This window comes from Phasianus colchicus, chromosome 17, assembly GCF_987193195.1.
Source record: "Phasianus colchicus chromosome 17, bPhaCol1.hap1.1, whole genome shotgun sequence".
In the NCBI taxonomy this organism is placed as follows: Eukaryota; Metazoa; Chordata; class Aves; order Galliformes; family Phasianidae; genus Phasianus; species Phasianus colchicus.
Window position 1 is genome coordinate 2,964,291 of NC_143452.1, and position 70,228 is coordinate 3,034,518.

Genomic DNA, 70,228 nt, shown 5'->3' on the forward strand with positions numbered 1-70,228 from the left:
AGTGGACAGCTGGCAGGGATACTGGGGACAGGACCTCCCACCCCATGCTGCCCCCCGCAGCCTGGGAAAGCAGCACCGAGGGTGTGGGAGAGGGTTTGCAGGGCCTTTATTCATCACACGACAAGCAGGCACAGCACAGGGCGGGCAGGTGCTGTCATCGGGGCAGAGTGAGCCCTTCATGTGACCTTGGGGCAGGGACAGGGACTGCGGAGAGGACGGGGGCAGATGCTGCAGGGGCTGAGGCCAAACTTGGCACCTCCACAGCAGATTAATTATCCCCATCTCCCCAGGCTTGGCCAAAGCAGCTCCCGCCTCTCTGCAATGCTGCCTTCACAAAGCCCCTGCCATCCCCTGTCCCTGTTCCCATCCTCGTGGGTAACACCCAGCACCGCTATTTACAGAGTAAGACAGAACTGACTAATATTACAAATAATTAAAAGGCAGTTGTAAAAATGAGAAAGAAAAAAAAAACAAAAAAAACCAAACACATTCCAAAAGTAGAGTCTTTAAAAACAAAACAATGCCTAGTTTTCAAGGAAAATGCTAAAAACCACCCCGAAAGGATCTATGTACAGCAGGAGAATGCCGGCGGCAGCGCCGGGGATGTGAGGGCAGCAGGCAGGGACGCTGCCTGGCCTTGACTGCTGGTGCTGGGGGCAGTGCCTGCCCCACGGCTGGGTGACAAGGACCTCGTGGGGCCGGCCAGGTGCCCTCGGAGTGAAAGGCCATCGGTGCTGGGCCATCTGGCCCTGGCTGATGCTGGTGTGTCCGGAGACACAGGCAGTGAGCAGCCATCGCGGAGATGCTGACGGAGGCTGCGACGTGGCAGTGATGCAGCCGTCCCGCTGCGGGCAGTGTGAGGCTGGACGGGAGGGGGCAGCAGCTGCGGCAGCAAGAGCAGTTTCTGAGTGTGGCTGCGAGATGACAGCACAGAGACAGCGCACAGAGCCCCTGGAGCGATGTACACAACATGAGAACAACGCCCACAGGCTCTGGAGCAGCGTAGAGAGCCCCAAGGGTAACACACAGAGCCCCCAGAGCACCGTTCACAGCCCCTGAGCAATGCAGAGGCCTCTGGAGCTGTGTACAGAGCCCCCAAAACAGTGTACATAGCCCCTAAAGCAATGCACAGACCCCCAGGGCATTGCACACGGCCCCAGAGCCATGTGCAGAGCCTTTGGGACCATGAACAGTGTCCCTGGAGCAATGTACAGAGCCTCAGAACAATGCACAGAGCCCTTGGGGCCATGCACAGAGCCCTTGGGGCAAACGTACACAGGCTCAGAACAATGCACAGAGGCTCTGGAGCAATGCCCAGAGCCCCCCAAGCAGTGCCTGCAACTCCAGCAGGCACAGGCACCTGCAGGCAGTTCCATCTGTGCAAATCTCTGCCCAGCTCCTGGCACGCAGCTCAAAAATAGGTCAAGCAGCCACCTCGGAAATTGCCCTTCTCACCCAGCACAAACACTGCCGGGATGCTGTTCTCCTCCCTCCCTGGATAAGGCTTTTCCCCATGGTGATGACCCAACCTCCGGGCGGTGGAGGCTGCGAGCCACAGTGCAGCCTCCCAGCCCACAATCTCTTAATCCAATTGGTACATCTCCAATTTAGCTCATTTCAGTACGTTTGGTTTTGTGTTTTTTTTTTTTTTTTTTTTTTTTTTTAAATGCACTTGGTTTTACATTGCAGGCTGTTCGGAATTGGGTAGAGCCAAAAACGGATGGAGAAATTAAAAAAAGAGGGAGGAATATGTAAATTCAGCACTTGGAAGAACAAATAACTACAACTGGCCCCGGGCAGGGAGGCGGGCGCTCAGCAGGGCTTAGGCTGCAGGGGGGGGGTGTCCCACACACGTGCATCCAGCACCCGTCCCAGGAGCTGGATGGGAACGCCTCCATGCACCGCCCAGCCCAGGGACCCCCCCGCCTCTCTCTAGCACATGGCTGATGCAACCACCCTGCAAGCAAAGCTGGCAGGGATGCACCTAGCATCGGCCATGGGGCGGATCCATCCGTCAAATCCAACGCGTTTCACCCCTCCCTGGACCAGCAGCATCACAGCCACCGCCTCGCATGGCAGCTGTTCCCTTCATGGGACCACCGCAGGGACCCGGTGCTTCCCATCGTGCCTGTGCCACAGCCACCCTGGTGGGATGCCTCACTGCTGCTGGCAACCTCCGCCGCCCAGCGCCCTTCAACATCTGCTTCTTAAGCATCCCCACGAGTGAGGGGATGGTTAGGAGACAGATGCATCCCCAAGAGGGGCCCCGTGGGCGTTCTTGGGGAAGGAGAGTGGGAAGCAGGCCAGGCTGCGCGCCGCATCTCGCTGTCCTCACTCACTCAGCGGCCCGGGCTTCTCCTCCGCCCTGGGGATGTCTATGGGGTGCAGCCTGCACTTGGAGGGCGAGTGGCGGGCGGCGGAGCGGGACGGCCGGGCAAAGCAGGAGGTGAGGGACTGTGAGCTGCAGTCGCATGCCATGTCCTGCAAAGAAAGATTGAAGGGCAGTTAGAGAGGGTTGCAGCCATCCCCATCACACGGCTTGGCACGTAGGGGCACCCTGCACCTCATTACCTCGCTGGCCATGGCTGAGATGAAGTCAGGGTCCCGGGGGAATGCTTCTTTGCTCCCTTGGCCAGGGGACATCAGCTTGGGGTCCTCACAGCTGCTTTGCTTGAGGACTTTTTTGCTCAGGATGCGGGAGGTGTTCTCAGTAGGGTGGTAGGAGGCTAGGCTGGGATGCTCGGTCTTCTTGGAGCCCTCCTCCCCACCACCAGCATCCTTCTTCTCTGGGGGGGCCGTGGGGCTCTGCGCCCGCCCACAAACATTCCTGAAGAACTCCTGCACCAGGCCATACTTGGGAGCCTCAGCCTTGGCCCTGCCGCCCTCAGGGCAGCCTGGCTTCCAGATGGACTCGGTGCTGCCCGCGTGCTCCACCACACTGAAGAGGCTGGACAGGCCATCGTTGATGTTGCTGAGGACGGGGCTGTCACGAGTGGTGGTGGAGCGGGCCCAGGCAGAGCCATTCTGCTTACCCTGGTGCAGGTTCCAAAGGCTCCTGTCCTTGGAGGCATCCAGCTTGGAGGAAGACCTCCGCTGCAGCTTTGGTGAGCCGTACTTGGGTGAGCAGCAGGGCCGCTCGATCCTGGCGTGCACCTTGTCCAGGGAGGTGGAGATCTGTTTGCCACGCACTGAGACGAGCGAGGAGCTGCGCGGGGACCAGCTCTTGCCATGCAGGCTGCCGCGCGGCAGGTCTGTCTGCAGGCCCACGCTCACCGTCTGTGTGGTCTGTGTCCCCACGTGGGCCAGCCCCACGGTCTGGCTCGAGGTGCTCTTCACTTTCCTCTCCAGTGAGCTGGAGCGGATGGCCTGTCGCACACAGTTGGTGATCTCCTTCATGTCGTCACTCATGTTACCGGAGATCTCCAGGTCGTGCAGCGAGGGAGGGAAGCGGGGCACTGGTGGCACAGTGCTCTCCCCTGTGCTGCCATCGAGCAGCTCTCGCTGCTGCTTGGAGAAGTTGCACAGCCACTGGCTGTATGTGCTCTCTGCCCTGGCCGACTCCTCAGGCTCCTTGGGCTTGGCCATGGTGAACAAGAAGCCGGGCTCGATCATGATCTTCCCCTCCTTGTTGTGCACCACAGCTGCCTCCAGGCGCCGCACCACAGGAGGGCTGTAGTAGATGCGGATCCCTGTCTTGTCAGGTGCTGTGTAGCTCCTCTGCATCTGCTTCTGAGCTGGGTCATGCCCCGAGAGGCTGCTGGCCCGTGAGTAGTCCCAGGAGGAGATGCCCAGCTTCTCCTTGGCCAGGCTGTCGGAGGCGGGTTGCTCAATATTCACATAGGTACAGTTAGGGGGAGGAAGGCCGGTGCTGTCCCGGATCCCGTTGGGCAGCAGCTGGGAGGCTGCAGATGACTTTTTGCCTCGGGAATGGTCACCCAGCCCAGGCACAGTCTTTCCAGGGAGGTAGGGAGAACAGTCGAGCAAGCTTTCAAACTCTGACATGGAGGAAACGGACTTGGTCCTGTGGGAGAAGAGAGGACAGGGTTCAGCATTTGCCCATCCAGGCAGAGGGACAGGGTGATAAGGTGGGATCCTGGAGGCATCACCCCAATGGGACCCTGCTGGGCACCCAGCCCTGCTCAATGCCTCCAGGAAGACAATCCTGGACCACAGTGGTGTCCAGACGGAGCTGGAGGTCAATCCAGCTGTGAGAGCCACTGATACCCTCCACATCCTGGGGATGATGGCCGATGGCCACCACCATGCTCACCTTTTTAAGTTGGTTCCCTTGGCATCTTCTTCAGAGATTGTCTCTTTGTCTGTGATTTTTTCATTCAGAGCCTAGGAGGACACAGAAGCATGCTCTGGTGGAGTCGGGCACAGGACCACAGCACACAGGTGTGTTGAGCAGGGACTGCACCCTGCTCCTTTCCAGCAGCACCTCCCCAACACAACCAGGACCTGCACCTCACTCCCAAAGCTACACAGGGCTCACCCTGCCCACAACTATTTTCTTAACAACTTTCTGAAGCCCCTGGGGCTTGGCACAGCAAGATGAGCCATGCTCTCTGCTGTCTCCATCTACTTAATTTCCCCTTGCAACTGCTTGAGACTGCTGTTCAGGGAATGCTGTTGTGGGGTACACCCAACCTCCATCTGATTTTTAGCATAGACCTGAGCTAAACAGGAAGCCACAACACATGTGGCCCTCTCTCACCCACCTCTTTCCAGTTGCTGCCATGCTTCTCCATTTCAGAGTGTTTCAAAGCCCATGGGTTGGCTCCTTTCTGCAACTGGAGAACACATCCGTCACCCAACACATGCACAACGAGTAGGGGCAGATGCTGAATGACACATGCATGGGGACACCATACCTGGTTGAGTTTGTTCTGCAGGTCCTTCGCTTGCTGCTCTGCCTGCTGCTGCTCTTCCTTGAAGCGGGCCAGCAGCTCCACTTTCTCCTGTTTCCAGTTCTTTTCGCTGATCTGCAGCTGCTTGGTCAGGTCCATGACGGCGCTGTAGGATTCAGCCAGGAGATGCTGATGCTCCTCGCGCTCCCTCTTCAGTGCCACCTTCCAGTCTGGTAGCGTCCGCTCTGTGATGCCTTTGCCTGCTTTTGCCTCCAGCTGCAGGGACACAGTGTTGGCAGCCACGTGCCAGATGGTCACCCAATGGGATGGAGGCTGAATGTCCCCACCAAAATCCTGACAACCCTGAGAGGGTGACATCCCTGCGGGGCTGGCAGAGAGCACCCCAGGGATGCTGGTGGTGGCAGCCAGGATGGCATCTGGAGGAGGGGTACTGCCACTACAGAGGCTCTGCTCACTTCTGGGGAGGAGAGAGGGGAGCTGGGGACTAAAGATGGAGACTATAGAAAAACACAGCCCAAGAAGCGCTGGCATCACTCTCATGAGCAGATGCACAGCCACAGGCTGCTGCCAGAATGGCATAAGGGAGCTGCAAACTGTCATCACGAGGAGCTCAGGGCTGATGGGACAGGAGAGGAGGGCTTTGGTGCTGTTGCAGCCTGGGGTAATGAGCACTGTGCATGACCAGAGCACGCTGAGTCCTGGTACCATCCTACCCGCCCTAAACAAGCCCATCAGAGGAATAAAGTGCATCCTCTGCTCCCACTGCAATTTTCATGCCAGCTCCGTTGCTATAGAAACTCGCCTGCTAGAGTGGCTGCTCATTGTGATTCCTGCCGTGCCATGCTTCCTCCCAGCAGCCAAGCTTTGGCTGACAATCGGGCAGCCCCCAAGCCCCACGTTCCCCCCACCCCAGGCTCCCACCTGGGCGATGTGGCACTTGAGCTCGGCGCGCTCCATCTCCCAGGCAGCCTTGGCCTTGGTAAACTGCTGCTGCAGCTCGCCTGCACCACGCCGCTCCTCCCGCAGCTCTGTGCACAGCTCCTTCAGGGTGACCTTCATGTCTGCCAGTGTCTTGATGCACTCGTTGGGCTGTCAGGGACCAGAGGTGAGCAAGGGGTGCCACCTCGGTGCCCCAGCTCCACATGCTGCCACTCCCACATTACAGATGTGAGATGCAGGGCACGAGATCCCCCCCTACCACCCAGCAGTGACACTCAGTGGGGAATGATTCTGCCCACTACACTCACCGTGTTGGGAGTCCAGGCATCCCCAGAGCAGGTCCTGTTGTCTGCCTGCTGCTGTGGTGTGAGCTCCTCCTCTTCCAGCAGCATGTACAGCTCCTTCATGCTGTTCACCTGCAGGAGATGCCGTGGGCAGGTTGCTAAGGACTCTAGGCAGGGACTGGCGACAGCTGAGTGCCCTACTGCCCCTGCCCACAGTACCTCCAGGAAGTCATCGCCCTCGCTGTGCATTATCTTGCCCTGGCGCCAGCACTTGAGGAACCACTTGAGCTTCATGAAGAGCAGAAGGAAGCTTTGCCTGAACTGTTGTGACTCCTGCACCAGCAGGTTCTTCTCCTGGCTCCAGAACTTTTGCTCCAGCCGCCTCTGCAGGTTGAGGCTCTGCAGTTCAAACTCACGCCGCAGCAGGGCTTTCTGGTGGTCCTCCTTCAGCTGTGGAGTGATGTGCTGAGCCACCAGCATCCATACAGACTGCTGTGCCTCCTCCCAGCACCAGACCCCAAATTTCATGACTCTGGCTCTGCCCAGGGGGAGCTACAGCATCCCTGGGACAGTGGGGTCATAAAGGCAACAGGGGGAAATCCTGCATGGCTCTACACCCACGTGCAAAGATGGGCAGGCTCAGCCCCCACGTTTCTTGAGGACTGTTTTGAGTGTCTTCAAGCAGATCACCAGCCTGGGGATGGCCCAGCTGTGCTCCCAGGGATCCTATCTCCCGCTTACCTGGCAGATCTTCTGTGAGAAGTTGTCCACCTCGTCCTTCCGCAACTGCCTCTCCTGTGAGAGCTGCTCCTGCAGCCCCCGCAGGCTCTCATTGGCCTCTGACAGCACCAGCTGCAGCTCCTTCATCTGCAAGGGTATGGAGAGGGTAGTGGGTGCCCACCAGGCAGGGCTCAGCATCTCTACATAGCTCCTGACCCCGCATCACTCCCACTGGGGCACCAAGCTCCTCCTGGGGCACCTCCAACCCTCCAGCCCCACTGAGGGGACACAGCTCTTGGTCCACTCTGGGACGGGTGGCTTCGTACCTCGGTGGCATAGGAGTCGTTCTCGTCAGGCCGACAGGTTTTGTAGCTCCGGGAATGTGCGGGGTCCGTGTCCTTGGTGTGGGTGATGCGGTAAGGGTCGGCGTCCCTAAAATCAGGCTGCTGCATGCGTGGGCAAGTTAATGAGAACAAACCAAAAGAGCGGGAAGAAAAGAAAGCCAGAAAACAAAACAATGGGTTTCCGAAACAGTAAAGAACTACAAGACAACAAAAAGGATGATGAGGAGAAGGAACTTCATCACCATGGCGGGAGACAATGCGGAAACCAAAAGGAAACACAGGATGAGACACGTGGCCTGGATTGTTTGGGAAAAGGAAGGGAAAAAAAGAGAGAAAGAGGGAAAAAATGTGCAAACACCAGTTATGGTGCCATGCAGTGACTAGGGGGGACCGGGACCTGGGGCTGGTGGGACTGCAGTCCAGCAGCATGCAAAAAAATAGGACTCTGAACAAGTGAGTGTGCTCCAGAAAGGGGCTTGTGCCAGTGATAGGACCTATGTCCCCAATCACGTCCCCGTCCATGGCTGTCCTGGCAAGGAGGGCACGGGATGCTCGCTAGGGATATGCTCCCCATCAGACCCAAATTTGCCTGGCCATCTCTGCTTTGCATATTACCCTGCCTGGGAATTATCTCAGTGCATGCCATGAGGCTTTTCCCAAGCTGGCTGCCTGCAATTCAGGGGGCTCTTGGGATGCTGCCCATCCCAACAAGCACAGAGCATCAGAGGAGGGGACACTTGGCTCTGCAGGGAGCCTGGTGGCAGTGGAGGGGAGCAACTGGGCCACCAGCCCTGCCCGGGCAACTGCACTGGGGTGGGACAGCACTGCAGCCACGCAGACTCCTGCCACCACCTCCTGCTGCACACACTCTGTTGGAGCAGAGTCCTATCTTGTCCCAGGTGCCACGGCATGCAGCAAGGTGAGCATTAGTTTGGGGATTGCTCTGGAGAGGCACGAGGAGGGGTATGTTACGGGTTGGGGTTTGTTCTGTTAAAGCAGGAAGAAAAAGGCAAAAAAGTGGCAAATAAAGCAACGAGTGCTGCGGGGCGGCCATGGGGCGTGGGAAGGAGCCCCGTACCTGCAAGTCAGAGCCATGCTCCTTCTGCAGCCCCTCTTTGGTGGCCTCGTGGCTGCTGGAGTAGAGGAAGGAGCCGGAGTGCTCCTTGAGGCCGCTGGAGAGGAGGTCCACCTTCCGCATGAAGCAGCCCAGGTCCTGCTGCAGCACACCCAGCCTCATGAGGAGCACATTCATCAGCTTGGCATCGCTGGGGCTCTCGCTGCTGTTATCCAGTGCCTCAGCCAGCAGCCCCCCCACGCACTCGTTGTCCAGGCACACCTTCAAGCTGGAGGTGAAGCCATTGGCATCTGAAATCAAGATGTCGATGGCTTTGCTGACAAGCGCTGCTTGGTCCCGGATGCCCAGCAGGGTCTCCAAGTCCTTGGCCTTAAGCAGCTTGGTGTTGGAACCGCCGTCCAGCACCCTGTCCTGCACCTCAGCCTCACTGCCACGCTCATCCCTCCAGCCAGCAGTGGGCACGCACTGCGCTGAGTCGCCCGCCTCAGCGTCGGTCTCCAGCATGGGCCGGGTGGTCTGGCAGGAGGCCAGGTCACAGCGCTGCAGGTTGGAGAGGAGAACCCGGTTCTCGTACTGCAGCTTCTTCACCTTGCCGCTCAGCTCACTGATCTGTACCTTAGCCGTGGCCAGTTCTTCCTGCGAGGGCTCGCTGACCACTGAGCAGCTGTCCTCTGACAGCGTCACATCCAACTCGTGGTCCGACTTGTATTTGTTGAGCTCGTTCAGCAGGAGCTTGTTCTGGTCCTCCAGCTCCAGCAGTGAGCGGCGCAGCAGGTCGGCCTCCTCCTCCACAAACTGCAGGTGCCGTCGCAGCTCTGCCACCGTGTCCCCCGCGTCCCCGCAGGCCGAGGTGCAGGCCAGGAACCGCAGATCCTGCCCTGGCAGCTCCCTGTCCCCCTGGCCCTTCATGTCGTCCATCTCAGCCCGCAGGCCGCGGTTCTCCACCTCCAGCTCCACAATCCTGCGGCTGAGGATGTTGGCTTCTTCCTCCACCAGCTTGAGGTGGACCTTGAGCTCAGCCTCGCGTGAGTGGGGTGAGTCGGCAAGCTCCTCCACGGACAGGGAGCTGTCGAGGTCCCCGTAGAGGGACCTGTATTTCAGAAGCTCCTCCTTCATGCCATCGTTCTCCTTGGCCAGCTTGGTCAGCTTCTTGCACATCAGGGCCGACTCTTCCTTAGCAAAGTGCAGCTGGCACTTCAGGTCCGCGCTGTCCTCCTGGGGACAGGGAGGGGATAGGTGTTAGGGTCACAGGCTGAGAGATAGTGGCTCTGAGGGACATGGAGCACAGACACCGAGCTGGGGATGCGGGGACCTGGCCCCTGACACCACCCGAGATGGGGAGGAAAGCTGCCAGATGCTGTGGGAGAAAATCCCAGCCACCAACAGGTTTCCGCTCCCTCTGCTTTGTAGTGGCAGAGCAGCCACCTTACTGGGACACAGTGACAGTCGCAGCCTGGAGGGCAGAAGCAGCTAAAATGTGTTTGTTTTTTTCTCAAGGGCTGGAAGCCTCCCATGGTCCCACCCCTGGCCCAGCCCCTTTCCTCTCAGCCACCCGTTCTCACCACCACTCTGCACCTCTTAGCCCCAGCTAAGCCCCCGGCGCTGCCCAGGCTCCTTTGCTTCCCCTTTGCTTGGAGCTGTGCTCAGGCTGACTTTACTTTTATCAGTAACCAGCTCTGCTCTTTGCTCTGAGAGACCATTTCTCAGCCATGGAAAGGTTTCTGGACAGAGGACCAGGATTTCCTGACTCCCAGCTTGTGACTTCCTGTCCAGTGTGGTCACTCTGGCGTAGTGACTGCCTAAGGGGGACCCACCAGCATCACCCACCGAGTGGCACCCACCTCCAGCTGCCCTGGCCTCCAGCACTCCGATGCCCCCCCAGCATGGCAGAGGTGCCCACAAAGCTCCAGGAGCCACGGAACATTGTGGTGCCTCCATCCCAGCAGGACTGCCACAGGTTTGGGGTGCTGCTTAATTCCCCAAAATAGCCACAGGGACAGCAGGGGGGGGGGTGGCATCATGAGGCCACTATCCCAGCCAGGCAGACATGACCTCAGTTCCTGTTTTTCCAGGAAAAAAAAGCTGCAGCCGGGCACTTCCCCCTGTCCAAGGCACAGCCAGAGCAACCAGCAGTACCTCAACTGCTCCTTGCGCTGGGGACAGAGGGGACAAAGCTCGGTTTTAAGTTGTCTTCCCCCAACAACTCCATTTTCTGTAATTGCCCAGGACTGTCAGGCATGAAAGGAGCCCAAGAAGCTACCAATGAGTCACAAATAGCTTTGCCTGGGGGCACCCAGTCACATTGCACAGGAAGCACACAGGGACTGGGGGACGCTGCCAGCCTATTGGCACCCCAGGAAGCTGAGGCTGGCTTTGAACCTCCAGCACTGAGACACGGTTGTGTCCCTCTGGTGCTGCCCTTCAGCCTCATGTACCTAAACTGAGGGCTCTGGGAAGGTGACAGCATGGGAAGCAGGGAAGCAGGGGGGTGTTTCCCTGCATTTTGTCCCCATGTGGAGTGGGATGTGACAGCAATGGCACAGTCACCCCAAAAATCCTGGGGTCACCATGACAAGCCGACTACAGCTTTATGGGGCTACCTCCCTGCCCAGGCTTTAGGGGAGCAGTTCTACTCCCCAGAATAGATCCTGTGGCTGCCTGCCTTTGGAAGAGGATTTTTGGGGTATTAAAACACTCGCATATCTATCACCACAATGGCAACTCTGCCCCTCTGAGCCCTGGTAACAGCATTAACGTCTCACAGCAGCTCAGTGCAACCGCAAGTGACAGATAAAATCCCCCAGCTGCCAGCACAGCCCCTCCCCACACCCGCCCAGCAGCCTGCACAGGGCAGGGATGGTGACAGTGGCCTCAAGCTGCTGCCATGGGACCCCAGGCCCCTCAAGATCACTTGGCCACTGGCACAAGCAACAATGACACGTGGAAGGGGTTAAAGGCACCACCTGCCACTGGTACTCCATTGATAAAGGAGACAAGGGACCCCTGAGGACAATGAGGATAGCTCAGCGCATCAATCCCAGCCTTGTGCAGGGACTGGGGAAGGCAGATGAGCTCTGAGAGGAGGAGATGGCTCTGCCCTGCTCAGGATTTCCTTCTGTGCTGGGTGCAGTGGCTATCAACTGGCACCACGGCCCATACCTGCACCGATGGCTTCTTCTCAGTCTTCCCAATGGAGCGAGACCCCCTCTTCTTCAGGGAATTCTGCAGAGGGAAGAGGAAGATGTCACCCACAGCCAAAGCGTGGCACCTTGCTGCAGATGGACAGAGCAACCAGGACTCCCAGCCTGGGGACACCGCAGCCAGGGCGCTGCAGAGTGCTCCAGTAGTTTGGGAAGGGGCCAGAACACTGGTGGGATGAGCCCCTGGTGCTGGGGGATCCAGGGTGCCTGACATCATGTCACAGGATTTGGCCAGAGATGTCCCTTGCAGGCATGAGGGCAAGTGGAGAGGCTGAGTCATGGGCCGGATGGAGTGGGGAAACCCAGGCTGGGATGGCTTCGGGGTATCCTGGCTTGGGAGCAGGAGCTGGAGCTCCTCCATGTCTCTCCCCTGCCCACACGCAGCAGCAGGCACATCCCAGCTGCCTTTCTCCCATCTGCCCAGGGATGGGGCTGCAAATGGGGACCTGGGATCAGCCACGAGTTGTCACACTGCTAGAGACAGTGGCATCTGGGCAGAATGGGACACCAAGATCCCAAGCCTAAATCCCTCAGCAATTATCCTCCAGCCGCTCTGACGACCCCAGCACAAAGAGCGCTTGGCAATGGCTGAGGGCTCCCAGTTTATCAGTGAAGCAATGCTGGCCCTTTCTCCAGGGTCTCTGGGCACACAGGGGACAATCCCCAGGCTAGCAATGACAGCTGAGACATGGGGAGCCCCATACAGGAAAAAAGAAGAAAACAAAAAGTTGACCTGTTCCCAGTCATGCACTGCCCTGCTGTGCCCTGGTGGGTGATGCAATGAGGCTGAAGCTCCTCAGGCTCACAAGGCTGGGGCTGCCCCAGGCACGTTCCCATGCTGGCGCTGAGGCCCCAGCAGCCAAAGAAAGCAGCTGTGAAATGTAAGCTGCTGCCTGTGCCAAGGTGCAGGGCTCCAGCTTTCCTATTAAGGCTAAGACCAGTGCTGGAGCTGCTCGAACCCCACCCGGGGGGTGGCTGTGCCACGTCGGCATTGCTCACCCCGGCTGTGCTAGGGACAGGCATGCCCTCACCCCACAGCATAGTGGTTAGGGGACACTGCGGTCCCTGCACCCAGGATAGAGCTGGGGGGCGGGGGTTCAGCCCAGGGGATGCACTGCCCATCCCACAGCAACCCAACCACAGGAAAACCTCTTGCAAGTGAGAAATAAGCGGCCCCTAGGGGCAAGCCCAGCCCTGCCCAGCCTGCTGCTGTTTGCATGCTGCTAACAAGCTCTGCCAGTGTTTCACATCCTACAGCAGAAGGGAGGAGGCGGCTGAGGCTGGTAACTCACCCTGTTAACTCGCTTTCCTAATTAGCGTTCTGGAATAAGTGAGTAACCCCAGTGCCTGGGGAAATGCCCTTTCCAAGGGCGGATGCAAACGCATGGTGCGTGCTGCAGAGCCCAGCAGGAACTGCAGAAACACAACGCTCTGTCCCCGCAGGGCTCATCTATGGTCACAGCCAGGTTTGTGCCCATTAGCATCCCACCAGCACAGACCTGCCAGCCTCAGGGAACTCAAAACAACCGCAAGCACACAGAAGCCTGTCCTGTGCCAGCCAGCAGCAGCCCACTGGGGCTCACATGTCTGCAGAAGAGACACCTCCCATTCTATTCTCACAACCCACTGTCCCTACTCCCGTTCCTACACAGGCAGTGAGGGCAGCAGGGCTGGGCGATGGCACCACATCCTCTCTGGCACACTGCCTGCAGCTCCTCAGGGACCCATCGCATCCCAGGCAGTAGGGAAGTGGGTTATGAGTGCTGTGATGGATTACATGCCTGTGCTGTCACTACGATGCCTTTCCTGTCACCAAGAAAGGATGTCTCCTTGCTGCATGGGGACCAGCAGCACTCCTGGCCAGGAGCTTGTCCCAGACTAATGGCCCTGGAGTCCTGCATAAGTGTGCATGTGGATTTCCAGGCCACACACAAAGGAATCACGTGTGCCAACTATGCCCCAAAGGACAAGCCTTTGGACAAGCCCAAAGGAGCAGCGTGAAGCTGTCCCCACTCACGGGCAGTCAGGGCACAGCCAGCCCTGGGTGTGGTGCTGCCCGCACACCCCAGCATCACTCCACACAGAGCAGCACCACTCGGGTTTCATGAGCATCTGCAGCACGGTTTGGGTTTCAGCGATATGAATGCCCCGCGGCACCAGGCCAGGACACCTGCTAGGGGCTGAGCCTCGGGGTCACCCCCTCCACATGCCCCCTGTGTTCCCCTCACCTCTCTGAGCTTGTCCATCTCATTCTGTACCACCTGCTTGGCCAGCTCCGTCTCTATCAGTCGCTGGCGCAGGTCCTCGTTCTCCTCCTCCAGCCTGATCCTTTTCTTCTCCACCGCCTCCAGCTCATTGTGGAGCCGCACGGAGACATCCTTGGCCACCTGGGGACACAATGGGGCTGTCACTGGGCTGGGTACAGCATGCTGGGACCACAGCACAGGGGCAGGACCTCATGGGCACCTACCAGACTCAGACAATACCCATGGAGATCGCCATAGGACCCTTTGAAGCAGACACCATGCCAGGTAATATGCCACATGTGTCGCCTTTATCACCACCAGTACTCCTGCCCCTACCTCAACTGGTCAAACCCTGCTTTCCCCAAGCACAACGCAGTGCTGTGGGATAGATGACTGTCAGCTTTTTGTGCTCTGCTGTGCTGGAAAGCAGCTGCTGCATGGCTGGGAGGGGAGAGGAGCAGCCCCTCGGGAAAGGAAAGGCGAGCTGCTGCATCGGGTTACGGAAAAACCGCACAAGAGCCCCCAGAGCTCAGTGAGTCCCTTCTGCAGCCCCTGTGGGGGGCATTGCTCAGGGTCAGCATAGTGCTTGGTTTCAGGCTTCTCTGTCACCTCTCTCCAAAATCTGAGCTGCTCCTTGAGCCACTCCCCAGCAGCGGAGATGTCCCCTGCTGCCACCACTCCTTCTGGCAAGTGATCAGCAAACACAACTCAGCTCATCACTGGCTGGGGCAAGTGATGCGAGGCCACCTCAGAGCCATCACCTCATCCCTGTTCCAGCCTGGGACCTCGCAAAGTTCCCATAGTGACCAAGAGGAGAAACAGCTACCAGGTCCCCAGCTACAGTGGAAAACTGTGTCCCAGCATCTCACTTCCTATCTCACCCCAAGCTGCTTTGGGACAGATCCCGCTCCACCCTCTGGGCACTGCCCCCAAGGGCACCCCCCGAGCATCACCTTGACATCCTGCTCCAGGCTGTGGATGAGCTCGCCATCCACCTGGCCGGTCTGTGCCACACGCAGGCTGCGCCGTTCGGCCTTGCGCAGGCGGTATTGCAGGATGCGGCACGTCTTGCTGGCCTGGTCCAACTGCTGCCGCAGCTCCTGCAGCTGGTAGACGTCCTCCTCCATGTAGACGTCCCTCATTTCCAGCATCTCGGCACGCAGCTCCTCAATCTCATCCTGCAAGGAGAGGCGTGTTGGAGAGGTCAAAGCCCACAGCCTGCAGCTGCCCCATGTGCCCATAGTGTGCACCCCACAGATGGGTGCTAACAACTGGGGGTTTCCTCCTTTCCTCTCATGGCACAAACGACATCATTATGCTGCTGTGCACATGGTGGGATGCCTGTGGAGGTAGAGGATAACACTGGGCCACATGCACCCCATGCACACCCGATCAGGGGGAAACTGGTATCATGTGCAGCATGTCTACCTCCAGCACAGGGATAACAGCACTGAGGGAGCAGGCAGAAGCACCCAAAGTGGATCATAAAATAACTGAATTCTTGAGTTAGAAAGGGATCATCGAGTCCCACCCCTGGCTCCACCCAAACCCAAACCCTATGGCTGAGGGCGCTGCCCTCCGCTCCCTGTGAGGAGCTGCAGCCGCCATGAGGCCTCCCCTCAGCCTGCTCTGCTCCGTGCCCAGCAAACACAGCGACCCCAGCCGCTCCTCTCACACAATGAAGCCCTCAGACCCTTCCCCAGCTCTGCAGCCCTCCTCCAGATGCTCTCTCACAGCTTCATGTCCTTCTTATGTTGTGGCACCCAGAGCACAGCAGGACAACCCCTTCCCTTGCCCTGCCAGCTGCGCTGGGCCTGGTGCACCCCAGGGGACGGTTGGCCCTTCTGGCTGCCAGGGCACCCTGTGACTCATGGACAACTTGCTGCAACCCCCAGCCCCCCTGTGGGATGAGGATGTGGATGTGAAATCCCACATGAGCCCCACAGAGCTGTGCTCTGGGGAAAGGGGCATTCTGTAGGGCTCAGGGGCTCCCGGTGAGCTGAACACCACGTGTGTCGCTGCCAGCACCTCTCGTATAAATAAACCAAAATAAAAGAGGGAGATGGGGGAGGGAAAGGATTCGCCGTGGGAGCAGCCCAGGCAGCAGTCACAGTGAGAGAAATGTAGGTCGCCTTGGAAAAGATGTGTCAGAAGGAAGGAGGCAGGCACGGAGCGGAGAGGCAACGCAGGGACACGAGGGTGGCTGCCAGCGCTGGGCCCTGCGGCTGCCCCGCTGTTTGCCACCAAGCAGCCACTGCCACGGAGGGGAGCACAGAGCTGGGTTGGCAACACACACAGCGCCTGGAGCTGCCCCAAATTTGGGTGACAGCCACTCTGCCCAGCTCCAGCACAAAGCCCCAGCTGCATTTTCCCTTTCTACCCCCCCCCCCTCCGAAAAACAAAGCCTGAGGGCGGCAGCTGCGGGGATCAGCCACAGTCGCTCACTGTTGGCTTTTGCAGTGAGATGGCAAATCGGGGACGTCACCGAGACAATCCCCGATTATCCTCGAGCTGCCGGCACCACGGCAGCCGCGTGGCTCTGTGCCGGGGTTCTGGAGTAAGCAAGAACCAGGAGGTGACCCTCGGAGGGAGCTGGGTGCTCCGGGAACTGCCAAGACTGCCCTGCTGAGGGCATCGCTACAGGCACATCCCTGTTCTAAAACCCCCAGGCACAAAGAACAAGGATGTACAGCGCCAGGAGACATTGCTGAGAAGGCTGTAATGCTCCCCAGGGTGACATCCCTACTGGAAACCCCACACTGACCTGGGGAAATGAGAAAACCTCAGAAAGCCACGCTGGTCTGGGAGCTGCTTGGGTGGGTTTGGAATGAAGTCGAGAGCTTTCGTGGAAAAAATGCTTTGCACAATGCAGGTGGCTTGCGATGGGGCAGCAGAAAACAGCCACCTGCAAATAGGGTGAGCAGATCCTGCGTGGCAATGTGAGCAGTTGAAATAAAAATACCGCCCTGATGCTTCACAAAGTGCCTGCGAGAAAAGAAAGAAGGCTGAAATCAGCCTGGTCGGGTGGCTCAGGAAAGCTTCACCACCAAAGCTATTTGAATGGTGGCCTGAACAGGACTTCGAGGCAGCTGAGGTGCTGTATGGGACACTCCCTGCAGGACACCCTGCAGTGCTAAGCCGAGGTAATGGGATTAGGATCGGAGAGCAGCAAGATGCCAGCAGGCTGGGGGCAGCTTAGGGCGGCTGTGCTGACACCCTCTTTGGACAGAACAGCCCACCCTGACCACCCTGCAGCTGCACCTCTGTGGAGCTGATGTGCATCTTTGCAAAATGCAACCAGAAAACACAAGTTGAGGCAAGGGTAAAGCCAGGAGCAGATGAAATGCTTGAGAAACAGCCAGGATTGAGGACTGGCACTGCAAAAACACTGTATGTGGTGCTGAATACGGCATGCCATGGAGGTGAGGAGGATGCCAAAAGACATGATGCAGAAGCCAATGCCTGGCTTGTATTTGCAGGAGACAAACATCGCCCATGGAGGAGCACAAGATAAACACCAACCCGCGAGCCTCAGAGCGACCGCATCTTTCCAGTGACAGCCCCAAAAAGCAGCACAGCGGGAGCCTCATCTCCTACAAGCAGAAAGGAGAGCAGGATGCAAAGCTGATGATGCAAATGACAGCACTGCTGGCTGCTGTGCTGCTGGCAGCACCTGTCCTGCCATGGTTGGCAGCATTTGGCTCTGGGGCACAGCCAAGCAGCAAGCATTGAGCCCTGGGGACAGCCCTGTGCACACACTGAGCCCCAGCACAGGATGAACAGAGCGAGGAGGGGGTGTGGGCGGGGGGCTGCAATACATCCCCATCTCTGTGCAGAGCTGGGAACAGCAGGAGAGTCCACAGCGAGCCAGGACCAGCACCCTGCAGCTGCACTGGTGTTACAGGACATGCACGGCGGCTCTCAATGAACTCCAAGCCCTCACTGGACAGAGGAGGGAACTATGCTATAATTCACTAGGGAAAAAAATAGGGAGCCCCCCCAGCAAGAGGGTCCTGGCACACACCCCAGTCTACCACATGATGCAAGGTTGGTAAGGGGGACCCTGTGTGATGCCTCACAAGGGTTTCTTCAAGCTCTCCGAGAGCACAGCAGCCACCCTGCTCATTGTGCCTCACAGCAAGACAAATCCCAGAGCTTCCCAGCTTTGCACCTGCCCCCATAAATTACCCTGCACACAGCTGGGGGCTCACTGCTGGCTGGGCAGCGGTGATGGGCCAGGCGCTGCCAAGCCCTTTGTGGGGCTGGGAATGATGAAGCCCTGGGGCTCATTCCAGCACTGCTGGTGTTTTGCTGAAAGCCTCTGTCAAATTATTTTTTTCCCTCTAAACCTGGGGAAATCGCTGCTGCAGGGAGCAGGAGGAGAGGCATGCTGAAATATATACGTGTGTTGGGTTAGTGCAGCCAACGAAGGAGCAGCACGAGCTGGCAGCTTGCCCTGCCCAGGTGCAGCACCGCAGTGGCACCATGCACGGCCCCGCTGACAGCACCCAGTTCATCCCAAAACCCCCAAAATGAGAATTTTATCCAATTCTAACCAAGTGATATTTCACCTGTAGCTGTTCCAGTTAGCACTAGGATGTGCTGCCTCTGACAGGTCAGACAGATCGGTGCCACAGGGGAGGGGACCCTCTGCAGCATCCCTGCATGTTGCATCACAGGCCAGCCTAATCATCTGGCCTAGGGTTGGCCTTCTTGGGCTCTGAAGTCCCAAATCCATGAGCACGCACAGCTCCTCAAATCCTGCTGCAGCCCAGCTCCCTTTTCTGCTCCTTGCTGGTCACAGACTGCTTGACAGCTTCTGCTTTTTTTGGGAGCACCACAAGTGAGCATGGCTGCAGTTATTGATCAGCACAAGCCAGGAGAAAAGAACTGACCCCGACCCACCAGCATGGAGGATGCAGGATGCTCAAAGCACTTCCAGGAAGATTTCACATCTCACTGCTGCTTCCCCACCTCCCTGGGACTGCAAGGGGAATATGGGCACATGGAGGGGGGGTCCAGAGGGCAGCGCTGCCACACACAGTGGGAGTGGAGACACCAATGTCCCTACAGCCCTTCTGGACACCGCTCCATGCCAGGGCTGCTCCTTGCAGCAAAACACCCCGAGCCCTGCAGCCTGCCGTGATGATCACGTGAAGATGGAGGAAGCAATTGCACGGCCAGCCGGCGCAGCAGCGTTTTCACACGCATTCTTGGAAACCGGAGGGGCCTCATCTGTATTTTTCCAGCTCTCCGTAAATCAAAGCCCTTAAGCTCTTGCTGCTAATTCTGGCAGGAGTTCGGACACCAGCTGCAAGCTGGGGCTTTGCTAATGGACAAAGGGCTCGGCCAAGCATCTCCAGGGTGTAGCACCCAGTTCTCACCTCACCACAGCAAATCCCACATATTCCCAAGCTCTGGCACTGTGAGGCAGATCTGGCGAGTTCCCACCTGCCACACTAAAGGGATGCTACCGAACACAGCACCGACACTTGGCCCCTCTCAAGGTGCTGTTGCAGCTTGGATGGTGGCATCAATGTCTTACCCAAGCAGCACCCTGAGGAAGAGGGGAGGATGCAAAATGCCTGCAGCCCACCAGGTTACAGCAGCAGCTGTGACCCTTTCTATCCCCTTTCTGTCCCCAAGACCCATGTCCCCAAACTTGCCCTGGCATCACTGTGTGCCCATCAGCCAGCTGCAGGCCTGGAAAAAGGCCCCGGGGAGTCTGGGGCCCTTGTGAAGAGCAAGCACAGGGACTGGTGGAAAGAAATGAGCTGGAAAATCTCCCCCTGGGGACCTGCCAGTGTCAGGAGGCAGAGAGGACAGTGGCAGCCTCCCACTCTGCGCTGTACTGCGCCATGTCATGTGCTGGGCTGTGCTGGGTTTCTCCAGGCTGAGCTGAGCTTGGCCCTTTCAGGCCATCCCATGGCATGACAGGTTGTGCCAAGCCAGGCTGGGTTCAGCACTGGCTGTGTTGTCCAGCTGAGCCACGCCATGCCGTGCTCAGTGATTCTGGGCTGAGCAGTGCTGGGTTGAACTGTGAGCCCTGTGCTTGCCTGTGCCATATCCAGCCACGCTCAGGGATGTTGGACCATGCTGTGCAGGGACCCTGAGCCATGCCCAGAGCTGCTGAACTGCACCATGCCCAGGGATGCTGTGCCTTTCCCAGGAATGCCCAGAGATTCTGAGCTACACTTTGCCCAAGGATGTCATGTGATGCTGCACCCAGGCCATACTGTGCTATGCCCAGGGATGCTGTATTATGCCCAAAGATACCCAGAGATGCTGGGTCCTGCTAAGGGATGCCCAAGGATGCCCGGAGGTGCTAAGACACACTATGACTAGGGGATGCCATGGGATGCCCAAGGATGCTGTGCCCTGCCCCAGGATGCCCAGGTACTCTGTGCCCAGAAATGTCATGTCCAGGGAGCAAGTACAACAATCACAGAAATGCCACGTTACACCCAAGGATTCCCAGAGATTCTGAACTATGCTACGTACAAAGATGCTGTGGCATGCCCAGAGGTGCTGTCCCCTACTCAGGGGTGATATGCCATGGGATGTGCCCAGGGATGATGTGCCATGCCCAGCAATGCCACATCCAGAGATTTTGAGCTGTGCTGTGTCTGGGATGCGTGGGATGCTGTGTCCTGCGCAAGGATGTCGTGAAACGCCCAGGGATGCCATGCTATGCCCAAGGATGCCATGCCTTGCCCAGGGATGCGGCTTTCACTGTACCCAGGGATGCTGTGGGATGCCGTGCCCTGCCCAGGGATGCCCAGGGACGCCGCACCCGGCGATGCCGCACGGTGCCCACCTTGAGATAGTCGTTCTCGGAGCGCAGGTCCTCCAGTTCGCGGAGCAGCCCGTCGGTGCCGGCGTCCAGCAGCTCCTCGGTGAGGTCGGAGAAGGCGAGCGAGGTGCTGAGCTGCAGGCGGCTGCTGGCCATGGAGGCGGCCGAGGGCTCCTCGGGCAGCGGCGAGGCCTCCCCGGCCGAGGGCGGCGGCGGCGGGGCGCTGCCCGGGGATTCGCTGTCGCTGCCGCTGAGCTCCAGCGACATCAGCTTCGCCTCCTCCGAGGCGCTGCAGTCCGAAACCTCGGAGCTGCTGTCCGTCAGGCCGCACCCCTGCCCCGGTCCCGGTCCCGGTCCCGGCCCCGGTCCCGGCCGCAGCGCCCCGGCCGCCGGCTCCGCCCCGCGGCACCGCCCCTTCGCCCTCGCCGCTCCGCGGCCCGCCGCCCCCCCCCTGCCGCCGCCCCGGGCCGCCGCCGCCGCCGCCGCCCGCTGCCGCTTCTCGGGGCGCGGTTCCTTGCCGCCTCCCGCCCGCCGCGGGTGCCCGGAGCCGCCGCCCGCCGACAGCCTCGAGGCCCCCGCGGAGTGCGCGGAGCCGCCGCGCCGGCTCCTGGCCAGCGACCAGCCCGGCACCTCCTTGGGCCGCGCCGGTGACGGCGCCCGCTGCAGCTTCTTCTTCTCCGGGAGCGGCGGCGGCGGCGGCGGCGGCCCGGGCGAGCACAGCTCCGCCGGCGCGGCCTCCATGTCCCCGCTGCGCTGCGCTGTGCTCGGCCCCGGCTGCGGCTGCGGCTGCCGCCCGGCTCCGCCCGCCCCGCACTGCCGGGCGGGGACGCGCGCGGGCGGCGAACAAAAGGCGGCGGAGGGGGGGAGCGGGGGGGGCTCGGCCGATGCTGGCGGCAACAGCGACCCCTCCGAGCGGCCGGGCGGCCTCGGCATCGCCGCGGGTGAACGTGCGGGAGCCCTGGGGAAGGTCCCCCCCGATGCGAGCGGTCCCTCCCGGGGCATCTCCAGCTGCACACATCCTCGGGGCGTCCCCGTAAGGTCCCCACCTCCCCCGCATCTCTGTGAGCGAGGTCCCGACGGGTATCCCCATAAGGATGTGGGTCCCCTCTGGGTGAGAGCCCCCCCGGGGCATCACTGGGGGTGGGGAGCAGGCTGAAGGGTCCATACGGGTCCCCCCAAGGCATCCTCGGCGGCGCAGGTCCCCTGGGAGCCCTATAAGTGCGGGTCCCCAGGGGCAGCCTCAGCAATACTGGTCTCAGGGGTCCCAGAGGGGTATCTGGGTCCCCAGGGCTCCCTTAAGGTCCCCGTGGATGAGAGGGATCCGCCAGGAACGGGGGGCTATCAGGGCACTGCTGCCAGCACAGGGCATCCTCAGGGACAAAGCTCCCTCGGTATGCCGTGAGCGCGCGTCCCTTCGTGTCCCAGGGCCGCCTGCCAAGCCATTGGGGCACACACGGCCCCGCGGTGTGCTGCTCGGTGCCTCTCGGGGCGGGGGGGGGGGGATATCCTTCAGCAGCAAGTGCTCCCACCCACCAGCACGCGTCTCTCGTACGTTAACAACTCGGCCCCAAACCCGCTGCGAGCGGCCAAAAGCTGGGTTTGAAAAATGCTCTGGCTGCAGCGCAGCGGGAGCGCGGCGGCTGGATGCAGCCCTGCAGCAGGAAGCAGAGCCCTGTTCCTCAGCGCTGCTCAGATTCAAGCTCTGCACAACGGGCAGCGTGACCCCAATGCAGATGCTGGAGAAATGGCTCTGTCACCGTGCTACAGGCTGCCTTCACGTTTGAGGGACCAGCTCTCCCATCATCCCCCCCCCCCCCCGGGGAACACACGCCAGCCCCAGCACTGTGCTCTGTGAAGCTGTGTGGTCCCTTCTGTCCCCACAGTGGTGACTTGGGGCAGGACCCCCAGCACCTTGGTGCAAAAACAGGGAGCCAAAGGCTGCATCCCCAGCTCAGTGGCTTCCACTGTCATTAAGGGAGCTGAGATCCAATCCTGCTGCATGACTGCCCATAGCCCTGCACGGGATGCTCTGCCATGACCAACTGGTGCCACGCTCATTAGTGAGGATCGTTATTTTTCCATGGAGCAGCGGTTAATTGCATAATGCGAGACATATCATGTGCTGCCCTCACCAAGCTGCAGCGCAACAGGGGTGCAGACACAGCAGCAGTATGGCTCCAGCCTTGTCTGTGGAGACAGCCCCAGCATGCTGTGAAGGTGGAGAACCAGGGAGCCCCAGCACTGGGCCCTCACCCTTGTTCAGTGGCACTTTTAGGAGTACAGTGCACACCCCATCCATGCAGGCAGGCTTGCATGTGTTTCCCAGCACTGCTACGTGCTCCTCAGGGATACCTGACCATAGGACAGTGCATGCATGGCTCCAGTGTGCAGTGGCACACGGCCATCCTGCTCCCATCCATATGGCTGCAGGCTGTGCATCTCCCTCAACCTCCCCACCTCTGGAGCCAGCCAAAACAGGACCATTCCCTGGGGGAAATCTGCTCAAGGGCAGGGCCAGGTTTGGGGAGGAGGAGGGAAGGACATTAACAGCCCTCAAAACATGCCCTGGGGCTGACGGCAATGTAGGCAGCCAGGATTAGAGAGTTTGGCAAGGGACGCCAAACCCATCTCATCGTGGGTCTGGTTTAGTGGCTGGCCTTCAACACACTGCTCCCAGGAGAATTATTCAATAAATTTGAATTAAATGCAGGCGGGCGGCTTTCTGAAGCCTCAGGAAGAAAAGCAATGATCTTAACCAGCCCCCTGGGCCCTGGAGGGCTGGCGGGCAGCCAGCAGTGCCAGGATGCAGCACAGCCTCCAGCAGGAGAGGGAAGCTTCTCTCATCCACCCGCACTCACCTGAGCACCCTCCTGGATCTGGCCCCACTGCTTCCAACCCATTGCAGCAGCCTCTCTGTTGGCTCTGCTCCAGACCTCTGAGGCTGCTGTCAGCTGTGTTTGGGGCTAAGATGCTGAAAAGCCAATAGCAAAGAGCACTGGGGCAACAGCAAGCAGAGGATGCAGCCTCTGAGACTTTAGCAGGTCCTCAGGTGCTGGCCCAGTTCCTACCAGATTAACCCGAAGCTGAGAAAACCCCATAAATCAATGATCCCCTAATTTCTTGGCAGAGGAATATTTATAAGTGCTTAGCCAACATTCAGCATTTCTTTTACGCAAACAGAATTTGACAGCGATGTTGAACACCTACATTTATATATGACAAATACACACACAAGTGCTGAGCTTCCCTCTCCCCAGCGCTGTGCTCACAGAAGGGTTTTGCTGTTAGGAGGGACATAAATAGGGGACACCAATGGGGACATGCAGCCAGGGGAGCAGGCAGTGCATGAGGAGACCAAGGCCATGGGAATGGAGGGGACAGGGCTGTGAAAACCACGCCTTGGTGCCATGCTCACACCTGGGGAAGCACTTGCTTTCCAGCTGTGCACATCATTTTGCTGCTTCATGCAGCGTTGTGCTGGGGCCAGCTCTGCGGCAGCCATAGCAACAGGGCTGCCTTCTTTCTGCACCTTTCCCAGCTAGTAGAGATAACACTGATTTCTCCCAAATTTGCTACTGCCTGAGCAATGCCAGCAAAAACCTCTGCCCAGGGGCTGATGTGCCCCCAGAAAGGTGCAGTCCTGCCTCTGCCAAGCTTCCATGTGCATCACAAACCCTAGCTCCCTCCATCCATCAGCAGCAGGGTGGGAAGCGCTGTCTGCCTGCAAGAGAAGGGAGGAAAAGCAAAGCAGCCAGCATTGCTGGGCTCAGCAGCAACCTGTCAGCATGCAGCACCAGCACAGCACATCAGGGTTTCTCTGCTGGGGTTTGGAGGTGGGGCCCTGGGTCTGGGAATGGTCATGGGACTTAAGAGACAGGAGCAGCCCTAAAGATGACAGCGCTATGGGATTAGGGCAGCATCTGGTTTACAAGGTACAACACGAGCATCTTCCCAACCTGCAAACAGGCATAAAAACACGCAAGGATGGATAAAAGACAAAACCCACCCTGGCCTCTCCTTAACACACAATCCAGGTGGCTCTGCTGTGCAGCAGGAGGATACCCCGCTCCTCCCCAGGAGAGCTGCTATGCTGGGGATGGGGGGGGGACAAGGACATCATAGGAGCCAGGGATGTCCTCTCACCCACACCGCACACCTCTTCCCGGCCCCAAAGCCCACAACAAATCCAGACAGGCACAGCCCTGCGGTAACCGTCCAAATCTGCACTTCCTGCCCCATTTCTCGCCCTGCATTGCCACCTGGTGACCATGGGAAGCAGAGCAGCTGCCTTGCAGTTCCTCTTAGCGGTGCTTGAAGAACACCAGGCTGAAGGAGTTTCTTAAAAACAGGGTACTGAAACCGTTTAGCAGCGGGAAACGAGTCAAGAGGATTTACATGCATGGATGTTGCTGTGCTCGTATTTCTGCCGATAATCTTCTGATCCACGTTGGGATCAGAAGGACACAAATTCCTCATTCATTTCTTTTTCTGGATGCCCAGCAGAGCATCTCAGCAGTACTGGGAGCATGAATTGCAGCAAGGGCAGCCCAAGCTGAGTTGCAGGGTGAATGCTAACCCCTATTCCCAGCCAGTGATGGTGGGCAACAGCTCAACCACAGCACCCAAAACAGACAAGGAAAAAAAAAAAAAAATCAAGATAGACTCTTCTTCTTTGCTGGCTTGGCCACTGAGGAACCACACCAGTGCTCAGAGCTTTTAGGTGGGACATACGGCCAGCCTGGGTGATTTTGTTCTCCCCTTTCAGAGGAAGCTTTGCAGCCTGGAGCACAGCCCTTGTGCAGCAAAGGGCTGCCACAGCCACAACGCCAGGCTGAGCGAGGTCTCCTAGGGAGTGACAACAGCTGCATTAAGCAGCTCTATAAACAGACCACAATAACTTAATCCATACAGATGATTAAGTGCAAAGCAGAGAAAACACTCAGCTCTCCCTTTAGGTTTCTCAAGCCACATCGGCTGACCTGCTCCATCTGCTGGGCTGAAAAGAGCTCACCACGTAAACCATTCTCACCTAAGCAGCACTTGCATTTAGCAAACCACCACGAGGCAGCCCTGCGTCCAGGCACCAATTAGCCTCAACATCCTGATGAGCCCATCTGGGGCCCTGCTCATCCCACCCACCTGCAGCACAGGTTCTCCATTTAAGCTCAGGCCCAGGCCCTTCCTGTGAACATTTCTCTGGAGTAGTTTCTGCTGCTGGAACCTTGTTCCAGTTCTTGATCACCACTGCTGTCCTTCTGAAGGTGGTAAGTATGGGTTCTGCTTTAACAGCCTTGAAATTGAGTAGCTGTTGTGTGTGAGGAGAGGCTAACTCCTGCTAGGATAGAGGAGTGGGAGCTGGGTGCATGTATGTGTGCTGCTGTAGGTGGGAGAAGGAAGGCTGTGTTAGAAGGAACATGTTATCTAGTAGCTGCTGTCAGATACGTGTGCCCTTCCAAGGAAACTGTGGGGAGACTGTTGCTCCCCTTGCTATGCCCTGTGGCTGTTGTGGTCTGTGGCCTTGGTGTGCATCCCTGGGCAGCTCATCCTGGATGCTTTTGTATGGCTGTAGGCTGGCTGATGAGAAGTCTGCTTTAAAATGAGTTTATTTCAGGAGAAACCTGGATACAAATGGGGTTTGGCAGAGAAACCAAGTATTTTTACATACCTGTGTGTGTAGGGCCTGCATCAGTGCAGCTGCTCCTGCTGACTGGGCCCATGGAGAGCCCCTCTGTGCCTGCAGGGAAGGGGACAAATTGCACATGGAGGCTGGCAGCAGCTCCCTGCAGGGGTTTGTGTGATGAGGAAGAGGAGGGCTGGCTGTATATGAGAAGTGATCCAATGCTTTCAAATAAACTTCAAACTTTAAATACAGAGAGGAGGCCTCTTTAATCAAGAGCAGAGCCTTGCACCGCTGCCTCCCCTGTGCCCAACATCTACCACTCCCTCCTTGCCTTTCATATCTGTTTCATGTGTTATCTGAAGGCTCCTTCTAATTAGCAAAGTGAGACTCGGGCTGCAAAATCCAGATGAGAGGCAGTGTAGAGGCCAAGCCATCTATGTGCAAGGGGATTTAATTCAGCCAAAATAATGGCCCACTTACCAAATTTCTGTGAATTCATTATGAACAGCTTTCCTACCAAAAAGTGCTCCCCTTCAGGGTGTGGTGAAGGTCCCATCTTCTGCATCTTCCTCCCTCTGCTCTTCAGTCAGCAGCTGCTGGGTGCTGTGCTGCTGTCCCTGTGCTGCATTGCTTTGTCCTGTGCTCACAGCTTGTCTCTCCTGAACTAATCAATCAGCATTGTGTCAGGTCAGTGGTAAACAGAGGAGCTGGGATTTTGTTAGAGGAGTGTCTGTTCAGGAATAAAAATTGTGCATGCATCACATTTTCTTAGACTTGGACAAAATGGGATTTAATATTTTGGGCATTATGAAGTATTTAGAACACACAGTGTTGGTAAAAATCAAGCCAACTTCTAATTAGTGGATGCTGTGAAAAATCCTTTTGGATAAGGAACAGAAAACTGATATGAAATTGGGTCCCAGTCCACTTATGCATAGTCCTCAGCTGCACTGCTTTGTCCTGTCTGCATGGCCTGTGCTGTGGTAAGAAGTGACATCGCAGTAGGGATGCTGTGTTGTTTTGGTGTGACTGTGGGTTTCTGGGTCAACGTGCTGCGTAGTGCTGGCACTGAACACACAAGGTGATGGTGTGCAGGGTTCTTCCTCCCCTCTGCCTGCTTTTCTGGTTGGTGTTGTGCTGAGATTCCCAGCAGTTTCCCCGTGCAACAAACATAGCTTTCTCTTGTTCTGTATGCTTATATGCATATAGTGTCTGTTCTTTGGTGTTCTGCCTTACTGGGAGCTGAGGTGCCTGGTCCATGTCTCCCACTGGGTGACTGATGACAGGAGGGATGAGGTGAGGTACCTTCAGTTCTGTCTGTGCTGGAGATAGCAAACGAGCAACTGTAATGAGCTGGCCAGTGCACAAGAGTGCATCCCACTAACTTGGGATGGCATTAGGGTTGCTTGGCTCTGTGGCAGCCCTAATTGCTTCTTGTTAATGGAAAGACTATTTTTGTTTAATTGCTGGGAATGTTTTCCTCTGAAGTAGAGGATCTAACCCTGTTTCTGTTCTAAACCTTGTCCCATGGTGTAGACAGGAATCTTGGTCTCCTGTTGATCGTGGCAGAACTTGAAATGGAGTAGAAGCTTTTCCATGCTGTGCTTCAGTTCCTGAAGTTCTAGATGCCAGCAGCAAATCCCTTCCGTCTTTCCTCTTAGTCACATTTCCCACAAAACAAAGTGTGAGAAAGGCCTGAGTGTTGTGAATTGGGGTGTGGATGCACTGGGAGCTAATGGCTGATAGGCTTAAAAATAGCTTAATAAACATTGGAGGAATCTTGTGAGTGGGTTCTTGGTATACTGTAAGAGGTTTGAGATTACAGCCAGTGTTCTGTAGTGGCAGGTCAGAATTTCATGTGTGCAAGTGGCTGAGAAGAAAAACAATGCACAAGCAGCTTCAGGATGTGAGTGGGAGAACTTCCATGCCAGGGCATGGATGAAGCAGCCAGGTGCACCTTGATTTCTGCCATGCTGAACCCTTCTGGGTGGGCTTGTGGTGGCCATGAGTCTCTGCAGGACTAAGAGTATCAGGCAGAGAAGTAAGGGTGGGTAAAAAGCACAAACTTCTTTGCAGGATTCCTCCTCAGAGAGGTCTAAGTGGGGAGGTGGAGCTGCTTGCCCTGCTACTTATGTCTGATGCTGGTTGTAGGACCAGCGTGTGCAGTGCTCCCCCTGTCACCAACATCTCACTGCTCAGAAAAACAAATCAGCCTGAATGTTAGCTCTGCAGGATACCTGAAAGCGGAGCTTAATGGATGTTTGATACCCCACGCTTCCAATGTGCTGGAATAAATTGAGCATGTTGGTAACCCTTGGGGGTGGTATCTAAAGGAAGTGGAAGCACTGAACTCTTGCAATCAGATGCTGCAGACCAAATCTGAGTTTTGGATATGCATATGGTAAACACAGCCTGAGTGCCTGCCTCTGTGAGAAACTGGCTGCTCACCAAAGGGGATCCTCAGCACGTGGCTGAGGGCAGTGTGCTGCGGACCAGTGCAGGCTGAGCCATCAGTACTGAGCTGTAGTGCTGGCTTGGTGTGCCTTATCTCAGAGGACTGCAGCAGAAACAAGGCAGTGAGCTGTTCGATGCTCCTGTGTTCTCACAGCAGTGCTGGCTGAGGGTGATATTGTCCTTGAAGACAACAGATGGTTCTGGGAAGCAGTTGGTGTGGGTGCCCATGGGGGGAAAAGGGTGAAATGAGGGAAAAGGGTGAAATGAACTCAGTTTTCCTTTTCTGGGAGGAGGAAGCATCAGATGTCCTTGTGTCCCAAGGGAGGACCTAGGCAGTCAGCTGTGGCAACAGCATTTTCCCTCTGATTTCCCTTGTATCCATGTGAGCCATCTGCAGACGGGCTTTTTTTTTTTCATGAACTTATGAGGAAAGAAGTCCAATGTAAAGCCTATTTTTTTTTTTTTTCATTACAGTTGTTCTGAGGCGGGGATGATTCTCCCTGCAACGTCCTCTCCAGGACATTGGGAAGGACAGGCACAGCCTCTGCACACAAGTCTACCCTACAGCCACCCAGCCTGGTTCTCTTTCCTTTGCTGTACAGAGTCCTGTTGTGGGAGAAATAAGGGGCAAATTGGGCAAACAACAGCTGCCCAGCTTCAGTCATGGCCTCCAAGCTACAGAACCACAGACATAAAATATTTTTGAAGATGAAAGTATTCCCTAATCCATACTTTTTAAAAATATCCTGAAGATGTGTGGCTTTGGGTCTGCCGTGTGACCTGTCCAAGGAAAGATTTTATGAAACTGCTTTGTCTGAGGGGCACTTTTCAGGGCTATTTGGTGCTTTGCCAGCTGTTGGGCACATCTTTCAAGCTGTGGGGGCTCACTTGGGCTCTCCTTACTGCTGGTTGTGTCCCAGGAGCTGAGCATGCAAGGTTAAGATGGCTTCAAAGAGGGAAGAATTGCAACTGGGTGCTTCATAAATGGGCTAAATAGTTGCTGCATTCCCATCTGAGCCCTCATCCTTCCCAGTGTGTTAAAGAATGTGGGTTTAGCAATGCTGTGTGGGGTGCTCTGCTTTATCCTGGGCAAAAAAAAAAAAGCTCACGGTGACAGTGTTGTGTCAATGTTGTGACGTGGTTGGGCTCTGTCACTTCTCTGTTGCACTCAGGAGATGGTATGTGCTGGAGTTCCTGGCAGGGACTTTTTAGCCTTGGGAAGAGCAATGGGACGCTTGGAAGTGGGTTTGTTCCGAGTTGGTGGTTTTGCTGGCTGCTTGTCACAAGCTGCAGTTTCCCACGAGGTGGTGCTGTGGGATAGGGGACTGCGATCCACGCAGGGCTTTATGGCACTGAGTGCAACGCGACTTGTGGCTTTGCTAGCAGGGAAGCACCGAAGGAGCAGCACTGGCTTCAGCACAGATTCCTCTTCGTAGGAAAATCCAGGCAGAGGGGAAGTACCCATCAGATCCCATTAAACAGTACATAAATGATTCGTGTTGAGCCTGCATACACTCTAGTTATGTTGCTCATTAATATTTTGTTAATGAGCAAGGAGCACGCTCTGTATGTAGGAGAAACTCAAGAATGTATTCTTAGTATGTATGATAACAGTTCAACCATCTTTGAATTCGTTTGTGCGAAGGAAATACCGTGTGCATATAACTGCTACCCATTTGAGGGCTGTGCTACCTCTGCCCTGCTCCTCTGGCTGCAGTTTCATTCTGGTAGCAGTGCAGAGGTTACAGCAAGTTGTTACCACCTGAGCCCTCTCCTGGTAGGGATTATGATGTTCATGTTGTTTTTTTTTTTTTTTTTACTTATTCTGTTGTGCACTTGATCTTTATTTCCTCCTTTAACCCGTCTTTGGATTTTGCTCTTTTTGCATTGTTCTACAGTGGGATGTCTGAATTCAGTGTATGCAGTGCCCTCTGCATGTATTAGGCACTGTTTTTGTGTTCCATGTCACCCCTGAAACTGATTCTGCACGGCTTCTGCATTTCATTCTGTGCATCAACATTGCATCTCGTGTCTCTGTTTCTTTGCAGTCCTGAGTCCTTGCACACCCAATGCAAAGCTTATGGCCTGTTATAGGTGATAGCAATTCTGTACCACAGGGCACGTGGTCATGCAGAACATGTCAGCTCCAGAGAAGATGTGATGTTTCTGCCCTGGAGCTCTTCCTGTGGCTTTCCCCTCTGTTTTTGGTGCTTTCTGTGCAGGAGAGTCCTTTGGGGCTTTTTTTTTTTTGATGCTGTGTTCCTGAGTCTTGTTAGGGAGAGAGGTCTTTCTGAACATATCCTGTCCAATGATGTTCTTCATTAATAATGGTACTTTTGATCAGCATCATGGAACGTGTGGGCAGTTCTTCGAAGGTTTCTTCGGTGTATTATAAAGAAAGTGAATGAATGAACAAAATGCTTGCCATGAGAATCCTTTCTTGTCAAGAAAATGTCTGGGCCGTGCTATCTGAAAAAAAACTGGAAAAGAAAACTGGAAAGGGTCCAGGTGTCAAATGTTAACTTATGCTTTATTTTTAATTTCAAATCCCCACCGTGTAGAAATGAAAGTGTTACTGGGGTTTGATCTGGAGTCCTCTGAAGTCAGAGAGAGAGTCTTTCCTCAAAGTGATCCTGCAGCAGTTAGTGCTGGACTGAGAGAGGCTTAATAATTTACAGAGCAAAATTCCCACTGCTGTCTGTTTGCTATTCAAACACGCTCTGAGCTGAGGGGTGCAGGGAGACATCCACAAATAGAGACTGCCTTGACTTCAGTACATAAGCTGGGTCTGGAGGCTGCTCAGCTGATGGCTTCTTTCCCACAGACTCTGTCTGACTGCTTAAAGCCTTCCCATGGGTTTTGCCCTCATTCCCAGCACTGGTGTGGGATCCACCCAGCCTGATGTGCACAGAGCTTTGTGCTCTGAGTGATGCTCATGTCTGTGTTGGGGAGCTGCTGCGCTGCTGGAGGCAATGAGGTTTCATTGTTGCATTGGTGAAGTTATGTTATTCAGACAAATCTGGCTTCTTGTTTTTATTCTGAGGAACAGCTCAGCCAGGTAATAGGCATCACACAATCTATTTCAGTAACAAGCCAAAACCCAAATCCCAGCTTGTGTTTTTCTTCCTTCAGGGCTCTTTGTTAGTGTCCGAACAATGACTTTGAAGCTCCACTTCCACTGTAGGAAGAGATGATCAGTTGTATTTTTCAAAGCATTCTTTTCCCTTATTTATATAACCCTGTCACTCAGGTGTAACCTTCCCCATATCTTCCTTTAATAAACAATAGTGTGGCTGTCCTGCTCATCTGCTCTAAGACCTCCTGCTCCTTGCCTTTGGAGCCATGAGGCTGTGGTGGTATTATTCTCACTTTGGGGTTACTCAGCAGCTGTGTGATCCAGGGTCACACTGCAGTGTGGTGTTGTGGTGAGGACACCCACCTGAGTGGTATCTTCTCAGGCCTTAGCTGGGAACAGCTTTCTGCAAAGTGATGTTCAGCTCCTGTTTGTGTACTGATGGCTCATTGGTCGTATGCCTGCCCAGTCCTGTCCAGATATAAAGCTCTGGCTCTCTTAATCTCATCCAGACGTGCTGCATCTCACTCTGAACATTGCTGAATGAGCCCTCAGACCCCTCCCCGGTCTTCCTCCTTGATTTGCCTCTGATACCAAGGTCATTATTCAGTTCAGCATCTCTTTGCTGCTTTTGACTTGGCTTTCCCTCCGGGTCCTGATGTTTAAACTACTGAATTTTGCAGTCTTTCTGCCTGAAATGCAGAAAAATAAAACCTCAGCCCTTCTGATCCACCTGTGCTGGTTGAGTGCTGGTGCCTGGTAGCATACCTCATGGTTCCTTCTGGTGCTTCCAGGTAAGCACAGCACAGGGAGGGTTTGATACCTGCAGTAGGTCTGGAGCTTGGCCAACTGGCTGCAGATCTGATGTGGGCTTTTTCATGGACGTCTTTAATCCAACCCAAATTTCTTCATTAACTTCTGTTGGCTTCCAGACCAACAGAAAACATGGAGAAGTGCTACAGATCTCTTCTTCCCCTCAGAAGGACTTTTTCAGTTAGCTCAGGCATGCCAGAATCTCGGGAATGGGCTCTCAGCTGCTGTCCCATCCTTGTCTTTGGCCTCAGTGCTGCAGTCTTGCCCTGTTCACCTCAGCTGACATGTTTCTGCCAAATTACTGTGACCATCTCTGCCTACATGTCCATCCCTCTTACAGTGCTGCAGTGCCAGGAAAGCTGTTGTCTTTGGTTCTAATGACTCTCCAAGTGCATTCCTTCGCTGATGCTGACCTGTGCCCTTGATGACCATCTCTGCAGCTTCCCATAGCTATGACAAATGACGTGCTAGATTCCTTATGCTGGCCCTTTACAGTCTTCCTCTAACATCACTAATGCTTTCCACCCCCAGACCTTGACCTCAGGCAGGGATGATTGCCCATAGGGCTGCTCAGTTTTCTTGATTCTACTCCTTTCCTTCTACCTCGCACTGAGGGCAGCAGATTGCAGAGGATGAGGGCTGTGCAAGAAGTTTGTGTGCTCCTTGTGCTGCCCTCAGCCTCCTGCTCCCAGTGCAAGCTCAAGCTCTGCTCCCTAGTTGATGCTGCCCCATTAACTTTGCATGTGGCACCCCCATCCTCTAAGGAAAATGTTTGCTTTGCTTGGTACCTTGAGTATCTGGTACAGCTGAGTCACACACCAGTTTTTAGACATTAGTGCAAGTAATTACTAGTTGCATCCCAGAGAAAATTGTCTCCTGTTTTTCTGTTGGCAAAAGCTTCTCCTGTTGGTGTGGGAGAGAAATGGGGTGTGCTGGACAGTGGCTGTGGCCCAGATCACTCTGGCTTGCTTTCTCTGCATCCAACAGGCTTTGTTAGTGGCCCTCGGTCCCCACAGTTGCAAAGTGGAACAGCTGAGGCTGTGGAAACTGGGTCACGTTAGTGAGGAGGAATACAAAAGGACAGTGTGTGAGCCTGGCAGGACAGAACCAAAAGGCCAAGGCACAGAATGATTACAGAACCAGGAAGAACACAGGATGAAAAGAAGCTACAGTCTGGGGTATTAGATGCAGGAGGAAGACGGGGAAGTTCTGGTCCCATCCTCAGCGAGGAGGGAAGGATGTGGATGAAATGCCTGGCATGCTGCAGTGTTTCATTATGACCTCCTTCAGCTTCAATTAAACTGACTGTCAGCCAACACCAGAAAAAATGTGGACTGTTCTGAAGTCAGCTAGGTGCAGAGAAAGTCACTGTAGGGTGTGTAGAGAAAAGGCTGGAGCAGTCTCAGAGCTGCTCACTACTATTTTTGAGACCTTAAGAAGGATGAGGGATGTTGTGGGAATACAGGAAGAAATATTCAGAGCAGCAGCTGTGGAGCAAGATAAACAGCATGAGAACCAAGGGCGCCTCTAGAAGAAGAGGGGAAAAAAAATCCAAAAGGAATGGCTCATGGCTCTGATTGGATGAATGCCTGCATGCACAGTTAAGGAATGTTTGTAGACTACTCTGACACGTAAAGGTGGATGGAAAGCTAAAAAAGGAAAGCTGTGATTGTATGTAAGTGATGTTTGGATCGTTCACGTCTGAGTGTGTGCATCAGATGCTGCAAACGGTGCCCACTGTGTGGAGCAAATCAAGAACATCTCCATTTCTCGGTCATTGATTACATGGCAGATGATAACCTGGTATCAGCATTGCAAGAATATTACACAGCTGTTCAGGCTGTACCGAAGACTCAGGTATGATGTAACAATCAGAAACAAGTTTATTTGAATAACAGCATCTCATCTCAATCATCAGGTCCCACCATCTATCGGATGTTTCCATGCTGCAGTTGTGGATGTAGAACTCATTAGGAGAGATAATTAAATTTATAATTGAGCCAGGCTGAGTGAGCCTTATCTGGCAGTGCTGCCCAACTGAACTATGGACGATTGTTTGGCATGTGCCTGCACCATTCTGCAGGACAGAAGGTATTGTTCTTCAGATTGAAGGATCTTTTCTGAAGGAAGTTAACAACCCTGCTTTCTTTGCACAGCTCAAGGACTGGCCCTACGTGGGTTCCAGCACGATATGTTTGGCCTCATCTCAAGGCAGAAAATAGCATCCAGCCCTTATAATGACTGGGATTGTGTGTTTCTTTCTTATTGGTATTGTTTTATAATTTGTTGTATTGTAAATAATGTATAGGTTTCATAACGAGTGATGAAAAACAGCTGCATTACCCTCTGGATGGTATTATAGTAACAGCAGTAATGGTATGACAAAGTGGGTGACTTTCCTGTGTTACCAATGCAGTCTCAAGAATTAGAATTATTAGACATCACCTAGGTTGTTGTGTGCTGCTTCCATTTTAGTAGTAGATCGAATGTGAATTGAACAGGATTTGATGTTACCAGTGCTGGAATCTATGGGAATAGCTCTTTTAGTGTACTAGTAACATTTGGTTATGATGCTATTAGCCTGCCTATCATTAGCCTTTTCTTAATTGGATTCCTGTGTGTGTATGTGTATGTTTATGTTGACTAAGGTTCATAACCCCCTATGCTGCTCTGAATGCATTGTTTGCTTGCCTCTCTGCTCCTGCAACATCCTGCCTCTCAGATCCAAATGTTTTGTCAAACTTTAGCCACATTCCCCACGTTAGGATGTTAGCCAACTAAGGAAAGTGATGCCCCTAGTGATACTCTAGCACACTTGCCCACTAATATTGATTCTATCTGACATGCAACTTCACAAAGCTGTATGACCGTTAATTTTCTAATAGCCCAAAGGTGTGGTTGTAAGCACTCCAAAAGCATTTGTTGTACCAATTTTAGTGATCACTCGAAATCAATGTATCAGTATATGGAAGTTGAAGACTCTTATAGATTAATACAGAATAGGACCCTCAGGGATTCTCTTCCAGGTTGCAGAAACTTGGGCTGCAGGCCAAATGTGTCTTTTTAGTGGGCATTCCTTGTCATTGTGTTATGTTTGCCTTGTCTCTTTTCATACATTTAGAGTATTGTCAATCGAGGCCTTGATCGAGTTATAATGATTAATATAATTAGTGCAATTATTTTATAGCACGGTAATAGATCCCTAATAAATAAATAAAGGGGGAATTGTGGGAATACAAGAAAAACTATTCAGAGTAGCAGCTGTGAAGCAAGATAAACAGCATGAGAACCAAGGACACCTCTAGAAGAAGAGAAAGCAAAAGGAACGGCTGGTGGCTCTGATTGGATGAGTGTCTGCATGCATGGTTAAGGAGTGTTTGTAGAACACTGTGTAAAGCTGGATAGGGAAGTTGTTTTTTTTTTAAAAAAAGGAAAGTTGTGAATAATATAAGTGATGTGAGAACTTGTAATAAACTACTTGGATTGTTCATCTGAGTCTGTGCATTAGATGCTGCAGGATGTCTCCTGGTGAAGGTCAAAAATAATTCCTTAAATTGGGGTAAGGAGGCTCCAGAAAGGTGCAGACCAGTGAGTTTAATTTCATGATTTGTTCCAGCATTTTCCTGGGAAGCTGGCACAAAATGAGGCCAGCAGAACCATGTTGAAGCCACTCTTACACCATCAGTATCATCTGCTGTTATGGTACAAAGAAACAGTGGATATAATGTAACCTGGTTTTAATTAAGCTTTGACTTTTTTTTTTTTCTTCCCTTATATTTTCATTAAGAAACTGCATTAGGAGAAATTACTACTTGGTGGTTGGAAAACCGTGCTGGAAAGTTTTTTCTTGGCAAAACAGAGGGCTTTGTAAAGTGGGTTCCTGCAAGTGTGCACCCTGGGTTTACAATTAGTATTTTCATTAATGATGCAGAATATGGCATAGTTATTAAATCTGCAAGTGAGGTGAAGCAGAAGGTCTTGGCTGAAACTATGTCAGAAAGTTTAAGATCCAAAACAGTGTGAAAAAACTATTTCTGGACTGATTCAGCTCAACACTTTTTTGCTTTCAGTTTTGAGCTTGAGGAAAATATCAAAAATGAAACTGAATTTGATAAGGATTTTCGTTTTACATCCCACAGAGGTCAAGTCTTGCTGTGTGTGAAAGCTCTTGCTGGCTCCTGAAGTGGTTAATTCTTCAGGACAGAAGGCCACGCTTCTGTGTGATGTGATAACGAAGTGAGATGTAGCATCCCACAGCTTGGGATTTGCTTTTCAGTTAGGTGAGACTTCTGCAAGAGGAAGCACTCCTTCCTAGAGCCAAGGAAAACCCTTCCATGGGGCTTTCCCCAGACTTTGGGTTGAGTTCTAGAACCAGGACCTGACCTGGCTCTTCCTTTTGCATCACTTTGTGTTTATAAGAATACTCTGTGTAAGGGAAAATCCATAGGCCACGAACACTGTGCTATCATGTAGTAAAATATGGGCTTCCTCACTATTCAGTACTAGAATGTGCTGGGTGGTATTGGGCTCTGAACAGATAGCCATAAAGCAACAGCTGTGCTAGTGGGTTTTTATGCTTAAAAGTAGGAGACTAAGCTGCAGCATCACACAGAATGGAAAGCTATCATGAGCTGTGAGCAACACCAGGACAAATGCATGCAAATCCTCCTTCACGTGTTAATGGGTGTCTGACTGTACTGAGGGAGGGCAGCCCAGTGGTCAGGAGCTGGAAGTAGGCTTGTGTCAATTTCTGTGCAACTTGGACAAGTCTCTAAAGCACAATTTTAAGATACTGAGGTCTACAGCAGCCTTTACTTCCAGGCTGACTTATGGACTCTTAAAACTCCAGCCCTTAGACTTCTTGAAGATGAGTCATTGAAGTCTGTCACTTTAGTTGCTCATGCTATGAGAGGTTCACTGGTTCCCTGTGCCTTCAGCTGGTGGTGTGCTGGTCACCAGGGCTCTGTCACACAGCTATTATGGCACTGAGGAAAAGAGTCCTTAGGATAAATGTAAGGAACCCACCCCAATCTGCCCTATGCTCTTCTGCATACACATCTCTTCTCCTTAAGTCTCAGTCCTCTCATTTGCAGAAAGACCTCGTCAGTCTTTGCCTTTTTGCAGGCCTCCTCGGCTTACCCCTTCTCTGCTCAGGGATGGGAGGTGTTGAAGATGAGCAAAGCCCAGCCAAAGACTTGGGTTGGCACACAGCCTGTCCTGGGGCCGCTGCCAGCACCAGGAAAGGAGGGTTCTGTGCCTCAGGGATGTCCCCTGCCTGCTTGAATAGCCTTGGCTGAAGTGTCTGCTTGCACCAGCTCTGTCTTTCATGTAAAGTAATGGTTCTGCTCTCTGTCTGCCTTGAGTGGTCAAACAGAGAAACCCAATCTCAGGTTGGTCCCTTACTTCATGGGGGAACTCAGGGTGTAGTGCTGTCAGTGCTATTTTACAGCTATCAGGTATAAGGTGCTGGGAATCATGCCCACGGCAGAAGAGGTTTTTAGTATCTTAAAATCCAGGTACAGCTGGTAATGCCCTTTCAGATTCATTCACCAAGTGTACATGGTAATGCTAAGAATAGCTCTTTTGGCCAAGGTAATACTCTGAAGCCTGCCTTGGTTATAAATCTGTACAGTATTTTCAGAAATCTCTTTATTTGAATGATTAAGAAATGGTTCCCCCATACCCTATTGTTATTGTTAATGGCAGTATCTTGCTGCCGGAGTTTCAATTTATGGAAACATTTCTTTCAAGAGCAGCTCTCTGACTGCCTTTAGGCTAATTGAGCTGAAGCATCAAATTACAATTAAATCAGAGCTCTGAAAATGGTTGTAATCAGGAACCTCTGAGGACTGTTATTCTTTCTTTTTGTAAATCAAGATGCAACAGCGTGCTTCAAATACAAGTTTTACCTTCATTTTTTTTCCTTTAACAAAAGGCTAACTTGAGAATTGTGGGGTTTTTGCTTCTCATTTGTGTGGGAGGTGGCTTGAAGCAGCAATCTGCGTACTGTGGTCAAAGGACAAGACAGTGCATCTGCAGGAACAGGAACATACTGGGTTATGTGCTGTTTGCTGGGGGAGGAAGCAATTTCCCCATGGTGACTGAAGGCCTCCATTTCCCTACCAAGGTCAGTGGAAGCATCCTCTACCTTTGGCTACATCATAATTGCATTAATAAAGACTGAAGCTCCCAGGGGCAAAGACTGCAATTAGAGGCAGTATCAGAGGCTTCATTGCTATCCACTGTGCTCCCCTGCAAGCAGACAGGCTCTGTCTGAATTCATTGATGTCATTCTCTGCCTTTGAACATACAGCTCCTGCTGTGCTTTCTGCACCTGGCAGGTCTCTCTTTGTGGCTGTGAATGGGTGCTGGGGGTGCTAATGTGGAAACTGGGTCTGCTCCTCACTGCCTGCAGCATGGGGGAGATGACACAGGAGTGGTCCTCAGGCCAGCGATGAAAACTGGAGGGTTTGGGGGCATCAGCTGGTTTTTATCAGGAAGGAGGATTGTGAACACCATGCGATGCTGTCTTGGTGCAGTTTCTGGCTGCTCTGAATCTCAATGTATGCCATGGCCAGGAATAACGTTTGCATGGTTCACATTGTCACTGTGCAGCTACTTCTGGAGAGGTTGCTGGGCCTGGGGTTATCATAGCTGTCCCCACGCAGAGCTGGAACATACCAATGAGACACACTCATGGTAATGGAGAATCTGCTCTGGAGTGTAGCAGAGTCCCCACAGCATCTGGGTATGGGAAAGATGAGGATGAGGAATGGGGGAAAGCTGTGCTACTGGCAGAGAAGCTTCTCAAAAGCTTTTTGTTTTGGTGGAATAATAAAGCTCAGTGCAGCCAAAGTGAGTAGTAAAATATCTTAAAATCAAATAAGCTTTGATTTTTAAACGAACACTAATAATACTGGATCAATGCTTGAAAGTCAATTACAGTTCAGCTAAGCTGTGACCTTTAAAACCTCCCAGAATTGCTCTGCTGTTGTTGCCAGTGACACACTGAAGCTTCCAAGTCTGCTCAGACAGAATGGGAAGCTGTATTCACTTCCAGCACCTGCACTTTGATTAGAATAAAATGGTCTTCAGCATTCAGTCTTCTGAAAGAGGGCAGAATTTCTTCACGTCTGTGGAATTGTCGAGGAGAAGTAATGAAAAATACACTTGTCCATCTGAAATTGAACACTGATGTGCTCTCCTGGCATCTGCCCGGTTGGTTGTTGAATAACAGCCATTTGTGCCTTCAGAAAGGCAGCAGTCAACTGGAGTGCACGGGACTTAGCAGTCCAGGAGGCTCCTTCAAAACATGGGAGTGTTATGGCTGCAGTCCTGCTGTGAGCATCTCCTGAGGAAGCTGGAGGTAGGACTGTGTTAGGCTCCAAGGGGCATCAAAAAGTTGGTCTCAGGACATCCCTAAGAAACCCAGAAATCAGCATTGTGGGGTGGTCTTCGTAGAGCTTCTAGTAATTTTTTCCCCCAGCATAAATACATTAGAAATCAGTCTCACAACTCATAGGTGTCAAAATGAGTGAGAACAGCTTAATGGAGCCCTGGATCAAAGAGTGCTTTGTGGAAACCTTGGATTTGCCTAACGCAATTATTCCTTAATTATACAACATTTAATACTTCGACAGCATAAAGAAAAGCTAAGTAAGGATTTGCATTGCTGCACTGGTTGATGGAGGTGTGCCACTGTGCCTGGGTTGTGGGCATCTCTGCTCTATAGTGAAGGGAAGAGGAAAAATCTGTCACTAACTCCAAGTTAATCTGTGAGCATCCTTTTAATTACACTGATGCCAATCAGGTTGTGAGTGAGCATCTCTGTGCACCTTGGCCTCAGTGATGCACTAATGAACCTGGGGTGCTTTAGAGAGAGTAGAAGAAGCTTCTGGAAAATGTACCTCCTGAGGTTTTCCAATTACTGCTGCCCTTTGTGTGTGTTGTTCCTTTTGCATTGATTTGGATGGGTTCTGAGATATCAGGCTAGCCAGGATGATAAATAAATTAACCTTTATTAATTAGACAATTTAGGAGTGATTCATTTATTTCATTTCAGTATTTGTGATTCACCGGCGCTATTTTCTGCTCTGCCTCTCAATCTGTTTGTCTCAAATTTCAGTTTATTGTTGCATCTGTTTGAGATCTTTTAATAGGGGCGAGAGTTATGATAGCAAGATTATAAATGCACACATAAACAATGTATGACTAAATTGAGAGGCTTGGCATATTACCTCGGGCTGCGTGCCATGCCAACGCGGCTACAGGACTGTCTGGCCTGGAGCTGCTGCATGTCTGTCTGCTTTGGAGAGAAGAGGTGATAGCAGCAGCTGTCTGTGTCAGGCCTTGCTGGTGTACCTGGCTGCACAATTCCTCCTGTGTAGGACAGAGCACATCTCTGTGACCTGGTTTTGAGATGAGTTTGGGTTCGATAGAAGCACATCACGCGGTTCCTTTGCTGTGGATGCTCTTGAGGCTGAGCAGAACTTCCCTGCGTCTCTGTTTTGTGGATGTATATAGAGGATGGTCTGAACTGTATTTCAGTCTGACATTGCTGAGCTAAGACCATAGCCATGGCTCCAACCTGCCCCAGGCACCAGCCATGCCCAGCAGTGGTACAGCTCTTGCCTTGCCTCACCCATTGTGGTGGTGAGCAGAAGCAAGACCATGCTTAGATGGTGGTTGCACTTCTCTCTAGTCTAGGCTTGTGCTTATTTAATATCCTCTTCCTGAGGAGTCAGAAACATGACAGAACGGCAGAAACTGATTTCTTTTTTTTCATTTGTCTGATTCATTTGATTCAGTTCTTTACTGGTGACCAGCAGTGAGGTGCTGGAACAGCTGCCCAGAGAGGCTGTGGATGCCCCGTCCATCCCTGGAGGTGTTCAAGGCCAGGTTGGATGGAGCCCTGGGCACCTGGTCTGGTATTGAATGTGGAGGTTGGTGGCCCTGCATGTGGCAGGGGGTTGGAGATTTGTGATCCTTGAGGTCCCTTCCAACCCTGGCCATCCTGTGATTGTAGGAAAGCTGCTCAGGAGGGGGATTTAGGGAGATGAAGAGAAGGGCAGCTGTTCTGAGAAGGGCAGCTTGTGCTCTGCAGGGCTCTGAGCAACTGCATTTCCCAGGGATTTGTGGACGTGTTTTCTCTTATCAAAGTTGTTCCTGGTTTACGCAGCCTCAGTTATTCTGAGATGTAGCTCCTAGTTGCACCGTGGACGGATCCTGCAGATCCTTGTGGCAATGTGCACCCAGCCAGGCTCTGCTATTTATCTCATTGCTGGGGTTGAAGCTGTCGTTGCACAGAGGTTCTTTATCACGGACAGCGAAGCCGTGTTTTCTGCATGGGGTCAGGGTTGTGTGTTGACAGGCTCTAATAAAGCCATTTTTCTTCCGCAGCCTTGATCAGGCGGATCTGCTTGGGATGCGGATCAACAACTTAGCTTCACTTGGGTGCCTTGGAACAAGCCTGACTTTTTCAAGGCCAACTGGAAAAATGTGCCCAGCATGTTTGGTGGAAGACCTCAAAGGTCTGCCTGCAGCTCCTATGCTGGTACATCCCCCTAGGCATGTGATTCCCATCTTTAAATTCACAGCAGAGCACAGTTAGCTTTCACCAGCATACTTCCCTTTGCAGCCCCATCAGCATATCTGAGAGCAACATTAATACTTCACAGTGCAAGTCCCAAACACCCCAGCTCTGCTAGGAGCAAGCAGCAGGCTAAAGCACCCTGTGATAAGTGAGCCTGGCAGATGATTTGTAAGGGATAAGGGAATGGCTGTGTTGGAATGAAGCAAAATGTGAATCCATTTGTTTCTTCGCGTTTTCTGGAAAGGGACACAAATAGCTTGCACACAGTGCTTTTTATTTGCAGTTTGCATGTTTCTAGTTTTCTGGTTTGTTTGTACTGGTGTTTGTCTAATAGAGGATCTATCATACTTCCTTGCAAAATTTTTATGTTGCTTTTAGGCAGCAATAGGCACCATTCCTGCAACGCAGGGAGATGCTGAGGCTTTGTGCATGGCTTCTATCTTAAGGTCTGACTTTAGACATTCCTTAATGGGAGTATAATACTGACTACCTTCAGGTAGGGTGCAAAAGGGGGGAAAATGTAGATTTCTTAATAAGCTGGCAGTGAATGGGATTAAATCCCTCCCAGCAATGCATGCTGCTAAGCTTTACCTCTAACAATACCTCTGTCTCAAGCTTTGAAGTGTCCATTTCTTACTGAAAACGTTATGGGGTAGGTGGAGTGAAGTTCTCAGAAATCTAGCCTTGGGAATAGACAGCTTTCTTTGCTGGAATACACAGCAAATTCACAGTTGTTTTCTTTTGAACGGATAACCTACAAATAGAAAGAAACAATAACCAATCTTGACTCTAAACAGATTTAAAAATTGCTTGTAGGATGTCAAGGTTGCCTATTGTCAAGACAGGCTGGTGAGATAAGAGCTCCGATCAGTCACGCTCCAGCAGTTCTGCGCGTTGAGTAGGTGAGAGGTTAAGAAGTATCTATAATAGAGGTGGTTTTGGCAGATTGGTTAATGGCACCATAACTTCCTCCACCCACTCATCCTCACAAAGCAAGGCTTTTTCTCTTTGTCTGTCCCTTACAACTTACTTGGAGCTGTGAAGCCATCTGTGTTTGTAAATCAGCAAATTCTCAGCTGAGCTCCTCTGCATGCCGCTTTTACAGGCAAATAAGAATGCAGGCTTTGGAAACAAAGGTGATGGTTTCAGAAACATTTCCTGGCAGGCCTGCTTCCTTTTCAGCAGCCCTGCTTTATGCCCAAGGACTTGAGCAGCAGCAGCAGCTCCTCCTGAAATAGCCACAGCCCAACATGCCTGAGGTGCTTTAGCAGCAATGCTGAGGAGGATTTGCTAAAAGGTTTTTCATCTTGACAAGCGAGTAGCCTCTGCTGTGTATGCCCTGCAATTAAATAGGAAAGGAGAGAGCCTGTGTGAAGTTTGCATCCTCAGACCTGAGGCTCGGCCACACACCCCTGTGAGCAGCTCCTCGCTGCAGCTGCTCATGAATTCAGGGAAAGTTTTCTGATGAAGAACTGCAATGGAGATGCAGACCTGTGTTACAGTGCTAAAGAGCCTCTGGCAGCTCCTTCTCCAGGAACATGGGCTTCTGAAAAGGCTTCACCATGTGAAGTTATAGTACCAGTGTAACTGCGTGTCTCTTATCAGCAAATAGCTTATCTCCAAGGTGAGTGTGCTGGATCAGCTGTCCTTCACAGCCATGGAATGAGAGCATAACGAGAGCCATCAGTGCTAATGAACCACATTCACTTGGATCTCACATATCTGCCTATACCAAAACAGGGCTTTATTGCAGGATTTGAGGCTGCAGAGAAGGGTGGGGCTGTGGAATGGCCGGCAGGAACCTTTCTGGACCTGCTGCTCTCTGGGCTGCCTATCTGTCTTCAGTGCTTTGAGCTGGCTGGGCCTGCTCTGACTTTCATCTGTCAAAGTCAGATCGGTCCAAAGCACTGCTTTCACCTCCCTCGTTTGATGCATCTGCCCCAAGGTTTCAAAAGAAGAGCTTGGTTCTTACAGATGAGCACTGGGGCAGAGCAGGGTTAATAATCTGGGTCTCTGGGTTGGTAAATATTCTGCAGATTGGTTACCTGTAGGTACACCAGAGCAATGCCACACCACTTTAATTTCTCCTTTTTACAAAGGTTACTGCTGCCTTAACCCCTGTTCCCTCTGTTCTTCCAGAGCACTCAGGCTTGTTGGCTGCCTGCTGGCAGAACCACCAGCAGCACAGGCACATCTTGCACTGGAGCTGCTCGTACTGTGCTGCTTCCACCCTACTGTGTGTGCCCATTGGTTTTGCCTGGGTTTTGTGCAGCACTGGGTATGTTTACAAGTTTTCACCAGAAGTAAAGACTTTGGATAGAGGGGCTGCTGCAAAATCAAGTTCAGCCCTGATCCTCCTGGAGTTCTTGCAGTGCTGGTCTGAACCAACACATGATGTGTATGTGGGTATCTGACCATAATGTCAGCTGGGTTTCAGGCTTTTATCCCAAAGCCATCACTTATGGTTTCCTCAGCCTCTGCTGAGCAGCACTGTCTGCCACGTGAAGACAGCAATAACTTGTTTTATTAAACTCACCCATTTGTGGCTACAGAAAGTGATTCAAATGCTTGAACTCCTCCACTGCATGCAGTTTGCAGAACATGCAGTGCTGTTGTGCTGATGGGGAGATCTGGGGAGCACTGGGAAGCTGCAGCTTGGCTTGCTTCACCTATTGGACAGGGTAGTTGGAACAGGAAAAGGTGTCTACATGGGAAAGAAAGGGCTTGCAACATATACAGTTTTTCAAGGTGTGCATAGCAGTGTAATTATCTTGACAAGACCTCAGGCTTCTCCTCATCCCATGGTGCCAACACACCCAGCAGCCCCGTGTTCCTTCACTCTCCTATTGGCTCCCATCCATGCAAAAGGCCCCGGGTTCTATAACCAAGCAGGTACCTGGGTGGCAGCAGGAGCTGTGCAGGCAAGCAGCCAGGGAGCAAACGCCTTTTTGTTGGGTCTGGTTCTTTGCTCCCCTGCTGGCAGGGGTCAAGCAAAGAGGCCTGGCTGCAGAACAAGTGCTCATGGGGAGCAGCACTGTGTGGCTCTGCTTGGTGCAAAGCGGTATTGATCCTGTGATCAGGCATTCAGGAGCAGCTGCAATACAGAGAAATAAAAGTCACACCCATAAATAAGAGTCGAACTAATTTAAATTGCCCTTGCAAAATAATTAGGAGCTATTACAGATTCAGATCTGTCTGCTCCCTACTTGCAGTGCATCACTGGCAAAGCGGTTGAGCCCCTTTCTGCTCTGTTTGCTCTTTCTGGAGCATTTTGAGGTGCAGTCATACTGGACAACAGTGAGAGCGATGCTTACAGCACAAGCTGGGCTTCTTGCAAAGCTCCCTAAAAAAAAGATCTTTCCTCATTCCATACCAATAAAAAACAAACAACAACAACAACAAAAAAAGGGTGGAGGGTAGAGAAACAGAGCCTGAAGTGTTTAGGAGCAAATCTTTCTAAACTTGCTACCACATACTGCTCTCTTTTAATTAAAATTTTACCTTCCACGTTATTATCTTTCCAGGTGCTCCTGGCTGTGGTCAAGCATGGTTCCTGCTCACCTGCAGCCTTCCTCCTGCCCTGTGCTGTGTGTGCCCAGCATCTGGCTGCTCAGCAAACAGGCCTGGGAACAGCGCCGTCCCAAATGGAGTCTGCTCTGTGACTCATGGTAATTACAAAAAAAAAAAAGAATGGAAACAAAAGGGGGTTGTGATGAACTGAAGGCTTTCCTGGGAACATGAAGAGCTCCATCTGATTGCCTTGAGCCGACTAAAGAGAAGATAAACCCACGGAGGGGAGGAAAAAAAAAAAAAGCTTGATGATAGTATAAAAAGCGCTGTGCTGTGTATTTTAGATAATAGATTTAAAATTACCCTGCCAGCCTCAATGGAGGAAGAACAGCTGGGGTGAGGCTCGGCCACCAGTGGATTTGGGCAGAGCTGTGAGCAGTGGTGTCCCTGTTCTGTTTGATGGTGCTCCCCCAGCCCTGCACAGGGACCTCTGCTCACATCTCTCCGTGCCTCACTCCGTGCCCTTTACTAAAGCTGAGAATAGTCTCTATTTATTTGCTGGCATTTGGCAGTCTGGCGGTATAAACTTGGTTTAGATTTATTTTGTGCACCTGTGTCTCTTAAAGGTTGGGGTAACGTGTTGAATTGTTGCTGTCACCCTTTGTGCTGTGATCCCAGGTTAGTAATGGGACTTTTCTCCAGCCCCCAATGCTGTGCCTTCTCCCTAGGGAGATCCGGAGCCCTTGTGGAACAGCTGCTCAGGGCTTGTCACGTGCATTTAATAAGAAATGTTATTTTCCATCTTAAAGTCAAGTATTGCAAATAATTACAAATCAGAGCTCTGTATTTGTGTAGCTTAGTGTTATTTTAACTCTCATTGATCAATGCTTGCCTTCAATCTAATGCATGAAAAATTCTATCGGGGATAATGCTTATGCAGTGTGAATCTGTTAGAAACAGGTCCTTGGGTGCTGCATCTGTGATGAGATGTTTTCAAGAGGGTATTATACATCTCTCAAAGATTTCGGGAAGGGAGAAGGACTGAGTCCTTTGAGACAACATGAGGCTGATCCGATGGGTGCACGCCAGGAGGCTGCTTGCGTGCATTTAGAAGCAATGATGAGAAGGAAGAAGAGAAATGAAGGGGGCAGTTAAGATGAGTCTTGGTGGGAGTTTGGGAGGAGAGCTGTGCTGCTGCATGGATGCTGGCATTGGGCTGCTGGCTGTGACAGAGGGGGCTGAGCTGCCCAGGGCTGTCTGACAGACCCAGAGGGATGGGAGCCTGGGATGTGGCTCCCAATTCCACAGTTAATGATTCTTTAGCTGAAAAAATAATACCTGGGAGATGCTTTTCGCTCTTCTCTTAAGGGTACAGTGAAAACCAAGCATAACTGAAACAGATCTGATTTAAAAGTTCGTGTTGGTTTTTCTCAGCTCTATCACATGCCATGCTACTCTTTGCTTGAGCACGGAGCAACTTTGGGAAAGGAAAGCAATCCCACTGCTGGATGGTTTAAATGCCATCTGTGCATGACAGTGACATACAGAGCAGGGCCACAGCCACGCACAAAGCACATGTGGGCATTCAGGGGTCTCAGTCCCTCACATCATCTCCCTGGACATCCCTGCAGAGCAAACCTGATGACAGAGCCTTTCAGTCTGGTTCATCATCTCTGAATGAAACCATTTTTATTTTTTCCCAAATGCTGTTTTGGTAATAAACGAGTTCACAGCTAGGAGTGGGTGAGATGAAGGTATAATTAGAGGTGCATTCATCACTCCTGCTGGTAATTGTTTTCTAAGAACACTGAGAAGAGAAATTAATGCCTTGTGAAGTGCTGCACAGCGTGCAGGTTTGAGCCACAGGCCTGGGGAGCGGATGGCCCCTGTCCCCATGATGGACCCCAGAGGTCCCCCAGGTCCCTGAGGAGGTGTAGGCAACCCAGGGCTGTGAGAGCATGCCAGGTGAAAACCTGCTGGGAACATTTATGGAGCTGGGAGGGAAACCCAGTGCTCAGCGTTGCATTCTGAACTGCTGAGACCTGCTGTCTGCAGGGGGGCAAAGCAAAGAAAAAGGCAGAAAATGAAACAAAAGAGTTCCTGCAAGTTTGAGACTGAGCCTCCACCTTCTCCGTGACAGCTTGCATCAAAACAAATCTATATTAAATAACTGTGACTGAAAACGATACGTTTCTTGATCTGGCAGTGGTGAGGGGGGTTTAAAAGTCTCCCAGTGAAAATGAGGTCAGTTGATGTGTGCCTTGGTTGTTTATTCCACAGAATCAAAGTGGAACGAAGCGCTCAGAAGCAGGATAGCAGGGCTGCCAACAAACTGCAGTGCCTCCCCCTGGCTCCCCTCTATCCCACGGTGGGTGGGTATGCAGGTGTGGGCTGTGATGACCAGGAGGGAGATGAATCCCCTTTTCAGGGAGAAGGGCTCAAGGAAGAGCAGGGAGTGCCACCTCTCCGTGCTGGGCTGGGATGTACACTTCAAGTGCTGCTTTAATGGAGGTTCTTTTATACCGAGCTGAAATCAGTGTCCCAGACAGTGCTGCTGCTTGCTCTTCAAACAAGTTACTTCCACAGAAAAATGCACACCAGCGTTTTGTTTTATGGGATTTTTAATGGGCTGTGCAGCCCGTAATGCATAGTATCATACCCCGGAAAATGACTTTATCGTGGTATTGCAAAGTGATTAGGAAGGCTTGCTGCATACACTGTTTTGCACATGCTGTAAGTGCTGAATAGAAAAATCCATTCTTCCGTGAGCTTTCCTTATTAGCAAACTCTAATAAGCTCTTGAACAGCATTCAGTGCAGAAGTCGAGAAATCTGAACACAGTGACAGCCCCTTCCCCAGCCCGGCACACTGCTTGCAGAGCCCGGTGAGTGCAGCAGCAGATGGTGCTCGTGCTTTGCATGAGCTGCCTGCAGCAGCGGGAGATGCTGCGTGTCAGCCTGGTCCTAGTGAGTGTCCTCCAGGAAGCAGAGCTGGAGATGCCAAGCTTTGATGAGCTGTGTTAAGCCTCTCAATGGTGCCACGTAGGCAGCCTGCTGGCATGTCCTTCAGGAAGGTGCTGATGTTAAATTGTGTGCAGGCAGCAGCACAGCCCTAGAGAGGACCGTGTCATAGAATTGTATTGTAGAATCACAGAATGGCCTGGGTTGCAAAGGACCACAATGCTCATCCAGTTCCAACCCCCTGCTCTGTTCAGGGTCGCCAACCAGCAGCCCAGGCTGCCCAGAGCCACATCCAACCTGACCTTGAATGCCTGCAGGGATGGGGCATCCACAGCCTCCTTGGGCAACCTGTTCCACTGCCTCACCACCCTCTGGGTGAAAAACTTCCTCCTAATATCCAACCTAAACCTCCCCTGTCTCAGTTTAAAACCATTCCCCTTTGTCCTATCACTATCCCCATAAACAGCCCCTCCTGTTTATACACTCCCTTCAAATATAGGAAGGCTACAGTGAGGTCTCCTCACAGTCTTCTCCAGTCTGAACAAGCCAAGTTCCTTCAACCTTTCCTCATAGGAGAGGTTTTCCAGCCCTCTAATCATCTTAGTGGTCCTCCTCTGGATTCATTCCAAGAGCTCTGTGTCTTTCTTGTACTGGTGTCCTGGGAAGGTCCCTCTGCAAAAGAAAGCTGGAACCTTAAGAAAGTGCCCCGAGCATCATGGTGCAATGTCCCACATGTGGTGTGACCCTGCATAGCAGCCTGCTTTCTTCTTTTTGATTCTCCCTCTGTGGGAAGTGGTACACGAGTTGACTTTGGGATGAAACTGGAAAAGTTTGAGTGAGTGAGGTAGTTGGACAAGGCTCTGAAAAACCAAATGTGCTGCAAAAAGCAAGGGGAAATGGCTTAATACCAAGACAAGGGTGATTGGATATTAGAAAAAAGTTCTTTACACTGGGGGTGGCCAGGCATTGGCACAGGCTGCCCAGAGGTGGTGCCCCATCCCTGCAGACACCCAAGGTCAGGCTGGATGGGGCTCTGAGCACTGATGGAGCTGTGGATGTCCCTGTTCATTGCAGAGGAGTTGCACCAGATGGCCTTTAAAGGTCCCTTCCAACTCAAACAATTCCACAGTTCTTTGATTCTGTGATCTCTCGAGTCCAAATGCACTCCAAACCCAAATGTGCTCTGTGAGGGACTTATCGATTCGTGTAAACTCCATGCACTCAATTTTTTCGGTTTATCACCACCGGTTTAAGACTGAATATAATCTATAAAAGAGTATTTCTGCTTCAGAAGCAGAGCTCCAACAGGAAGGGGAGTAGCTGTGTGGGGACGTAAAGGAGAGCAGCAGTGATGGCTGTACAGATGTGTGCAGCGATGTGCCCGCTGCATGCAGAGGCACAAGCAGGGTGTTTTAAATCCTCCTTGTCGCCTGGACATTAAAAGGCTTTAAAAAAAGGAAGAAGAAAATGAATGCTTCTGCGGTTTCCTCCGCACTCATTGAATTTCTGTCCATAGCGTTTACAGACTTTAAGAGGAGCCCGCATAATTACCTTTTCTCGTGATGTTTTTTTTTTTTTTTTCTTCTCTCCATTTAAAACTCATTGTATTGTGTCATTTTATAGGCGCCAGGAATAAATCTTTTGTCAGCTCGATTGCATTATTATGCAAAGTACACAAAAAAGTGCAGGAATAAAACAGGCTGGGAGAAGCGGAGCGCCGTGCTTCCAACCGCTGCTCTGCCCAGCAGCAAGGCTCCCACTTTGCTACCACCACCTTTTTCCCAGGCAAACTTCCTCACCCGTGCCCACTGATTGCAAAGAGTTCACTTGACCGTGCTAATGCCTGCAGCAGGGATGTGTATTTAGTGTGGGAAGAAGGGCTTGGTGAAGGAGCCATCAATTACCTCTGCAGAACTGATCCTGAGGGGAAGGAGCTGCTGAGGACTTTTGGCAGGATGAGAGGGGTCAGCACAAGTGTTCTCCCCTCGTACTTTTTCTCCATGCTGAAGTGTCCCAAGAGCTGGTTTAGGGAAAAAAAAAAAATCAGTGTTGCTTGAAATATTCCAATGGGAAAAGCTCAGGTGGTGTGTGGGAAGCTGCCGGCTCCATCAGGGGTCTCCTTGGGGTCTGATTGATCTGAAATCCCAGTGTGGGACAAGGGATCCAAACCTGGGGCTGGCCCTGCCCTGCTGTGCACTGCTGGTGTCTCCCAGCTGGTCATAGAGCTCTGAGGAAGAACTCATTTAAACTCATTAATGGGTGCTTTAACTTCTCGCTGAGGCTCGTTAGCATTGCTGGAACAGAGCTCTGCTCCCACAACGTATCGGTGAAATGGAATTAAGGAACTTAATTAGGTTGGGTTAAACAGAGCGAGGGGTGTCAGAGCAGGGGAGTGACAGCTGGGAAAACTCACTCTCCCCACTTGTCTGCTGGAACGTCCTTGGGAAAAGGCTGGAGGAGCTGTGTGCCTGTGATTGGGGTTGGTTTTGTCCTCCCATGGAATGCTGCATGGAGCGAGAACATGGGCTGGGAACAACATTGTTCCACCCCATTCTTGTTCCACTTTGTACAAATAACAGTCCTTCACTTTGCAGAGGAAGAGGGTAGCAACTGGCTGTGCTGCTGGAACCGAGGGAAAACCAAGGGAGAAAATGGTCATTAGGAAGCCGGTAGTAAATTCATTTTTCTTGAGGTGAAGGATGAATCTATGGTGACTTGGAAAGCTGTCTCCAGGAGCTCGCCCTGCATTTATCCACTTATATCTAGCTACCGCTGTCATTATTTTTTTGAGCTGGCAACAGAGATTGCAATACGATGGGAAAAAACTTCAGTCCCCGTGCCAATCTGGAAAGTCTAAATCTATTCTTCATTAATTATTTGCTGACATACATCTTCAGACAGAAGGTTGAGTGCCCTGCACATGTTGTCTGGCACGTTGTAGTTGACCATGGGCCACACCAGCAGGTCCTGCTTTGGGTCTGTGCAGTGGGGTGTGAGGTCCTGGGAGCTCGCAGTGATTGTGAAGGTGAAGAAGATGCTGAGGGAAGTGTCTGGCACTATTCCTTGGGCAAATTAGATGCTTCTGGAAGTTTTAAAATGGAGGCACGTGTACATGTGAGATGTTTAGTGGGGCTGCTGCCATAATGGCCCAGAGATGCCACGTTGGGGTTGTGATGAATGGGGTTGGGTTACCCTTCCTTGGCATCTTGGGCACTCCTCCCACTTCCATCTCCACACCTCCAAATTGCTAGCCCTGAGCGTTCCCAGAAGTATGAACCTTTATATCCTATAAAACACTAACAAAACCAGACAGATCACACTTTCTCAAGATGGGAAAACATCTGTCGCTGTGCCTTATCTTCTCCCTTTCAGTGCAACTCGTTGCAACTCTCTGCTCTGCTTCCAAGCTGCTGCCTGCAAATAGTGATGGGAGAGGGGTTTGAGCATCATTGCACAAACAGATTTCTGGTGGGGAACGGCTGCGCTGTGCACCAGTGCCAGGATGTGCAGAAACAAGTATTTATGAATTATTTACATTTCTTTAGTTGCTGCTCATCGTTTGTTGTTTTTCTGTTTAATCAGTTTGTCCTCTGTTCCAGGAGCAGAAGGAAAACCAAAATGACTTCAGTGACAGCTCAGCTATTCTGCAGAATGACTAGTAAGTAGTCGGAGTAAACAGCTTAGGAAGAAAATACAGACAGAAAAATTATGCATCTCATCCACATGGCAAATTGCTCGGAAAAAAGAAAAAGGAGAGATTTCTGTTGTACAGAAAATCCTCAAATTAAAAAAAAAAAAAGTTAAAAAAAAGAGGAGAAAAATCGTTTACCTTTTGCACAGAATGAAAATGTTACGAAAAGTGTTAGTTGAATTTAATTGTGCTTCCTTTGTTTCTAAAATGTGAAAACAACAGAATTACACAAGAAAGTGAAAGAGAAGGGAATCGAACCAGTTAAGTCAGCGATGTGGTGGTTTTTTTCCTATCAAAATGAGAGGGAAGTGCTCTACTTTGACTTTTTCCCATCAGAAATGTTGTGGAAATCAATGGTTTCCTATGCAACGCTCGGATGAAAATGAAAACCACATTTGCTAATGAAACATGGCTGCAGCGACAGCTCTCGTGCCTTATTGGAAGGTATGGCCCTAATCCTGGCACCAGTTCTCCCAGTAAGTCTGCTCAGTGAACTCAGACCTGCACGGAGGTTTCCTGCTCCGGGAAGGGGCTGTGCTCCTCGCTAATTTATTCACCATGAATAATTCAACCACTTCTTGTCATTGCTTTGCCACACGTGTTTCTGCCATAGCCTGCATTTGATTTTTTCATAAAAACCTGGAAACTGGAGACAGAAAAAGCGTAAGGTGTTTTCCCACCCCCCCAGGTTGAGCTGCTCCCTGCACTGCGCTGGTGGTTTGGAGCCACAGGCGAACATGGGAAGGAGAGAACTGCAGCATTGTTGGTTTTGAATATTTGTTTTGGTTAGGGTGTTTGGCACAAAAAACTCAGAACTGGTTTCTAAGCACAGGTGAGATATAGAAAAAAAAATGGGCTTTTATGTAAATAAAAAACGTGGAGGAAAAAACAGTTCTTCCTCTGCCCAGCTGAAGTATGAGAACATATTGTAGGGTTTATTTTCCAGGTGAAATTTCAGAGCTTTAACTCTATAAATAAGCCTAGCTCCATTGATCTCAATGGCACGATGCTGATTGACACCTACTGAGGATCCATGCATAAGTATTTTTCCTAATGAGCTCCTTCTGAGCCTACGATTGCCAATTGATGTGGCAATTACATATTAATATGTGCAACTGTGCACAATCAAACTGGGCTAGAAGGGATGCAACCTTTTGTTTCTTAAAATTAATAAAATATTTATTGCAATCAGCTCACATCTCCCAATTTGTTGCCAATTAACTAAAGTGTTTGGCGTGCAGCTGATTGAGGCTGCAGCAACAGAGCTGCACATGGGGAACAAGTCAGAGGCTTCTTGTACTCAATTCCTCCCTTCTCATACTTTGCAAGGAGGAGTGCAGCAGCAGGAGGTGGAAATGGTGATGACTTCACCTCCAGGGAAAGATATCTCCACTTATCAAGAGGAGCTGAAGGCAGGGGATGGCCAGAACTCTGCCAAACTTCTGCTGGTGAAGATCAGAGAGTTTGGGCTGTAAGTGGACTTAAAAATGCTTTTCTTTTTATTTTTTGAGAATACTGACTAAGTGGGATGAAGGTGGAAAGAGTTGCAATGCAGAGTGATGTCAACTATGGACATTTATTTGTCATGGAAACACAAATCCTATTTTTTATGTGACCTGGTTTGTGGCATAAATTAATCCAGTAGTATGGAATTCCAGCATTATGGGACTTCACTTTGTGGTAGCATAACTGTATATATTTATATGGTAGCTAAGAAAGGATAGAGTGTTCCAGAGGTGGTAATCTTTGAGTGGTAGAGGTCCTTAAAAGATACTACAGACCACAGTAGTGCTGCTGGAAGGCTGACTTAGAACCAGAATATCCCAAGTTGGAAGTGACCCACAAGGAAACCCTTCCCTATCTCTATAGCCCTCCTTTGGATGCTCTTTGATGGTTTTATGTCCTCATATTGCTGCACCCAAACCTGCACACAGTAGACACGACTGTTTGGACATGAATGGTGATGTGGCAGCTCTGCAAGTCAGGCAGTGGGATTACGTCAAGTAGGAGGCACTGATGAACATCCAGCACTGCTTCCAGCTCACTGTCAGCATGCCCTGTCCTTGGCAGTCATCAGGAGGACAGCCAAGCTCCACGTGTGCAGCCAAAACACCCAAGCACCCCAAAGCCCAAGTCAGTCCATTGCCCCTATTCTCACTGCTGTCTCATAGAAGTCAGTTATTTAAATTACATTCACAGCCTCGCTGCTTTGATGGCTCTTTTTTCAGAGGCTCTTTTTTCCCTCCCCACTTGTTTGTTGTTGTTGTTTTAATTTAAGCTAATGAGATTTTTCTACGTTCCTTCCTCTGCGAGAGCTGGAGAGTCTCATTAGAACTCTTGCTAGTTCTGGAAATGAGCTTGTAAAATCTTTGCTTGGGATGTTGGAGATACGCACACACCTGCCAGAGGAAGAGCCAGATCCTGGTTTTTAAATGCTTTTTGTTCAGCTTTTTTCAAAGCTGAACCAATCCCTGTAACGAGGGACTGTCTCCTCATAAAATCTCTCTTATGGGATCTTTGATCTCCATTAGGAAGTGGAACTCAGCGAAGAGAGAATCAGCATCAGTAGCCTGTTTCATCCCAGCCTCACTGTTCTGATGATTCATCCCCCAGCCAGGCCATTTTTTTCAATGAACCTGCCATTCTTGTGAATTAGATCTAATGCACGCTGCCCTAGCTCACATAATTGTTAATAAACTGAATGTTTGCATGTAGAATAAAATCAAATAGCTTCTCATTTTCTAAGAATGGCTGGGCAGAGCGAAGCTAATTTTGTTCTAGCTTAAAATATTAATAATAGCTAATGAAAGCAGCTTAATGCTAGCAGGGTGAGTGCTCGACAGGAGTCCACACCAGCATTGTGAAGAGCCAGAGGACCCAGGAGGCGTCAGCACTGCCACTGCTTCTTTGCTTGCATCCTCCACGAGCTGCCTTGAGCTGAGCTGGAGCATATAGGCTCTGTTTGGAGCTACTCAAGCATTCCATGTGAAGAAGAGTGGGGGAGGAGGGGTAAAGGCTATGGGGCTGGAAGAGGACAGAGATCCATGTGAATCTCCCCTCCTTTGCTCAGTGGAGCCATTTTGTCAGCACTCGGTCTCCAACGTGATGTCGTTTTTTCTCTTTTTATGGGAAATTAGCACCTCATAACCTTTCCACAGACACAGGGTGTCATTTAAGCACAGTCAGTACTGAAGTTTTGACTGGTTACTGGTTCAGAGCCAAGGAAACCTAATGACCATATGCAGCACTAAGCACAGGAAAACTCTCCCTCTGGAGCTCTAAGCAGGACAAATATGATAAAAGACAGCAGCGACTGAATTCCTTGGTGCCATTTCCACAAAGTCACTTTTCAAAAGTGGAAATGTATTTCCAGTGGTCTTTATAGTTGTGAGTAGGTACATTGCTTGCGTGATAGCTCATTCAGTAAATGCACTGAGAAACATGGGAAACATGGTACAGGTAATGTTCAGCCAACTGTCACCAAGTGTATGCTTTTACTGTCCTTTGCAATAGAAAGTCGAAGAAAGTAGATTTTTGTTTTCTGTTTTTTTTTTTTTTTTTTGCTATTTTTTCTACCTAGGAATAAAAATAAAGTAAATCTGGCACAATCTATTGTGCAGGGAGAAGGAGCTGACAGTTTCTTTTAGGACAGAAAGAGGTAGCATATAAAAATAGTTACTTGCAAACATGGTATTGCACTAGATGCTCTGTTTTACTCCACCAGGGTGCAACCCTTTGTATACTTTCCACTATAACATTATTTCTGATAAATTATTGAGATATGAAAGATATTTTACTCTCCCAACCAACTCAGGCAAGTCATTAAGTGCATCAAACCCTCTGCTGTTTTATCGAACCTGAACATGTTTAAAAAAATGGGAAAGGCATATCTGCTTTTAACACAGATTTTATCCTTTTTACATTTTTTCCCAAAAGTCCTCTCAGGACTTGAGAAATTTTCTCCATTGTTCATGGGATTTTGGGTGCTTTTTCTTTTTCTTTTTTTCTTTTTTTTTTAAGACAATGTTGAATTATTGAAAAACACTAAAATATTTATTTTCTAATCAATAATACATTGGATGTTCTGTTACTTATTTTTATTATTGACAGAAGCAAGTCAGCCATCTGAGATGAGAATACACTAAGATGATTCTGTAATCAAAGCAACAGGAAACTGGATACATGGTGGCTATAGGACGTCCTTTCCTGTTTCTGAATATTTAGTCTCTTGGAAAGAGGTGGGTTTTCTGCAGAGGAAATTCTCAAAACCATCAGGTATGTACATCTTTCATCAAGCTGTACATTAGAGCTGAAGTGATCCCAGTGAGAGGCTGTGATGGAGTGACACCCAAATTCCTGACATGCATCCTTCTGAGAGATGGGGAAAGGGAGGTGGAGGTGGAGATGGAGGTGGGGGTGGAGATGGAGATGGAGATTGATGTGGGGTTGGAGATGGAGGTGGAGGTGGGGGTGGAGATGGAAGTCGACATGGAGATGGAGGTGGAGGTGGAGGTGGAGGTGGAGGTGGAGGTGGAGATGGAGATGGAGATGGAGATGGAGATGGAGATGGAGATGGAGATGGAGATGGAGATGGAGATGGAGATGGAGATGGAGATGGAGATGGAGATGTCCTGCCAGCACATGAGAGCCAGCCTTGCAGGTTGCATAGCTGTAGGGACATCCATTTCACTGAACACAACAGGTTTGTTCAGGGTTATGTGGTACAATATCGCATGTGTGTCTAATCAATGCAGCCAGGTTCATATTAGAGCTGTTTTATACATAAATGAACTGAAAGCAATTATAAAAAAACACGAGATGAGGCAAATTAATCAAACCATTGAAAGAATGTAAAGCACATAGAAACCAACTGTCTGAAGTGCTGTGCATCCTAGGAAGATAAAGGGACTACCAGGTGGAGTCACTTATTTGTCTTGACTTATTTCTGAGAAATTATAGGAGCACCAGAAGAAAAGGAGAAATGTAAATACTGTCCTACTCATCAGTAAGTCAGAAATGGCAATGAGCTACCATACCTTGGATTTCTAAGTCTGAAAAAAAAGGAGGAAAATACTTCTTTGAGGGTGGGTTTGCATACAAAAAAATAATAATCATGCAGACAAATTCAATATCTTATTAAAATAGAGTTACAGTTTCTAGCTGAAGGGAATGTGGTGGGTGCAGTCTATTTGAATTTTAGAAAAGCATCTGATGCAATCTCTCATAAAATTTTAATCTTGAAATAAATTAAAATTGCCTTTGATATAAGTACAGCAACATGGATCCATAACTGGCTAAGAATCATAAAAATAAGAATGGGAAGTGGCATTTACATTGCACTGCAGGAAGTAGTGGTTCTTAATGCAACCCCAGTAGGAATAATTGGCCTTATTTATGATCTCCCTAGCAATAGAGAATAGGAAGCACACCGGCACATTGCCAGACCAAACAGGAAGGCATATAATGGACAGCAGCACTGGGAGGAGGTAATACAGTGTTTTTCTGCCCATGGTGGACAATTGCAGCAGGCAGACAAAGTGCTTTAAATTCATGGCTCTGCTTACCCAGGGGGAGGTTGGGCTGGCAGATGGGTGCTGCAGGCAGCTCTGCTGCTTCAACCAACAGGCATGCAAGAAAATGAAATGCTTGTCTGTCATGAATGGTAATCATAGAGTCACTGAGGTTGGAAAAGACCTCCGAGATCATCTATTGCACCCGTCCTTCTACCACCAATATTTCCCCACCACACCACGTCGCTTAGTACAATACCTAAACGCTTCTTGGACAACTTCAGGAACGGTGACTCAGCTCCCTCCCTGGGCCACCACCCATTTCAGCATATGACTGCTTTTTTGGAGAAGGAATTTTTCCAAATACCTAACCTGAAAATATCCAGCCCAGGTATATCCAACCCTTGTGTCCACCAGCTCGCACCCAATTGCTGTGCACCTTCAAGAAGCTCTGTCTTCTTTGCATCCTCTGTTGCAGTGGATGTGATAGTCATTATAAAACCATAGAACCACAGAATCGTGGAACAGCCTGGGTTGAGAAAGACCTTAAAGATCATCTAATTTCAGCCCTCCTGCTGTGGGCAGCATTGCCAACCACTAGACCAGGCTGCCCAGATCCACATCCAGCCTGGCCTTGAATACCTCCAGTCCCCCTAAGTCTCCCAGTGGGGCAGAGTGCTGCCCAATAAGCCCTTTGGACAGCAGGAGGCACGAATGCACTTAATGGTCTTTTCCCTTAAGTTGGTGTTGCCTGCAAGAAGGCAACTGTGAGCCCACAGGTCCCCACAGGGGCTCAGGGCTGGGCAGGCTTTTGACTGTTTGCTGGAAAAGGGAAACTCTTCTGCCATTGCTGAGTCCACACCAAGCAGGCCTGGGGCTCTCGTAAGTCGCCTCATGAAGGTGCCATATGGACCAAAGCAAGCAGCGGTGTCAGTGAGGTGCTTTATAATGTGGTACAGCAGTTCAGGGATTTGGGACTTGCTTTAAAGTTCTTTGCTCCAGTTAATCCATGTGCACAACAGAGGGATCCCTTGCTAGACTGACAAAAAAACCAAAACGTTTTGGAAAGTTCTGGAGAGAGCAAAAATTGAGCTGGAGAGTCCGGATGAGACAGGAGTGAGAGGCAGCTCCGCACGGTGGTAATTGACTCTGAAGACACTATTCATCTGAATTACTCAGTTTGCAAGGATTGCCTTCCTTTCCATCTTCACTGAGGAATTCAATATATTCAAGAGTAAAGCTGTGCAAAGAACTGATTTTTCTCTCTGTTGCACAACCTGAATAAGGAAATGTAAAAGGAAATCATTTCACGTCAACTTGAAGCAATTCATAAAATTCTTCTAGTGAATTTGAAGTAAGAAACATTTCTCATGAAATGAAAGACTTTCATTATCCAGCTTTTAATTCTTTTAGAATAAAATCAATGGCCTGCTGTTATATTGCTTAAAAGGCTCTGTTTAAAGACATCAAGAAAAAGTACCCTCGTTTAAATTATTTTCCTAAGGATTTCTTTTTTTTTTTTTTTTAGAACAATTTCTCAAACCAAAATTTATTAGGGAAATCTTATGTTTTTTTCACTTATGATCTTTGTCTTCCTGATGGAAAGCATTCCAAGGAGAGCTTTTCCCAGCTCCAGCTGCTTCTGGAGGCTCCACCACGCTTCCTTGGCTTCGTGCAATGCAATGGCTGCAGGCAGGCACTGCTTTCTCATCGCTGTTCCTTAGAAGTGAGGAGGTGGCAGGGTCACCAGGGTGCTCTCTGCATTTACTCACAAAGAACTTCACAGTGGTGATTTTGGAGTCCAGCTGTGGATATCAACTTCCAGTCACCAGGGCCTTCCACAGAGCTCCCATCTCTTCCCACCCCTCTTCCATGCCCACGCTCCCATTAGGCTGAGCTCAGTAGCACCCAGAGGAAGCAGTTTCATCAGCTTATGTTCAGCTTGATGGAAAACACAGCTCTGGGTCACGGAGTCTGTACTGTGTGTGACACCGCAGCACACACCTGGCGCTCCATCTTCTGCCCTGTGAAGCACCACTGTCACATCTGGAGCTCCGCGCTCTGCAGCCTTTGCTGCATTCTTCATTTTGATGCCTCGTTCCAGGTTTTAAATCGCTGCGAGTCCCCCATTGCTCATTAGCAGGCTCAGAGGAATGGCTTTTATAGACCCATGTATTAAACAAATAAAAGACGTCAGGGAAACTTAAGAACACATCCAGCTGCTCGCAAATTTACTGCGCGAACATTAAACTCTCATTAAATGTACTTTCATAAAAGGTGGCTTCATTTTTTCAATCTGAATACCTGTGACAGCAGGAAGCAGAGCTGTCGAGATGAGCTGGCTACATGAGAACATTTCCCAGCCCAGGGCTCATGGGCCGAGCCTTGGTGATGGTGCAAAGCAGCAGCAGATTTCTGCATCCAGTCCTCATGACAGTCATGGCCAGCAGTGCCTGGGAGCAGCCCAGGTACCAGCCCAAGCATATCCTGGCCCTGGCAGAGCTCTTGTGGGCATGCAGCACCAAAAACAGCTCTGATGGCTGTGTTTGCAACTGTGCAAAGGCAAGGAATGGAATCTGCTTGCTGCAGCATATTCACACATCAGACGCTCGATTGATATGGACATATGTGAGCAAATGGAATTGGTTTATCCTCCGTTTGAATTTTTATCTGCAAGAATAACCCATTTATTGGTGAATAATCCAGGCTATTGAATACTGAAATCTTTGACTGTGGAAATCACTGCTTCATGAAGTGCTGGCAGAAGATATGGGTGAGCCCAAGACGTGCTGGGTTTGTTGTTCCCAGCTCCCTGACCCTTGCCCAGCCCCAAAAAGCCCCATGCCCTCATTCCCTGTGGCCGTGCTCACTTTCTGATATTAATAACTTCCTAATGTGACTCCTTCATTCCATTTCTGGTTGCAGAAGTTAAAAGTGATTTGATATCAGAAGAAAGGATTTATGTCTTTAGGGCCCAATTTACCGAACACTGCACTAAAGATGTACATGCAGTTCTTGGCACAGATCTGGTTTCAGTATGCTAATTGGGTTGCTGCGTGTAATTGCCCTTTCCATGCATAATTGCCCATGGGCAGTTTTTGTAGAAGATCCTATCGATGGCGTGTGCAGCTGGGTCCTACATTTCTACGCACTTAGGAAATGTGCCCAAGCAGGAATTTAAAACCAGACACCCAGGAGGGATGAGGACTTCTCATCAGTCTGGAAACAGCAGAGGTGTGCTGTAACCAGCAGCAGGATTTCGGGAGGGCGGTGCACCTGAGAACCGGAGGGCAGTTCTGGTGTGGGGTCAGGACAAGCAGAGGCAGCTTCCCAGATCTCATCTTGTGTGCTCAGATTAACCCTTCCCTGTTCCACCCAAGCACTGCGGAGGAAAATGCAACAAAACCATTCTTGGGTATTCATTCCTTTTGTGAGTACTGAGGTTTGGAGGGGCTGCAGCCCTTTCCTTTAGGATGTGTTGGAGGAATCCCAGCCCAGTGCCTGCAAGGAATCATTACAAAACTTGTGTGAGTTTTTTCTGAAGCTGCAAGTCTTTGTTTCACCCTTCCCCAATTTTTCTATCTCACTTTTAAAGGCACTTTTACTGAAGATTTACTGATAGAAACCTTCTACTGAGTGCATTTGATCGCTTCATATTTCAGAAACAATGTGAGAGTGGAGAAATCTCTCTCTTTAGGCTCCATTATCTTCCACTCTTGTTGTCGGCGCTGAGTTATAAGGAACCAGTGCTGCCCTTAAAGCACTGAATGGCTTAACTGCTCAAAACATAAAATGAAAGCACTAAACTTATCAGTTTTGGGTAAAAAACGCGCACCTTTTCCTTTGTAATAAACAAATAGATATATAACAGCGGGGGAAATAAAGCAGGTAAATGCCTTGGCTTCTCTCCTCGGCGTGCCGGGCTGTAGCTGCCTGCTGTAAGAAAATACATCGCTGGCATTGACTTCAAGCTCCGTGCCGGGAATGAGAGTTGCCATCTATTCACAGCCTCGGTGGCAAATTGGGTCATTTCCAGGGGCAGCACTGTAGGAGATTTTGTCTCTGGAATTAGGGCTCCATCTGAAAGGTCCGGCGTGGCTGCAGGGTGCAGCCCCATTTCCCACTGTGGTCACAATCGTCCTGCTGGCGATAGAAGCTGTGCTGGGCGAGCTGTGTCTGCTTGTGATAAAATTGATAAGATAAATGATTTTTCTAGACAAAGGAAATGCAGGGTATCTCATCTATCTGGACCAAAGAAATCATTTGATATAGTGCCACATGGGAAATTATCAGCATGACTGAAAGTGCTGCAAATTTAGACAAGAACTGTAAAGTGGGTACAGTGCTGGCTAAAGGGAAGCCAGTGACAGGCAACACTGAAAGGGGAATTATCGCTCTGAAGTGAGGTTACCTGTGAGCATCCCCCAGGACCAAGAGTGGGATTGAACATATTTCATTTCTGTGCTGACCTTGGAAGGGAAGACGGGAGTTTGCTGGTGTCATTTATAGCTCCTGCGACGTGGGGAGCATCGTGTGTGCTGGGATGGGGCTATAGCTGACAACTGACCTTGAAATCTGAAGTAATAGAAATGGGATAAACTGCGATAATACGTAATGTATGGGCAAGTATTTATGGGACAGCAGCAAAAAATTCACCTATTTGTTAAAAATGACGGAGGATGAGGACGATCTGAGGGTACCTGAATGTCACAGGTTAACCATTAATGGTCAATTATATGGTCTTGAGAATAAAATGATTGGATATGTCCACACGGATATATCCAGTTAAAGCTGGAAATGCTGAGGAGAGCTAATTTGGTTTTATGAAGGTTGATCACCAAAATGGTGTGCACAGTTCTCCCAGACGTGAGAGCAAACAATTCTGCGGACTGCAGGTGATGTGGTGAAGGGCTTTGGAACAGTCAGAGGAACGCAAGGACCGTTCATCTGAGAGGGGAAAAAAGCATCGTGCTGGCTTAGGTGAAGACTTGGCGGAAAATATGGGGAGGATAAATAGTTTAGATAAGCCAGAAATTAATCTAGACTTGAAATGAGAGGAAAATCTCTATAAGGAGATGTGAGGATGAACCCCTCTACCGGCCATGCTGGTGAATGGTGCATGACAATGTTCACCTGATGGAGCTGCCAGCAGGAGCTGGTGTCAGGCCAAGGAAAACATCGTCCAGTTTAGCATTACCAATTTGCACCTGGTTTTAAACAGTTCAGTCGTGCAATGAAGGCAGCCCAAATCAGAACGTGGCATTCACCTGCCCGACATGGGCAGCAGGAACCCAGAGGGGCAGCCTGGGCTCTGCCATCAGCTCAGTGCTCTTCAAAGGACTTGGATGATACGTAAAGAAAGTTCGTGCATTTGCCAAAATTGGGCTTAGGCCATGAATGATTCATGCACAGAAAACAAGGCTGCATTCATCAGATAATTTATATGTAAACCACTCGTTCCACCAGCTACAGAAATAAGCTCAGATCCCGCAGGTCAGAGCCACGCAGAGCTGCTGGCGGTGCCCTCGTGGCTGTGCTCTGTGCCATTTCTCCCGGCCCTTTGCTCCCCAGCACTGGGGATGTGAGGATGCTCGTGCCCTTTGACCACCCTACAGCTGCCACGTGGATTTCTGGGGCACGGTGCTCTCTGTAGATGCTGTGAGAAGCAGCAGCAGTGCTCGCCAAAAGGCGAGATCCTGAGCTCCTTTGGGGGCTATGGAAGCAGTGGTTGAGCAGACATGAATTGCAGTTTGTTGGAATGGAAAGAGGATTTGGAGGCTCCCTCTGTCCTGCTCTATTGCAGGGATCAAGAGAAGAGGCACTGAAGCACGCTGCGTGTGTGAAAGCAGGCTGTTTTCTGGGCTGGAGATAGACAGTACTAATTACTGTGCTCGTATTTGTCTTGCTAACAACCATTCCTCATTATGAGCGTAGTCCAGGGTCACCAAGAACTTATGGATTCCACAAATCTACAGTGGATAATGAACTGCATATAGAGAAACAGGGGTAGGAGACCCCAACTCCATGTTGGAGTTTGCCATTGTCCTGCATAAGACAACCCCAGCATTATGGAGCCCCAAGTGAATTATCCTCCTCATCATCCCTGAGCTCTATTGGGGGGGGGGGTCCTGGCTTTTTCTGTTTCCTTCCCATTCAATGCAAGCATCTGCTCAGTGGCTGGTTAACTAGCAAACAACAGAATTCTATTAAAAAAAAAAAAAACACCAAACTTTTAATATCCTTCACCAGTATTGATCTGACAGTTAAGTCACTGAATAGTCCTGAACTTGCTGCAGAGCATAATAGGCAGCTGAAATGTGTTTTGCCCTCCAGCAAATGGCTTGAAACCTATGAAATTTAACTGAATGTGTTCACCCACTGCCATTCACCTCATACCAATAGAAGCAACACCACCAATTAGCCTTTTTAAACCTCTTTATAGCAAACTGGGCCAGATGGACAATTGCTCTGCCCCAGTAGTGCTGCTGTTTCTTTTCTTTTTATTAGGAATAGGCTGAGTTAATAGACAGATCCTACTGACTTGCAGCTGGGGCTGCTCCAAGGCTGTCCAGCAAAAGAGCAGTGAGTTCACTGGGGAGAGGGAAACAGACTTGGAATACAGATGGGCAAACCAGGAAAACTCGTGGCTTTTTTTTTTTTTTTTTTCCTTGTAATCATTTGTCTGGGAGATAGGAAGTCAGCGGAAAGGCCTTAAGGGCGTTAGTAATAGGAATGTCATCTAACACTCTGCTTCCTCCTTACCTTGGGGAAAAAGCATGAGGGATGGCTGTGCTGCAAGGTCTGACATGCTGTGAAGCCACAAGTGTCACCCGGCGTACGCCAGGTGTGTTCCTTCCACCATCCAGCTGTGGACAGATGTGCTGACCCTCTCCTTAGCAGTTACACCTATGTCAGACCATGTTGGTTAGCTTCTGGGAGTGTGATTACCAAGTTGTGATAAATTTCCAATTTTTTTTAGTCATTTAACATCATTAGCTTCCTGAGCATTTGCTTTCAAAGGTGTGTCGTGTCTGCCTGTATCTGCTATGAGTTTCCAGCCTTTTGCATCCATATGATAAGATGAAAATGGAAAAAAGCAAAAATGCCCTCTTTAATCCTAAGTTGTAGAGGTTCAATAGGCTCAATAGGTTTCAAGGGTTTCAATAACCAAGTCTCTCTTTAAAGCAGTAGAGGCAATGGCCACCTTCTGACTCACAGTTCCTTTCTGCAGTCTCCCTGGCTCTGTACCTCACTGCCACAATATGCAAACCAGTTTGTTGATTGTCATCCCTACATTCCAAAGCTGTTCATGGGTTTGAAGCTACTACAGTTCCAGCTGTTTTACATACATTCTAGATGCCCTCATCCTCCCTGGCTGGAGGTTTACCTGCCTGGAAGCTGGCTGATAGCATCCTGCAAGGTGTGTGACCTGTTTGGTTCAAGCTGACATCGATTCTGTGCTTGTTTGCAGCCTTTCATCTCTGAGTTTGTTCGTTTTAGTTGATTTTAAATTTAATCCTAAACCCTTTGATGCAAGCTGTGGTTCCCTCTAGCCTCATTCAATCCATACCAGTGGTCATTCTGGGTGGTAGATGCCACCAGTCTGCCACCGTTTGTATTTTCATAATCCAGATTGCTACTTGATTGCTTTTCTCCCACACTGCTTGATTATTCACGGCTGAAATTTCTCACTGTTTTAGTGGAAGTCGTGCCTGATTTTCATCAGAGTCTGAAGGCACCCGCAGCCCTGACCCTGCCTCTCATCCCCGTCGCTTTCCGTGGATGTGTGATATAGATAAATTACAACCAGCTACCAGGCTCCCAGATTATAAGCTGTACTTCTGACATTCAAATTACTGAAAATTATTGTTGTGTGGACACCGTACTGAATCCAGAATCATCCATGTAACCTAAAGATTTCAGGCAGCGCAAACTTGTGCAGAAGCATTCCTGCTCTCTGCAGCGCTCTGCAGGTAGAAGTGAGGGCAGCTCCTGAGAACACACCAGCACACATTCTGTTGTTTTATGGATCACAGGGCTCATCATAGCTCCTCTGCATTTATCCACAGCAATGTCCTTGCTGTTTGCCTGCGTACTGAGGTCGTAGGGTTGCTGCCTCTCCCTGGATATGTCTCCTCTAGGACTCTGAAATCAAATACAGCATTTTAATGATGGTTCATATTCTTGCGGAGAGTTCCTTCCTAAAATAACCCATTGCATGCAGTCAGAAGCAAATATCATGCATCAAATCTCATTACCTCAAATGAAAGGCATGTCATGTGAAGAAGTGCTTACAAGGAGAAGCAGTGTGCTGAAATATTTGCAAGAAAGGGTGAAAGCTGACCAGTGGGTCAGGGTAGGTTCTGAAATTTGCTGGGGAGAGTTCAACACCGACAGTGACAATAGTTTAAGGCCTGTCTTCAATACCAGTATGGAAGGCTAAGAATGGGCCAACAGCTCAGCCTTGAAATTCGATGTTTAAATTCGGTTTGTTGTGTGGATGGTGGAGGAGAGGCCCTACCTGCCTGTCCCTGCTGTGATCCTGTTGGTTGTTCTCTCTCCTGGTGTTCTGGAAGCAGCTCCTTCCCCATCCCCAGCTTCATGTGCCAGGCTGATGTGCCACTGAGGAATCTGCTCTCTTCCCCCTTACATCAGACACACGTACCCTGTTTATAGCAGGAGAGAATTTTTGCTCTTATGCATCATTCCAGCCAGAAGAAAGCAAAACAGGAGGAGCCACCAGTGCAAGAATACACTCCCATGAGCTGGCTTTGGAACATAGGAGGGAGGATGCTCACAGTGCTCACACAGAACCACACGTGATGCCCAGGAACCTTTTGGAGGCCTCCATACCACAGGGATGAGCACATCTGAATTGAGCCAAGTGTATTTAGTTTTTAGAAGACTGGCATAAGTCATCTTTATTGAATATAATTTAGTTTTAACATATTGCTCTGTGCTTGAGTTATTATCTTCACTGTGCTTGGAGAAATAAATTACATTGAGGCCTTTATTTTTGACCTGTGACATCAATACACGCCATGGACAGATTCCAAAATCTTATCAGCTTTGGCACGGCTATTAAATTACAGTAGTGAACAAACCTCTTTAGAAATGAAAAATGCTTTTGGAGCTTTGACCTTTTACATTTCAATTCGTAAAGAGCCCAGTGCAAATGGGAAATGCTGATCAAAATCCAGTTACTTTAATCTTGCAGGGTGTCCTTCCTGCAGAAGAAAAGAACAAAACGTATCTCCTTGCCTCTTGACCCCTCAGTTCTTGACACCAAAGTCTGCCTGGAGCACTGAGGTTTGGTGGTAGATAGCTGTGTCTGTCGTATGGGATGTGGCAAATAAGCCAAACAATTTCCAAAGGGAAACCTACTCTAAAACAAAGGCAGGAATTCAAGTTGGACGAGTGCACGTGGCTATTCAACTGGCAGGTTAATTCCTGTGCACAGAGCTATTCTGCTGTATTTTAACCTCCACTCCAACTCTGCCATAAGCACATGATGGGGCTGCTTCTCTTTAGAAGATGGGGGATTGAACCCCAGCCAGTGAGCAGCAATCTGAGATTTGGGTCGTTTTCTCACTTCTCCCACTGAGGCTTCTGTTTTTCTGATTTTCCCTCTTCCAAAACTCTGTGTCATTCCTTGTGCAGCACGTGGTGATGTGGAGCCGGTGACATCAGGTGGGGAATTAGACAGGACTCAGAGGATGGGGGTTAGAAACTGTATTGCAGAGCAACACATGGCAGCTGGAGGGAGATAAGGTGTAAGTAAAGGTCTCCAGAGCAAAGCTGACAAAGTTTGCAGAAAACATTATTCAGTGTTCCCTGTGTTTGTTTAATCCCTTGTCTCTTTTCAAGCAAGTGCAGCACACAGTTTTGCTGTTTGCAGGTAGGGTGAGGGCGTTTCCACATCCCTCGTGAGACATCAGGTGCTGCACAGCCTCTGTTGCTCTTCAGAGCAGCATTGAAAGTTAATTCCTTTCCGGACGTCTCTCCTGGCACAGCTTGCTTTCAGCTCTATTTGATGGTGCTTTATGTGTTTCTGACAGTTTTCAGAGAGAGGCAGCGTTTCTGCTGTCGATGAGAACAAAAAGTAAAAGTTACACTTCAATTAGCAAATGCAGCTGGGCAGAGTCTCTTACAGATCCATCTTTCCCTACCTTTAATGAAGCAGCAGCACTGGGGAGATGCGCTGCAATTTCTGGATTGTTTGTGATTTTTCAAGAGAGCAATTCCAGCCCAGGACATCCATCAGCAGCACACATTTATATTCCACTTTATATCCCATATTACCTTTTAATAGCTGGTGAAAATCTTGGCATTCAGAGGAAGGCACCGGCTGGTTTCCAGGCTGAATCAGAAAAAGGCACAGTCTGGGGCATGGGGAGGCCCCTGCCTCTGTGAAGCAGAGAGGAAAATTGAGAATAATGCTGCATTAAACAAGACCTCTGCTTCTAAATGGATAACTGCAGGCCAGTAAGCTCATAAAGAGTGGGTTTGCAATTAAATTTTATTTATCTATTACAGGTATGATATGGGACCTCGAATTATGGGCAAGAAGTAGTTAACAAGTCTGTGAGCCTGGTCTGTTAGCCAGGCAGTTAAAATAAAGCACCGAAAAGCCTAATGTATGTTAATTGAATGCCAATTGATTAAACATATTCATTGAGGTTTCACATCTAGGTCATAAGTAATCTATCTATTACATACTTGTTAAACCTCATTAAATAATTGCCTGGTGGTATTTAACATGCAATAAGTATCCCCTGAAATGCGACTAAAATGTATTCTTACATCTGCTTAGGAATTTGCCCAAGTGAATTGATTGAAGGATGTTAAAAAAAAAAGTAATAATTGTTAAATACTGCAAGTGAGGTTTTTCACCAGGAGATATGTGCTGTTCTGCAGTGCAGGATACCCCAGTCAGTGAGCCTGCTGGAGGACAGGCAGTATCTGCATCCGTGTCATTCTGTGCTGAGGAAGGTGGGACTCTGCCCAGCTGAGTGCCAGCAGTGGGCCCTGCAGGAGGCAGAAAGCATCACGAGGCTTTCACATGAGGAAAGGATCTGGAGCTGCAGATGGGAGTTTGACTTTTGCAAGGAAAGTGTCCCCATGGATTTGAGCTGCTCCCTCTGTGCCACACGTTGCCCAGGTGCCCTTTGTCCAGGGGCTGCCAGGTTTCCAAAAGTCTCCTTGTCCTTAGCGACAGGAAAGAGCTGAGTTTGGAGGCCTAATTCCACTGGCAGCCATTCTGATTTACAGCCAGCTCTAGAGCTGGAAGTGCACTTCCAATATCCTTAGCATTGTTGCAGCTTGCTCTTTGCCTCATCGCTGGCCTATAGCTCAGCAAAGATGCCTCGTTTGGAAAGGCAACTTTTGAAATGCAGAGTCGAGATTGAAGTGGGGATTTGGAGTGTCCACCCTGCAAACACAGCGCTTGGCCATCATCCTAAATATCCTGCAGGCTGTGTTTGTCATGTTTATGCAGTAAACATTTGTGGAATGGATGTGATGATTTAATTTTTGGAGCACTTGCGAAGAGAGGAAATTCAGGAACGTTGCTTAATACACAGCCAAAACATAAAAGCAGCTATTAAACAGTATTCTATAATTAAATTTCCATTTAATGGTGTTTATGCATCTGTTTCTAAGCTGGGAATATGATATATGCACACACTTCATAAAGGATGTGTTGGAAGGTTGTTAGCAGGCGCTGATGATAATCCTGTGAGCTTCTTTAATTTTTTTTTGCAGTATTAAAGAATCCCCTTCTCGTCCTCACGTAAACCAGTCGCACAATCAGCCTCACAGAGGTAAACGCTGCAGCACAGGAGTGATGTTTCCATCCTGCTGCTATTTCAGGAATAACTTTGGCCTTTTTGCTTCACCCAGGTGTGGCAGCTCCTCCATCCGTGCCAGCCTTGCTCCTAACGAGGGACCAAGGAGCAACTTTGCCTTGTTTAATAAGACCCAGGAGAGACAAGAAGGAAGGAGAGAAAGCTTTCTTAAGCACACACACAGCAAGGAAATTGCACTGGAGTTGCATGGCTGGAACAAAGAAGTGATTCATAACTGAGGCTGAAGAAGAGTGTGGGTGAAGGGAGAGGAAGGCAGGTATTTTTCTTACCTATTAAAGTGAGGAGTTAGGTTAGTCACTGAAATTAGTACTTCATTTGACTTATTTATGTAACTGCTTAATTTTTAATATTAATGTGTTCGGTAACACTCCAGAAATGAGCTAATGGTCTTACAGCAAGCAGCTTCAGATCTCCAAAACTTCTATCATGTGCTGGCTTATGTGAGTGCAGTGGTCCCTGGGAGGCTGTGGGCAGGCTCTGGGACTCAGAATGTTGTACTGATGAGTTTATTTCAATGGCAAATAACATATTTTGTCCCCATATCCTGGACATCGGAGTGAAAGGGGAGAGGTTCGTTAGCAGCAAGCAGGGGTAGTGGGAAATTGGTATGATGGTGATGGAAGAATGGATTTTTTTTGAAAGATGGGAAGATGTGGGGGCACGTGG

The 70,228-nt window shown here is 50.5% G+C and overlaps 1 protein-coding gene and 1 long non-coding RNA gene across 4 annotated transcripts; one reads left to right on the forward strand and one right to left on the reverse strand.

Moving 5' to 3' along the window:
* Positions 1–1,625: 1,625 nt before the first annotated feature.
* On the reverse strand, positions 1,626–21,239 carry MTCL2 (microtubule crosslinking factor 2). 2 transcript variants are annotated; one of them, XM_031603126.2, is made up of 15 exons: positions 20,497–21,239; positions 14,633–14,857; positions 13,662–13,820; positions 11,393–11,455; positions 8,237–9,448; positions 7,141–7,260; positions 6,836–6,961; positions 6,314–6,544; positions 6,119–6,226; positions 5,793–5,960; positions 4,875–5,126; positions 4,722–4,793; positions 4,271–4,341; positions 2,572–4,021; positions 1,626–2,481 (listed from the first exon to the last, which is right to left on the reverse strand). In XM_031603126.2, the coding sequence occupies exons 1-15, from the start codon at positions 21,211–21,213 to the stop codon at positions 2,332–2,334; spliced, it is 5,124 nt and encodes a 1,707-aa protein (XP_031458986.2). In that variant the 5' UTR covers positions 21,214–21,239; the 3' UTR covers positions 1,626–2,331. The 2 variants fall into 2 exon arrangements, with proteins under 2 accessions (XP_031458986.2, XP_031458988.1); XM_031603128.2 differs by having other exon boundaries at positions 7,141–7,257; positions 20,497–20,850.
* Positions 21,240–25,184: 3,945 nt separating this feature from the next.
* On the forward strand, positions 25,185–57,263 carry LOC149915586 (uncharacterized). 2 transcript variants are annotated; one of them, XR_016471968.1, is made up of 7 exons: positions 25,185–25,736; positions 42,841–42,926; positions 44,164–44,302; positions 45,549–45,692; positions 52,094–52,152; positions 53,515–53,656; positions 56,296–57,263. It is a non-coding gene; the product is annotated as an uncharacterized LOC149915586 (long non-coding RNA). The 2 variants fall into 2 exon arrangements; XR_016471969.1 differs by lacking the exons at positions 42,841–42,926; positions 44,164–44,302.
* Positions 57,264–70,228: the final 12,965 nt, after the last annotated feature.

Bases quoted from the DNA above. Each gene is read 5' to 3' on its own strand.
- MTCL2 (XM_031603126.2), bottom strand. From the start codon at position 21,213: ATGGAGGCCGCGCCGGCGGAGCTGTGCTCGCCCGGGCCGCCGCCGCCG. The intron at 13,821-14,632 runs GTGATGCTCGGG...TTGTGTCCCCAG, and splicing joins GCCTGGAGCAGGATGTCAAG to GTGGCCAAGGATGTCTCCGT. The intron at 7,261-8,236 runs GTACGGGGCTCC...CCACGCATGCAG, and splicing joins AGCATGGCTCTGACTTGCAG to CAGCCTGATTTTAGGGACGC.